This window comes from Coregonus lavaretus (genome assembly GCF_964263955.1).
Source record: "Coregonus lavaretus genome assembly, chromosome: 20".
NCBI classification, from domain to species: domain Eukaryota; kingdom Metazoa; phylum Chordata; class Actinopteri; order Salmoniformes; family Salmonidae; genus Coregonus; species Coregonus lavaretus.
In genome coordinates this window covers 38,389,387-38,461,475 of record NC_140007.1, presented here as the reverse complement: position 1 = coordinate 38,461,475, position 72,089 = coordinate 38,389,387, and the positions used below count along the sequence as shown (strand labels likewise).

General features: G+C 43.6%; 4 protein-coding genes and 1 pseudogene across 5 annotated transcripts in view; 2 read left to right on the top strand and 3 right to left on the bottom strand.

The window, feature by feature from the left end:
- kmt2d (lysine (K)-specific methyltransferase 2D) overlaps positions 1 to 3,079 on the bottom strand; it is a 44,907-nt gene extending 41,828 nt beyond the window's left edge. The window contains exons 1-2 of the mRNA XM_084184673.1: positions 2,555 to 3,079; positions 133 to 215 (exon numbers count right to left, since the gene is read on the bottom strand). Of these exons, the coding sequence (XP_084040799.1) occupies positions 133 to 181 (49 nt within the window). The 5' untranslated portion in view covers positions 182 to 215; positions 2,555 to 3,079. The remainder of the gene's footprint in view (positions 1 to 132; positions 216 to 2,554) is intronic.
- A 5,101-nt stretch (positions 3,080 to 8,180) lies between these two features.
- Positions 8,181 to 14,148, bottom strand: dhh (desert hedgehog signaling molecule; the record flags this gene model as incomplete). Its single annotated transcript, XM_084184689.1, has 3 exons — positions 8,181 to 9,037; positions 9,252 to 9,513; positions 13,837 to 14,148. The coding sequence occupies 3 exons, from the start codon at positions 14,146 to 14,148 to the stop codon at positions 8,181 to 8,183; spliced, it is 1,431 nt and encodes a 476-aa protein (XP_084040815.1).
- A 16,396-nt stretch (positions 14,149 to 30,544) lies between these two features.
- lmbr1l (limb development membrane protein 1-like) lies at positions 30,545 to 50,866 on the bottom strand. Its single transcript, XM_084184687.1, has 13 exons — positions 50,576 to 50,866; positions 44,443 to 44,530; positions 41,211 to 41,244; positions 40,716 to 40,855; positions 39,966 to 40,190; positions 39,740 to 39,808; positions 39,406 to 39,470; positions 39,192 to 39,264; positions 38,994 to 39,080; positions 38,541 to 38,695; positions 35,329 to 35,560; positions 34,845 to 35,006; positions 30,545 to 33,792 (listed from the first exon to the last, which is right to left on the bottom strand). The coding sequence occupies exons 1-13, from the start codon at positions 50,636 to 50,638 to the stop codon at positions 33,707 to 33,709; spliced, it is 1,479 nt and encodes a 492-aa protein (XP_084040813.1). The 5' UTR covers positions 50,639 to 50,866; the 3' UTR covers positions 30,545 to 33,706.
- A 1,743-nt stretch (positions 50,867 to 52,609) lies between these two features.
- LOC311148156 (dnaJ homolog subfamily C member 22-like) lies at positions 52,610 to 59,327 on the top strand (annotated as a pseudogene). The gene is made up of 4 exons: positions 52,610 to 53,114; positions 58,715 to 58,787; positions 58,981 to 59,079; positions 59,315 to 59,327. The product of its transcript is annotated as a dnaJ homolog subfamily C member 22-like (transcript).
- Positions 59,328 to 67,582: 8,255 nt separating this feature from the next.
- The window catches only part of LOC311147860 (zinc finger protein Eos-like), a gene marked incomplete at both ends in the record, with an annotated part of 9,080 nt that continues 4,573 nt past the window's right edge, over positions 67,583 to 72,089 (top strand). The window contains 4 exons of the mRNA XM_084184678.1: positions 67,583 to 67,622; positions 68,145 to 68,255; positions 70,125 to 70,424; positions 70,711 to 70,878. Coding sequence (XP_084040804.1) covers positions 67,583 to 67,622; positions 68,145 to 68,255; positions 70,125 to 70,424; positions 70,711 to 70,878 — 619 coding nt within the window. The remainder of the gene's footprint in view (positions 67,623 to 68,144; positions 68,256 to 70,124; positions 70,425 to 70,710; positions 70,879 to 72,089) is intronic.

Here is a 72,089-nt window from a genome sequence, read left to right as displayed (position 1 = left end):
AACAAAAATAAAGAAATTTGCAACATAATTTAATTATGTTATGTTATAGTGAAAAATGTGTGTAGTTGAAAATTATTATAACTTGCAACAACTACTTTTTTTCCTGACACCACAGCAGGTATGTTATTGTACCTTTCGGTTCAGAGTCATTTTCTTCGCAGTTTGATTTCTGCTCGTCCATCCCCTCTCCTGATGCTGATCTCCTTGACAGAGGCCTGAAACATAAACAAAGTCGCCGAATAATATAAGAGGTAAGGCACATGATTATTTATCAAAAGTAACAATAAACATTAAATATACACATTATTTATCACCTAGTCTAACGCGGGAAAAATCAACAACTACCGGTAGTCACATTTATGCTATCTGACGTTCAATCTCAAAATCCAGCGAGGCTCCATTTCCTTTTGTGCCCGGCAAAAGCCCGATTTTTCACATTGCTGCAGTATAACAGCTAGATTGAAATAGATAGCCGACGTCAGCTAGCTGATTTGGCAAACGTTAGCTTATAACCTCAGACGTGACAAATTCACAATAACTGTATAAATAATAAATATAGCTAGCTAGTAGGAAGCTTATTTAATACAAACCTTTAGCTATTTGCATGGGACACTAAATGCATCATTTTGATACACGTAATCCATTAACCGCGATCCAATCTAGCTGAATGAATATGGCTGTTTGTCCTCAATTTAGTTGAAACCACTAGCTAACGTTAGCTAGCTAGCTACGTCGTTAACTGATAGCATTCTTGCTAACAAAGTAGCTCGCTAACGTTACTCGGGATTTGCAAACTCTGCATGAAAATAGCGTGTCAGTGACTAGCTAACTAAATATATAATACATGTTTGAAGACATTTAAATCTTTGTTTTGCCAGCAATGCATAATCCAAACCCGCACAAGTCATGTATGAAAAATAACAAAATATAGGAACTGAAATGTTGTTTTCTTTAAATAAAACAACCCTAAACCGAGATACACAAAGAAAATACAACTTCCGTGTACATTACTTCCTGTTGCAACTGTCAATATCGTGCTGAAACCATACCACTGTGCAGCATAGTTCCGACTAAATTATACGGACTAAAGGTACATAAAAAATATATACAATTGTATGAGTAATCGATTTGTGATATGTTAACCATGAAAACTACATTTCCAAGTATGTAGCAATATGACAGATTTAGTGAGAGTTGAAACCAGTTCTAGCCACACAACCTTCAGTAAAAACTCATAAAAGCATTGAGCCTATGCCACCTACTCCAGTAATGGCTGCAGCCCGAATGAGCCCAACAACAGTTTTAGTCCAAAATGAAAGTTTGCCTGACGTTTTCAAAGTGGTCTTATGTTAGATGGTCCACACTATTTTTATTGTACAGCTATGCCTTAACACCAAAATGAATGAAAAACGGGATTGGATGAGAGTTGAGAATACAATATTTGTCCTAACCTTCTCTACTGTGAAGTGTGAAACACTAGCTAACAACAAATAAAATGTACCTCACCTCCACCTAATGATGTAATGTAGTGCACAATGGGTAGCCACATGAGGTGTTACTTTGGAGTATCCCATTCAACAAATGGTTCACCAAATTGGGCCTTGTAACAGAAACTCCCAAATCCCAGTGTTATAGGCTACCTGTGTTTACAGCAAGCCATGGTTATTTACTTGTGTAACAATATCGCTCTGTTCCAATGCAGCTGGTTGTGTTCAGATCACAATTTGCACATCTTCTTGCCATGAAAATGAGAAACATGCGATTTACAAATCAACATGCAAAGTAGGCACATAGCTAGTAGCTATATGATTCAAACTGTGCGATTGAAATAACTCAGAATATCATTTATGTGTTTGGGGGACTGGTCCATATTCCCTACACGGAAGAGAGACTATTACAATGTTCTACTCCTACCTAATACACAGCACAAGAAAACGTATCTTGTATTGTGACCTATGGAAAGGGTAGCCATGTAACTAGCTAGTAGTTAGCCATTATGTAACCAAACCCAATAATTAGCTAGAATCTATCAGCGATCACTATGATGATTACTGTAAAATCAGACCACATAACTGAAAGCCACTGACAACACACATATAATTTGAGAACTCCACTTGATAGCTAGCTAGCTCAAATCAATGCATGTGTCCAAAACGGCAACTTCAAAACCTAAAAAGCTTGTTGGAATTAACCGTTCAGTAAACTAGCTAGCGAAGTTACATGCTAGTTAGCTAGCTAACTAGGAAACAAGATAGTTAGCTAGTTAGGTCGCCTGCCAACTATGGCACTCACACAGTTGGCTAGCTACGCGGTTGAAATAATAAGGGTGGTCAGTTTTGCTAAACATGTAGCTTACATTTACGTTAGCTAACGTCAATTCTATGAATTCGTTAGCGAATGCCATAGCTAGTCGGAGTTGCTAGCTAACGTGTAGTTAGCCCTCCTTATCAACTAACTTAACGTTAGCTAGCTACAACCTAGCTAGCATTAAAGGTCAGGGAAATTGATTCGTCAAATAAGTTCGTTAGTGATGTTATTCAACCAAACGACTCACCTTACAATGTGATGGTTGTGTCCTCATACATCCAAACAATCCATAGTTGTATCAATCTACACAGTTAAATGGTTGATGCTTGCCTCATTTTACTTAGCGGGCTAGCTGGAGAAGGAGGTGAGTGGGGGAAGTGCACGGGGGTGGCAGGCTGGATAACTAGCGTAGCTAGCCAGCCAGCCACGGAGCTGGAGAGGCAGAGTTGATGGCCAGTTGCTAACACGCCGTGAAAATAGTTAAACAAAAAGCAATGGTCGACGAGTATAAAATTGTAGCCAATCCTCCAGAAAAATTCACGATGGATATCCCAATGTCCCGAAACACAGGGGGATGTTTAGGAGTTGATGCTAACTAAATTAGGTAGTTAGCTAGCTTCTCTGCAGTTTACTGGTTCGGAGATTGCAGTAAGTTGCCATCCGATATTCGACCCAAAATTGGGTAATATCTCAATTTATTAACGTTAAACTTTCAGGCAATATTTGAAACAATGTTTTCAACACCTCAAGTCTTGAACTTTAGCGAGCTATTCCTGTCCGGATCACCACCACGAGTGTGTCATTGTGTATGTTCCGTCAAGTGGCTAACTAGCAAGCTAATAACAACAACATTTCTCATGTCTGCAATGGAGGATTTTGTACGCGCTAGTTAACAAGTTCAGCTCAAAGCCAACAAGCTAGCTAACTTTTTCAGGGTTAGAATATTTTATTGGATGGCATATTCTGATTTTACAATGAACGTCGGTGTGTGGCAGGTAGCAAACAATGTGTTTTAACTTTAAGAGTGTAGGACGAGATTTTGGAAGTCATTTTTTACACCATACGTCAGATCATCACACTGAGCCCAATGCAAATTAATAAACAAGACAAAACTGACTGGTCAATGTCCATGCACGTTGTGGTAAGTGTATAGAAGAGCACATTAAACAATAATGGAATATGATTGGCTTTGGATGCCTCTGTTGTATGTTAGATTTTAGGAGGATACTTTGGCTATCTTATTACATTTGAGAGGTTATGGTATTTATTGCTATAATTGCCTCTGTCTCTCACACATACTCAGATTCAATTCTACTTCTCCTATTGAACAGGTAGGCTTCTTGCCTTGAATGACCCCTTCACTCTTCCCAGAGTCCAAGTATGCTACTTTCCCATTCTATAGCACTGGCTCATAATGGCCTGCAGCCAGACCAGTCGCCAGACCTCAGTCTTAAGGGGGGCATATGAAATGCATGGGAGGGCAGGGCACAATTATTATTAGCCTACAGTACGTATATTTAATAATAAATTCTCTCAAGTGGGGGGGCACAAGCATTTTGGGGGGCGGGCCCGGCCCCCTATGGTCCGCCCATAGCGACGGGTGTGCCTGCAGCTCCATGGTGACTCCTGTCTCCTGGCCATGCACTACCATGCCCTTATCAGAGAACATGGCAACATGTCCCGCTGATCTTGCATGTTTTTCAGAGGAATCAATCAACCTCTTTCTGCCCACATCCATCCTGTTCCTAGTACAGTTTAGTTCCTAGTAGGATCAGGTGCTCTCTCACTTTGGTCTACACCACTGCAACTCCCTCTTGACTATCATTTACCTGCTTGTACCAACAGTGTCGTCACCCCATCCAGAATTCTTCTTCTAGCAATTTAGTTATTGTTCAACTTAGGCCTAGTTCTAGGTAGGATATTAGGCATCCCTGATTCCTCTTTTTTGGATGTGTGCATTAATGCTTGGATCAAATTCAAGGCCCTGATGCTATATCATGATCTACACACACTCATACATAACATTTCATACTTCTGTATGCTGGATTTCTGTGGATAAGAGTATCCATTAGTTGAGCAAAAATTATGCATATCAACAATGCAATGTTGCACAATGTTTTGCAACATTGTACGCAATAAACGTGTCTCAGCATTCACTCCTGAGTCCTGACTTGTCACATGCAGGACCGAAACATGTACGTGTCTCACAACCGTTCACCATACTGAATTTGACCCAGATTTTTAATTGATGAAAACATGTCTGTCCACATTGAATCAACTAACCATAAATGGTTGGTTGTGCTGGTTTGGTTTTCATAACGAAATAGGTGCTTAAGACACTGGTTGCCCTGACAGGATTACCCAACTCCCATTCAGCTTTAGCAGGATTGGATTGGATTTTTGAGGGCCGGGACTTGTCGGGATTCTGTGACAATCTGTGACACTGTGCTGTGATTGGTCAAAGATGGTAAAAGGTTTGTGGTATTATGTTGTTGGGCTTCTCCCATTGGTCTGATTTGATTGAGTGTGTGCATTCCCATCTGCCCCTTCTATCTCAAGGATAATCCCCTGGATGGAATACCTCCACATCTGTGAGCTGTCTACTACACAACGCTAACTGGAACAATGACATTCAGTTTGTTTCCTTTTTTTATTTTTATGTATTTGATTTTGTACACATTTCAACTCCCCACTTTTACTCTGCTCCTCTCAAATGGGCCTGATGATCCTATTCTGCACACAACACTGGCCAGGTTCAATGTAGTCTTTGAATGATTTCCAAAACATGATGCTGAAAGAATATGGTATTGTCTTTCTCTCTCAACAATTAGGCTATTCCTTCTTCTAGACTAGGTCCATATTAATTAGAGTGCACCTATTGAGTATCCAGAATGAGGCTACCATGGGAAGATAGAGAATTTACCTGGACTGGATAACTCATTGCTATGCATTAAATTACTACATTTGTATGTACATTTCTATGTTAGTAATAGTATCAATAAAGTGTTGTTAGTTACTGTTGTAATTACTGCATTATTACACAGGCAGGTATAAGAGCAATAGCTGCAAAGACCCAAAAGTAGATATAATCCACAAGTATGATGTCAGGTCCTCCACAAGGGGGTGTATAACCTCGTATTACACATCACAGGATGTCCACACTGGGTAAATCTATGTGTGCGTACGTGTGTGTGCACGCTGTGAGGATAAAGGAGCTGAGAGGAGAACGTTTCAAGATAAATCAATGTGACAAAACAGAGACAACAAGGGATGGTTCCTTTAGGTTAATACCAGAAAGTTAGTGGCAATGACAGAAAAGGTCTCCTTAATACATAACCCACAACTCACCGATATAACAATCACCATTAACAATGGTCCTCTGTAGCTCAGCTGGTAGAGCACGGCGCTTGTAACGCCAAGGTAGTGGGTTCGATCCCCGGGACCACCCATACACAAAAATGTATGCACGCATGACTGTAAGTCGCTTTGGATAAAAGCGTCTGCTAAATGGCATATTATTATTATTATATTATAACAAGCTATGTTGCACATACACTTGTGAAATACTTGGAGAATCAGAGCGTAGAGATTCCATTGCTCAGGAGCCGGGATGGAGAATATGATTAAGATAAACACAGAGAGATATGGCAGCAAGGGAGAATATTAAGTCTGGGTTTCTTATTAACTACTGTAGACTGGGCCACCAGTTCTACTGGATGTCTGAGGTTTAACCCTCTCTGCTACAGTACACATGCACCAAGAAGGTCGTGCCAGGTTTCTCAAGTTTTTCATGTAGTCTTTTTGGTATTTTATTAGTATCCCCATTAGCTGTTGCGAAAGCAGCTGCTACTCTTCCTGGGGTCCACACAAAACATGAAACATGACATAATACAGAAGATGAATAGACAAGAACAGCACAAGCAGAGAACTACATCAATTAAACATCTTCTAACATCTTCTATTCTGTAAATGTAATTTGCAAACCCAAACCCTAGGAGAGACAGAAAGATTTAACGGAGAGAATCTACATGTAAAACAGGAACACAAGCAGGGTTGACCTTACACAATAATGCATGATTATTTGTTTAATTACACTTTTAAAAGACAACATAACAAATGAGGCCTTAGTTATAGTAATTACAATAAATTGCTACATTTATATATTATGATTCAGAAGGTACAAAAATAAAGCTTTTATTGTTTCTGGCACATACTCATATTTCCTCATTGTTTTAGAATAATAAAGCCTATAGGAAACCCACATTGTATGTTGGCTTATACTGTAGATGTTATCTAAATAAGATACATATACAATGGATTCTTGACAATGCACATGCTGATTCCGTTACTATGGCGAGTCCATTCATCTCTCAGGAATGAACTTGTATAAAAGCCTTCTAAAACACATTATCTTTGAAGACAGTCCGATTCTACATGCACCCGACCCAACCGTCAACACATTTACTGAATGGAAAAGAGGAGATACAATATTAATACATTACAATGCAATTACCGGTGAGTAAGATGCAAATATACCCTTTCGGGATGCATAAGGTTTAAAATTGTAGTAAAAGACAGGGCAGAAGAAAAAATAGGAGCATTAGTGGAAATGTAACAGTCCAGTAGCAATTACCAGTAGGACACTGGAAATGTAACAGTACAGTAGCAATTATCAGTAGGACACTGTGGAAATGTAACAGTACAGTATCAATTATCAGTAGGACACTGTGGAAATGTAACAGTACAGTAGCTATTATCAGTAGGACACTGGAAATGTAACAGTACAGTAGCAATTATCAGTAGGACACTGGAAATGTAACAGTACAGTAGCAATTATCAGTAGGACACTGTGGAAATGTAACAGTCCAGTAGCAATTATCAGTTGGACACTGGAAATGTAACAGTACAGTAGCAATTATCAGTTGGACACTGGAAATGTAACAGTACAGTAGCAATTATCAGTTGGACACTGGAAATGTAACAGTACAGTAGCAATTATCAGTTGGACACTGGAAATGTAACAGTACAGTAGCAATTATCAGTAGGACACTGTGGAAATATAACAGTACAGTATCAATTATCAGTAGGACACTGTGGAAATATAACAGTACAGTAGCTATTATCAGTAGGACACTGGAAATGTAACAGTACAGTAGCAATTATCAGTTGGACACTGTGGAAATGTAACAGTACAGTAGCAATTATCAGTAGGACACTGTGGAAATGTAACAGTACAGTAGCAATTATCAGTAGGACACTGTGGAAATGTAACAGTACAGTAGCAATTATCAGTAGGACACTGTGGAAATGTAACAGTACAGTAGCAATTATCAGTAGGACACTGTGGAAATGTAACAGTACAGTAGCAATTATCAGTTGGACACTGGAAATGTAACAGTACAGTAGCAATTATCAGTTGGACACTGGAAATGTAACAGTACAGTAGCAATTATCAGTTGGACACTGGAAATGTAACAGTACAGTAGCAATTATCAGTTGGACACTGTGGAAATGTAACAGTACAGTAGCAATTATCAGTAGGACACTGTGGAAATGTAACAGTCCAGTAGCAATTATCAGTTGGACACTGTGGAAATGTAACAGTACAGTAGCAATTATCAGTAGGACACTGTGGAAATGTAACAGTACAGTAGCAATTATCAGTAGGACACTGTGGAAATGTAACAGTACAGTAGCAATTATCAGTAGGACACTGTGGAAATGTAACAGTACAGTAGCAATTATCAGTTGGACACTGTGGAAATGTAACAGTCCAGTAGCAATTATCAGTTGGACACTGTGGAAATGTAAGAGTACAGTAGAAATTATCAGTAGTATACAGGCACCAGAGTTGAACCTATAGTGCCTTTAACCTAATGATGAAATGTCTTAGGGTCTAGAAAGAACTGTCCAAGCCTGTGTAACAGCCTAGCATACCAGTGTACACTCAAAACCTTTTCTTGCACAGAGTCACAGTGTCCTCCCTCAATGTCTCTGTTTATGGGTACAGCAGCCCAACTGCTTTGTCTGTCTGAAGTATTTGTATTCATGTACACGCCTGGGCTTCTGAGTGTCTGATTCACACAAACTCTCAGGCTCTTCTGTTGAGTGTTACAGTGAGTGGGCGTCTTCGTGTGCTCTCTCTCTGCCTCTGTGACCTGCGCTCCCAGTGTGCCCTCCCCCCGAACCAGCTGGGTGAATGACAGCAGCAGTCTCAGAGGCCCAAACGCCCAGTGTGCCAGTCTATGGTCCTCTATAAGTGCATAGCTGGATGCCAGCACCCCACCCACAAACAGAGTGCCGTGTTCTGTAAGGGGTGCGTATACACCCATCCCTTCCTCCTGCGATACAGATGAGATCCTGGATGGTTGTACTCGGCCGTCCGCTCCATGGATGAGTACATAGTCCCCCGGTTTGGCTCTACTGGCAAACTGAGCCTGGTACTCACTGTGGTGGAGTTTGTATTGGGGGGCAAGGAAGACCAGGTGGTGGGGAGTGAGGGCTAGGCGGCGGCCATCTTTTGTGGCCAGGACCAGGAAAGTGGACCTGCTCTCATGGTCTTGGTGTAGGAATAGAAGGACGCGGCTGAGGACGATGTGTCCTGACCCGGACAGGGCCAACACTCTGTCTCCAGGCTCCAGGGAGGCCAGGGTCTTCTGTTCCCCTCCGGCCAGGGTCACCCGGGCCCAGCCTGGGAAACAGCCCCCCTTCTCCACCGTCACTGAGTGATCTGAGGGGGGAATCAATAGAGAAGGACCTACTGTAAGATGACTGAAACACTATATTTTCTTAATAACATTGATATGATATAAGATGACATAAGTTATGCATGAATGTATGAAAATAATGACAGGAATAAATGTCAAATACATCCAAAGGCAAATCACTGGAAATAATGTATTTGTCATGTATTAAATATGCCAGTTAATATCCACTTGACTTACCAGCTTTGACGGAGCAGTGCACATGGTACTTGGACTCATAGTACACAAAGTCGAAGCCAGCCTCCACAGCCAGCTGGGCTAGCATGCCATACTTGTCTGGGATGCGGTCTGACGTGGTGATGTCCACGGCCCGTCCCTCATAATGAAGAGAGTCAGGGGGGTGATGGCCATCCTCATCCCAGGCCTCTGTCACCCTCAGCTTCGTCCCAGGCCAGTGGTTCATCACCGCTATGGCTAGTTTGTTGAGGCAGTCTTTACAGCGCTGAGGGACAGGGAGAGAGGGGTGGAGAGACATTTCATTAATACAATATGATATGATACCATTCAATTCAACTATGCTGTCATAATGTATCTACTGTATGCCAATAGAGTCATTCATTTGCTCTCAATTAAATTAGCCCTCTTATTTTCATGAGAATTAATAGGCTATTGGCGAGTATTTTCAGCATTATAGGCGGGTCTGTCAATAGCAACTCCAGGACTATTGACGTGTATGAACCCCCTTAGAGCGGAGGTACCAGAGACTGTTTTAATCATTAATTAACGAGGGAAAAGGAACTGCTTGAGACAGAGAGTAGATATGAGCCTGCTGTCTACCTCACCCACAATGACTCTATATTCACTCACTCACAGTCTCATTCAACCCCTTGTAAATCAATACCAAATACCACAACACTACTGTAACTAACTGTATTCCTCCTATTATCCCCTCTAGGTTATTTGTCTCTAGCCTGGTCTCCCAAAATGTTTTGCAACAGAAACTGTTCTGGAACCAGGCTAATTTGTCTCTCCATTGACATCATCAAATGTTTCTCTTCTGTATTCAGAGCTACTAAAGGCCACTGCCACCCTCTCCAACCTTTCTCAAACAATCAGAACATAAGAACACAAAGCTGCTGTAGCCATTCTAGAACATTCCTTGGCCTTTTCTGCAGGGTGAGGGAATAATTAAGGCCATTCAGTGAGTCAGTGTCACCTCTTTGAGACATTTGATCAGAAATGTGAACCAGATATACACCCACTACTGGGCCGCAATGATACATACTGCATTATGTTTGAATGTCACAGGTAGGTAGGTAGCGGCAGGTAGCCTAGCGGTTAAGAGCATTGGGCCAGTAACCGAAAGGTCGCCGAAAGGTCACTGAGCCGACTAGGTGAAAAATCTGTCTGAGCCCTTGAGCAAGGCACTTAACCATAATTTCTCCTGTAAGTCGCTCTGGATAAGAGTGTCTGCTAAATGACTAAAATGTATATGTAAAAAACGTAATATCACACAATAGCAGTTTCCAATATAATAATATAATGTGCCATTTAGCAGTTTCCAATATCTCATGTCAGAGGCTAAATCTCTGTACTCTGGTTAATACAACGTAACACTCTCACATTAGGTAATAGGTTCACTGTACAGACCATCAAACTGAGTCAAACTTTTAAGAGGCTCTGAAGCATTGGCTCCTGAAAGTCCCAATTCCCAAGGAATTGGAACCATAGAGATGTATAGAGATAATTGAAATAACCAATTTTTGCATGGACATTGCCATTGATGGCTTCCACCATTTTAAAATAGTAAACTGGGTGGGGATTCCTATGGGTTGGGCGCGATCAGCCAATGATCAGAGCATTTTCTTCTTCAAATTGGTTTGCCTAGTTCGTTGATGGCTTTAAGCTATATGACCGCCATCTAGTGGCCACAATAAATTCATGACACACAAGATTAGGTTCAAGACTCCAGCACTGCAGGGGACAGTAAGTCACCAATATTAGCTTGTACTACTTTCAAATGGATGCTGTCACCGATGCCATAATGGCACAGATACAACGTTGCAATCTCTATACATCTCTATGGTTGGAACAGAGTTCGTTAACCATATTTCAGAGAGAGAGAGAGACTTGGCAGAGAGAGACGTAGCTAAGAGGCCAGGGCCAGGCTAAGTGAGAGGGCAGAGATACAAAGGGGAAGAATGCATGGGCATGCACTTGAGAATGTGGCAGCCAGAGTAAGAAAAGAATGAGGGACACAAAATAAACTGCCTACATTTTTCTCGCCATGCCATTGAAGAGAGGCGTTTCATTGTCATTGAACTACAATAGTCGTTTTTTTCCGACGGTGCCATTACTTCAGCAGGCGGGAATTTTGTATAGGCGACCCCTCGGAGTGTCCAAACCCTACACAAAGAATGTCTTTCACATCTGGCCAGAGAGAGGGGCACATGCACACATACTGTACACACACACACACTAACGCAGACACACACACACATTGGTACATGCACGCATATACACACTGGTCCTCAGACTGGGCATCAGAAGGGCATACACACACTCAACCACAGATTTCCATCACATACTCTACACTCCTTCAAAAACAGGAAAGAACACATACTCAACTCCAAGCATCACCACATGAGTAACCTGCATTTACATAAGAAAAATTGTTGTTATGCTCAATTGTGAAGGATAGTCTTGATGTTACTAATGATGGTGAATTTTAAGAACCTTACAATTCGTTTGAAGATTACAGTAGGCCTATTGTATGTCTTAAATATCCCATGTCCAAGATCACACGCCTCTTGTATATCGATCGATTCTCACTTGACATCAGAAGTTGAGAATACCAGCCATTTGAGAGCAATAACAATACGTTTATTGTTCCACGGCCTCAACTCTAAATGCTAACATCACACTGTGACTTCCTTGATATTCTAAAGAGGTCAGATACGAGATATGAGAGAGGTCTGTGTTCCTGTGCTGCTGTGCCTGTGTCGCAACTCCTCAACTCCTGATCATATTTGAATGGTCATATGTAGGGTATAAAAATTATTGGAACTTTCAATAAATTCCCTGGTTTTCCCTAAATCCCTGTTGGAGGATTCCCGGAATCAGGAGAGAATAAGCAGGAAATCCAGAATCTCCAACCAGGATTTCTGAATGACCAGGTATTGTATTGAAAGTTCCTGGAATTTTGCAACCCTAGTCACATGGCATACCTGACTCTAATGTACACTATGCAAGGTTACCTGCCTGGCCTCACCTACGAATCCCTCCTTGTATGCACACACAGAGCAGTATAACCAGAGGAATCGTTTTATTACCAAGCAACAAAGACTTTGGTTAAAGATTAAGAGGAAATGATCACCGTGAGTTGGAACACATTCACCCAGAGAGTCATATTAAATTACATCCTGATCCCCCCATCTTATAAAGAAGGAGGGGGGAATATTAGACACCTGGGACAGAATTATTTGATTAAATAAGAAGTTCACACAAAAAGAGTTCAGCCAGAGACTGTAAACTGTCCATTACTGAAGTATCTATGGTTTAGAACCTTGTAACTATCCAGCCCACTATTTATTTGATTCCCTTTTATGAAATAACAAAATAGGAAATGCAGGGAAAGTGATCAATGAATCAACATCAGTTTATCAAGTTGGAGTTGTGGATTGGAGTTCCTGATAATGAATCCTGAAAATGTCACAAGGAAAGAACACATCCTCAGATCCTCAAAAAATTCTACAGCTGCACCATCGAGAGCATCCTGACTGGTTGCATCACCGCCTGGTATGGCAACTGCTTGGCCTCTGACCGCAAGGCACTACAGAGGGTAGTGCGTACGGCCCAGTACATCACTGGGGCCAAGCTTCCTGCCATCCAGGACCTCTATACCAGGTGGTGTCAGAGGAAGGCCCTCAAAATTGTCAAAGACTCCAGCCACCCTAGTCATAGACTGTTCTCTCTGCTACCGCACGGCAAGCGGTACCGGAGTGCCAAGTCTAGGTCCAAAAGACTTCTCAACAGCTTCTACCCCCAAGCCATAAGACTCCTGAACAGCTAATCATGGCTACCCGGACTATTTGCACTGCCCCCCCACCCCATCCTTTTTACGCTGCTGCTACTCTGTTAAGTATTTATGCATAGTCACTTTAACTCTACCCACATGTACATATTACCTCAACTACCTCAACTAGCCGGTGCCCCCGCACATTGACTCTGCAACGGTACCCCCCTGTATATATAGCCTCCCTACTGTCACTTTATTTTACTGTATATATAGCCTCCCTACTGTCACTTTATTTTACTTCTGCTCTTTTTTTCCTCAACACTTTTTTTGTTGTTGTTTTATTCTTACTTTTTTTGTTTAAAATAAATGCACTGTTGGTTAAGGGCTGTAAGTAAGCATTTCACTGTAATGTCTGCACCTGTTGTATTCGGCGCATGTGACCAATAACATTTGATTTGATTTGATTTGACAATAGTTATAAAAAAATCTGTATGCCACTACCTGCTGTAGTTCATCAATCATCCAGCAGAGGGATTCCCCTTATGAGCTGCAACAGAGAACCCGTTTCCCCGCACTGAAAGAGTATCCTCCTATCGGCCTGTCTAATACTAACTACATTACTGTACCACACAGTCATGAGTGACCAGTGACTTAAAAGGGTAAATGGAAAGGGCACCAAGTGAGTCGATGGGACCTTGACGTTGTCACACAGTAAATGTCATACAAAATCAAACTTAAACCTGGAGATAATTGAACTTGATTAACCATTACAAACACTGTCTGACCCAGTCTCTCAACTAGTCTTACCTTGGTCATGAAGCGGTCAGCAAGGGTTTTCTCCTCATCTTTGAAGATAATATCAGTGTTGTAGTTACACACCAGTTCATTAAAGCGTTCTGAGTTACGTGTGATCTTGCCCTCCACCCTCCCGCTGGCACCTAGGTTGTTCTCGGAAAGTTTGGGGAAGGAGGTCTTGTAAGGCATGGGGGTGAGTTTCCTGGGCCTAGGGCGGTTGCCATACCCAGGGCCTGGCCCGCACCCCTGGACCAGGGAGCTCCATGTGAAGATAGCGAGCAGGCCAAGCCGTGCCAGGCTTTCCCACCAGGAGGACACCTTCATTGGGAAGAGTTCTGGGTCCCTGGTATCAGTGACCCACCGTGCCCACTGAGCAAGCCCCGTCTCCAGCACTTGATGGCATTTGAATGATGGTGGTCAAATTTAGGTGGTGGTCCATTCCAGATCATGAGTTGTAAAGGAGTTATAATGTTTCTATAGAGCAAGGTTGGCCATTATGGATCAGAATCCACACTGGAAGTACAGGGACGCCATACTTCTGTAAAAATCCATCTTGACCCTTTAAAATGAACTTCAGAGTTACTCTCTACTGAACTGTTATATCCTCTTGCTGATTTAGTTTAATGTTTTGTTGATTACTCCCCTAATAATTTATGACACTTGAAAACGATTTTTCCATTCCAGAATGTTTCAGATTTGTCATCCGTTATGCTGTTCACAATTAATGAAAAATAAATAGATGTCATCCTTATCAGTCTTTGGAGGTACTGGTACCTGTTGCCAAGCAGGTGTTTCTCGAGCTTCCAGTCGCCTACCTACCTACCGCCTCTCTCTCTCCAGTCCCCGGGCAGTTCAGCAATAAGCAAACCTGACGCGCACCTACCTCACTGTTGCGTCTCTGTAAAATATCTCCTCTGCGAATTCTCCTGATCGCATTCTCAGAATCTCATCCCATTCCTGCCTCCAGCAATGCGCCTGATAAGTTTTGTTCGTCCACTTGTGTCTCGTGTCGTGTTGAAGCGCTCCTGCCCGCCGTGCTCCAGCCATTGGGTTCTTATAAGTGTCTGGACAAGATTGCCCTCCCTTCCTATGCACGCTCCCACCCAGACAGCACACGCCTCCACTTACGTTATTGCCGGACTTTATGTTGTTATACAGTAGGACTTGACCGGTCTTTTTCCCTCCCAAGAGGCAGAGGTGAAGATAACCGCATTAAACATTATGGTGATGTTGGTACATCTTATTACACACATACATTTGGAGAGGTCGACCAGGGGCGCTATTAACCTACTTGTTCGACAACAACACATTTAACACATACAACCATGGGATACAAAGGACTTATAAAAATAGGCATATGTTAGAGTTTATTGTTTAACCTAATAAAATATACTTTGTTACACATTTAACAGGTTGGTTAGAATTGAACTATCTGATATAGTTCCTACACAATAAACATCCTGATATCCCTCTGAACTTTGTATGCCCTTGTCCACAGATCATTCCTACTTGGAGGGATTCCCCACTACTGTTATTAGTTTATTAATAGATGAGAGGTGAAGAGGGTCCATGACAGAAAGGCTGTGTAAGAGCTTCCTGCTGAGTAAAGAGCCACTCCAGCCCTATCTGACACACACTGACACACACACACACACACACACACTACTGTCTCTCTCTGACTTCCAGCTTTGCTTTCCTTTGTTTTCTGGAGACCCAGGTTGACACCATGACCCCTGACCCCCCCTGATCCCCCTCAACCCAGCGCACCCAATACCTCTTAGCTGGAAACACCCCACCGGCCACTGCTGGCTCTATCAACATATTATTTGTATTCGTCTCAGGACAATAGCTGGGATTTGAGAGAGTCATAAAAAGGGGAAAGATTATGTCACAATGAAAGGGGTAATTAAGAATATGTATCTCCAGGAGTCTGATGTTTCTTATCATTTATGGAGGCTCAAATAAACAGAGCGGTCAGAGGTAAACGTTTGTCATTATCCGATTCTTCTAGCTTCCTGGAAATCTCCTGAACACTGTCTGTTTGCCAGTGGATACATTACATTTTACATTTTAGTCATTTAGCAGACGCTCTTATCCAGAGCGACTTACAGTTAGTGAGTGCATACATTATTAATTTTTCATACTGGCCCCCCGTGGGAATCGAACCCACAACCCTGGCGTTGCAAACGCCATGCTCTACCAACTGAGCTACATCCCTGCCGGCCATTCCCTCCCCTACCCTGGACGACGCTGGGCCAATTGTGCGCCGCCCCATGGGTCTCCCGGTCGCGGCCGGCTACGACAGAGCCTGGATTCGAACCAGGATCTCTAGTGGCACAGCCTTAGACCACTGCGCCACTCGGGAGGTTATACAATATACTGGCCATACAAAACTATTGTACTACAAAGTCTTGTGCTGCCTCTAAAAACAATTCACAGTCTTTTAGGAGAACCCTTTAGCCCTTCAGCCTATGATACATTGTGTATGACCCCATAGATGTTGATACATTACTCTCACGTGCCCCTCATTCTTTCCCGGTATTCAAATGTTGTTTCAACCATAGATATATATTACATAAAATGTGTCTGTATCAGTCTGAGAAGACACCAGGAATTACACTATTTATAGCCAGAGGTCAAACAGTCATAGCATAATAGTGAATATAGTCAAATTGTTATTTCTCTGAATAATCAAAATGGATATGAGAGAATACTGAGATGATACAGGCCAAAAAGGGAAAGCAGGGGAGTTTGTGGGAAGGTAGGAGAAGATGTTGAAGGGAGGGAAGGGGGGCTTCCTGTCCTTATGATGAACATGGAGGGAAGTCCAGGGCTGTCAGGATCGTCAGGGCCGAGACTCACAGATCAGAGATATCATAGTACATAATGACAAATGTAGGGAACGCCATGGTCCAGCTCAATCAAAAGAAGAAACTCCTTTCACATGAACTGAAACAATCAGTGATATTGATATTGTTATTTTGGAAAATGGATGCAGCCGGCAACAAAGAAGAAAATCGAGATTTAATCCCATCAGACATTAAAGAGAGAGGAAGGAAGCTAACGTCTGTGTGTTGGAGATGGAAATAAAGTCATTATTATTAGTTTTATTTGGGGGGTGGAGGTGGAGCCTATACCCCTCCCTCCCTCCTCCTGGCTCTTAACAGGATCGATCACTCCCCCACTCCCAGCCTAGTCCAGGATGGGAGTATATGGGTGAATGGCTGAGTTTCCTGCACAGCCACAGCACAGAAAACAAGATCTTTCCTGCCTGGGAGGGCTTGCTTACCAAATGGCACCCTATTCCCTATTTAGTGCCCTACTTTTGACCAGATCCCTATGGGCCCAGATCAAAAGTAGTGCACTATATAGGGAATAGAGTGCCAATTGGGACACAGCCTGGATTAGGGTTAGTCTACCCCCTCTTGTTTTAACCTCCAATGGGCGGGAGGCCTGTGTTTTGCACATGGGCCTCACGGTCAAAGTTTGTCTAAAGCTGTTAGAGACACTGTCAGGAAAATATTGCTCTCACATGTCCACAATTGGCAGATTTTGGCACTTAATGGAGTCGTAACTGTAGTGTTAGGTTAATTCAGGAAACAACTTTGGAGATCGTTCTTTAATATAACTTTCAGGATTTGTAGTGTAGTTACTGTAAAGCAGCAGTAGTTATGTTTTCCGAACAATGCTGGTTTTGACATCTTAAAGAAGTGTTTGTCTTTTAGAGCTGAATAGACAATCTGCAGGATCCACTTCCTTAGACGGAGGCCGTTGGGAAGGGGGTGTGTCTGTCTCTCACCCTGGCCTGTTATCAGTGTCAGGAAGAGGCATGGTGGTGCGTCAAGGAGAGAGAGAAGAGAGAGAGATTCATATCTAAGAGGATATAAGAACTCAACAGTTACCAAAATACATACAAAACAAAATTCATTTAAATCACAAAATAGGACAACACCTTGTCAAAATCACAGAATTAAAACATAGGAAGACATTAGCCTGGCAATAGAGACAGGACGCCATAGAAAAACATGTAAGGTCAGAGAGGAGAGACTTTGTAAGCACTGTGGGTCAGGTGAAGTACATCATGAGCAGCACTTCTCAAAAGGTATTTATCTCCTGAAATTTATTTAATTTATTTAAAGAAAGAATTGCAGGATTTCTTAAACTGCCTGTTGAGGGAAAATCTGCATTTTGTTAGGAGAAAACCTAGACAGTAGACCTAGCTCCAGATTATGTCCTGGCCTGTCATTATATGAAAGAGACAGTAGATCCCACATGTCATACACATGAGCCCTTGTAGATTTCATTTCTCAATTGTTGCTGTTTGTTCTCTTTTTTGTGTATTATTTTCCATGTATAATTGTTTTTGTTGATATATTTGTTGCTCAAACATGTTGTTAATTTATGTAATACTTCATATACATGCTTTGGCAACAGTTGCAACCACCCATTCACGCCAATAAAGCATGTATTGGAGAGAGCGAGAGCGAGAGAGAGAGATGCTACACTACAGGGAGGCTGAATGGTTTCTGGCTCCAGACCTCTGAGTCACCCTAATAAAGAGGCCTGTGAGGTGTAGGTATATGTGTGCTAGCTGCCCTTCACCTTAAAGAACACACTAATCACACTGTATATGTTAAGCAACATAGCCCTGTCACATGTCATAACGTCATGTGTACATAAACATGTTAAGTCCAGGTTTCAGTACAGTCCCTTCACTCACCCTATATACTATGTATGCACCAACAGGGGATCGCATGCACACACACATTCGCACGCATGCACACAAACACACACACATACTCTCGCGCACGCGCACACACACACAGTCTTTTTTCTTAAAATATAACCTGTTGGGAGTTGATGCGTTAGTCAAATGGACAATAGCGGACCAGGGTGGAACTTCCTGGTCTGAAACAAACAGGTCAGAGGTCAACCATAGTGCTACTGTACCTCTGATACTGTACCTGCTACAGTACCAGATTGAGATATCCTCCACAGCATGCATATCCCATTTACAGATAGATGTATGACAACACTCCACAACGCTTCATCATTTAGATATGGCTGATGTCAGAGGGTCTTCATATTAACGGGGACTGTGTGTGTTGCTTCCCACTTCAAGCTTCAAACTTCTTATCCTCGGTTTTACATTATTGACCGTACTGGGCTGGCTTTGATATTTTCTTATCACATTGTCTTTCCAGGACGATTCCAGCAACTATGGTTCCAGGCCATCACAGTACAGCTTGGCTCAGTAGTGTGAAAAGGGTATTGGAGTTCTTCATTTTCTGTGTGAGGGGCCTCGTCTGATGGGTCCATATCGAGTGGATTCTCATGTGTGTAATGGCTGTTTTATGGACAGTATAGCGGGTTCAGAGGACTGCCCTGCCAGTCTGCCTGCTGAGCCTAGTCCACCCAGTGTGTGAAGCAAGTGTGCCGTGAGTGTGCAGGCAGGGTGGGGGTCCGCCTGGCCTGCCGTCACCGTGGCAAACGGATAGTGTGACCGCCATTATAAGTTGATTAGCTAGAAAGTCTCTCCTTTTCCTGTGAGCAGCTCTGTATGTTGCCAGCCAACTAACAGCGGGAAGAATAGAACCCTAATGCATTTTGGCACACACTTCAAATGGCTGGCTGTCAGGAAAGCTAGTCTGTGTCTTTTTTCCCCTTGATTCTTGTGTTTTGACAATAAAGATAGCCTATCTCATCCCGTTACAATACACGCTGGCTGTCTCCCAACTCTTGCCTTGTCTCTGATATGGACGCTGAACTACCAGTCAGATAGTGGCCATGTGTTAGTAACCCTACTGGACCTCTGTCTGTGACACTACAAATAAGATAATAAAAAGGTGCTCTCTTCTCTCCTTGCAGTGAACTTTTAGGACCAGCGTTGTAACCACCAACCTTCTCAACTCGTAGCCTTCATCCAAATAAAAGAGGGTTCATCTTCCCCCAGTGTTTCAGTAAACAGAAGACAGTATTTAAAAAATAATTGATATAGACCTAAACCTCATGGCATAGTTCTAGCTGTGTTTATTTACATAAAAAGGTTTAAGTTCAGGGAAACATGTTCAGTGGAGTGCATAGTTCAGTGCGTTACAAACACAAAGTGCATTTGGAAAGAATTCAGACCCTTGACTTTTTCCACATTTTGTTAAGTTACAGCCTTCTAAAATTGATTAAATTGTTTTTTTTCTTCTCATCATCAAATCTACACACAATACGCTACAATGGCAAAGCAAAAACAGGTTTATAGAAATGTTTGCAAATTGATAAAAAAAAAAATGTAAATATGACATTTACATAAGTATTCAGACCCTTTACTTAGTTGAAGCACCTTTGGCAACGATTACAGCCTCGAGGCTTCTTGGGTATGACGCTACAAGCTTGGCACACCTGTATTTAGGGAGTTTCTCCCATTCTTCTCTGCAGTTCCTCTCAAGCTCTGTCAGGTTGGATGGGGAGTGTTGCTGCACAGCTATTTTCAGGTCTTTCCAGAGATGTTAGATCGGGTTCAAGTCCGGGCTCTGGCTGGGCCACCCAAGGACATTCAGAGACTTGTCCCGAAGCCACTCCTGCGTTGTCTTGGTTGTGTGCTTAGAGTCGTTGTCCTGTTGGAAGGTGAACCTTCACCTTCAGTCTGAGGTCCTGAGCGCTCTGGAGCAAGTTTTCATCAAGGATCTCTCTGTACTTTGCTCCGTTCATCTTTCCCTCGATCCTGACTAGTCTCACAGTCCCTGCCGCTGAAAAACATCCCCACAGCATGATGCTGCCACCACCATGTTTCACTGTAGGGATGGTGCCAGGTTTCCTCCAGACGTAACGCTTGGCATTCAGGCCAAAGAGTTCAATCTTGGTTTCATCAGACCAGAGAATCTTGTTTCTCATGGTCTGAGAGTCCTTTAGGTGCCTTTTGGCAAACTCCAAGGGGGCTGTCATGTGCCTTTTACTGAGGATTGACTTCCGTCTGGCCTCTACCATAAAGTCCTGATTGGTAGAGTGCTGCAGAGATGGTTGTCCTTCTGGAAGGTTCTCTCATCTCCACAGAGGAACTCTGTCAGAGTGACCATCGGGTTCTTGGTCACCTCCCTGACCAAGGCCCTTCTCCCCCGATTGCTCAGTTTGGCCGGGCAGGCCAGCTCTAGGAAGAGTCTTGGTGGTTCCAAACTTCTTCCATTTAAGAATGATGGAGGCCACTGTGTTCTTGGGGACCTTCAATGCTGCAGACATTTTTTGGTACCCTTCCCCAGATCTGTGCCTCAACACAATCCTGTCTCAGAGTTCTACGGACAATTCCTTCGACGTCATGGCTTGGTTTTTGTTCTGACATGCAGTGTCAACTGTGGCACCTTATATAGACAGGTGTGTGCCTTTCCAAATCATGTCCAATCAATTTAATTTACCACAGGTGGACTCCTATCAAGTTGTACAAACATCTCAAGGATGATCAATGGAAACAGGATGCATGTGAGCTCAATTTCGAGTCTCATAGCAAAGGGTCTGAATACTTATGTAAATAAGGTATTTGTTTTTTTATTTTTAATACATTAGCAACATTTTCTAAAACCCTTTTTTCACTTTGTCATCATAGGTTATTGTGTGTAGATTGATGCCGATTTTTATTAATTTGATCAGTTTTAGCACAAGGCTGTAACGTAACAAAAGGGAAAGGGTCTGAAATCTTTCCGAATGCCCCGTATTTATATGTATAGGTCATATATGGCGAGGAAATGGTTCTCTATGTCACAGAATAGAGAACTGGTGTCTATTCTGTTGGACTTTCCATTTCTAGACTAGCAATTATCAGAATGTTGTGGTATGTTGAATGTTTAAAGGCCCAGTGCAGTCCAAAATGTGATTTTCCTGTGTTTTATATACATTTCCATACTATGAGGTTGGAATAATACTGTGAAATTGTGAAAATGATAATGCCCTTTTAGTGTAAGAGCTTTTTGAGAAGACCGGCTGACACTTTTTGGCCTACCTGGTGACATCACCAGGCGGTAAATTACAGTGCCTTGCACCCCCCTTGGCATTTTTCCTATTTTGTTGCCTTACAACCTGGAATTAAAATTGATTTTTGGGCGGTTTGTATCATTTGATCTACACAACATGCCTACCACTTTGAAGATGCAACATATTTTTTATTGTGAAACAAACAAGAAATAAGACAAAAAAACTGAACTTGAGTGTGCATAACTATTCACCCCCCCAAAGGCAATACATTTACATTTACATTTTAGTCATTTAGCAGACGCTCTTATCCAAAGCGACTTACAGTTAGTGAGTACATACATTCTTTTTTTATTGTTTTTAATTATTATTTTTTCATACTAGCCCCCCGTGGGAACAATACTTTGTAAACCCACCTTTTGCAGCAATTACAGCTGCAAGTCTCTTTGGGTATGTCTCTATACGCTTGGCACATCTAGCCACTGGGATTTTTGCCCATTCTTCAAGGCAAAACTGCTCCAGCTCCTTCAAGTTGGATGGGTTCCGCTGGTGTACAGCAATCTTTAAGTCATACCACAAATTCTCAATTGGATTGAGGTCTGGGCTTTGACTAGGCCATTCTTAGACATTTAAATGTTTCCCCTTAAACCACTTGAGTGTTGCTTTAGCAGTATGCTTAGGGTCATTGTCCTGCTGGAAGGTGAACCTCCGTCCCAGTCTCAAATCTCTGGAAGACTGAAACAGGTTTCCCCTCAAGAATTTCTCTGTATTTAGCGCCATCCATCATTCCTTCAATTCTGACCAGTTTCCCAGTCCCTGCCGATGAAAAACATCACCACAGCATGACGCTGCCACCACCATGCTTCACTGTGGGGATGGTATTCTCGGGGTGATGAGAGGTGTTGGGTTTGCGGCAGACATAGCGTCTTCCTTGATTGCCAAAAAGCTCAATTTTAGTCTCATCTGAACAGAGTTCCTTCTTCCATATGTTTGGAGAGTCTCCCACATGCCTTTTGGCGAACACCAAACGTGTTTGCTTATTTTTTTCTTTAAGCAATGGCTTTTTTCTGGCCACTCTTCCGTAAAGCCCTGCTCTGTGGAGTGTATGGCTTAAAGTGGTCCTATGGACAGATACTCCAATCTCTGCTGTGTAGCTTTGCAGCTCCTTCAGGGTTATCTTTGGTCTCTTTGTTGCCTCTCTGATTAATGCCCTCCTTGCCTGGTTTGTGAGTTTTGGTGGGTGGCCCTCTCTTGGCAGGTTTGTTGTGGTGCCATATTCTTTCAATTATTTAATAATGGATTTAATGGTGCTCCGTGGGATGTTCAAAGTGTCTGATATTTTTTACAACCCAACCCTGATCTGTACTTATCCACAACTTTGTCCCTGACCTGTTTGGAGAGCTCCTTGATCTTCATGGTGCCGCTTGCTTGGTGGTGCCCCTTGCTTAGTGGTGTTGCAGACTCTGGGGCCTTTCAGAACAGGTGTATATATACAGAGATCATGTGACACTTAGATTGCACACAGGTAGACTTTAACTAATTATGTGACTTCTGAAGGTAATTGGTTGCACCAGATCTTATTTAGGGGCTTCATAGCAAAGGGGGTGAATACATATGCACGCACCACTTTTCCGTTATTTATTTTTTAGAATTTTTTGAAATAAGTTATTTTTTTAATATCACTTCACCAATTTTGACTATTTTGTGTATGTGCATTACATGAACTTCAAATAAAAATCAATTTAAATTACAGGTTGTAATGCAACAAAATAGGAAAAACGCCAAGGGGTATGAATACTTTTGCAAGGCACTGTAGTTAATAGACCAATAAGCGAGAGTTCCAAACCTCTCTCCCAGCTAGTTTTCTGTTTTCCCCTCCCCACTTAGACGACTCCCAGACAGTCCTAGCAAAATTCTTGCTTGAGAAATTGCTCTTTGCTAAAGAAGCTATTTTGTTTCTTTTTGACCATTTTAATTGATTTTTTTTTTTTTTTATGTAGATATGTTTTTTTAACAAAATTGGCTCATATATATATATATATATACAGTACCAGTCAAAAGTTTGGACACACCTACTCATTCAAGGGTTTTTCTTTATTTTTACTATTTTCTACATTGTAGAATAGTGAAGACATCAAAACTATGAAATAACACATATGGAATCATGTAGTAACTAAAGAAAGTGTTAAACAAATAAGTATATTTTATATTTGAGATTCGTCAAAGTAGCCACCCTTTGACATGATGACAGCTTTGCACACTCTTGGCATTCTCTCAAACAGCTTCATGAGGTAGTCACCTGGAATGCATTTCAATTAACAGGTGTGCCTTGTTAAAAGTTAATTTGTGGAATTTATTTTATTCTTAATGCGTTTGAGCCAATCAGTTGTGTTGTGACAAGGTAGGGGGGTATACAGAAGATAGTCCTATTTGGTAAAAGACCAAGTCCATATTATGGCAAGAACAGCTCAAATAAGCAAAGAGAAACGACAGTCCATCATTACTTTAAGACATGAAGGTCAGTCAATACAGAACATTTCAAGAACTTTTAAAGTTTCTTCAAGTGCAGTCGCAAAAACCATCAAGTGCTATGATGAAACTGGCTCTCATGAGGACCGCCACAGGAAAGGAAGACCCAGAGTTACCTCTGCTGCAGAGGATAAGTTCATTAGAGTTACCAGCCTCAGAAATTGCAGCCCAAATAAATGCTTCACAGAATTCAAGTAACAGACACATCTCAACATCAACTGTTCAGAGGAGACTGCGTGAATCAGGCCTTCATGGTCGAATTGCTGGAAATAAACCACTACTAGGACCATAATAATAAGAAGAGACTTGCTTGGGCCAAGAAACACGAGCAATGGATATTAGACCTTTGGTCTGGAGTCCAAATTGGAGATTTTTGGTTACAACCGCTGTGTCTTTGTGAGACACAGAGTAGGTGAACGGATGATCTCCGTATGTGTGGTTCCCACCGTGAAGCATGGAGGAGGTGTGACAGTCTGTGATTTGTTTAGAATTCAAGCCACACTTAACCAGCATGTCTATCACAGCATTCTGCAGCGATATGCCATCCTATCTGGTTTGCGCTTAGTGGGACTATCATTTGTTTTTCAACAGGACAATGACCCAACACACCTCCAGGCTGTGTAAGGGCTATTTTACCAAGAAGGAGAGTGCTGCATCAGATAACCTGGCCTCCCCAATCCCCCGACCTCAACCCAATTGAGATGGTTTAGGATGAGTCGGTCCGCAGAGTGAAGGAAAAGCAGCCAACAAGTGCTCAGCATATGTGGGAACTCCTTCAAGACTGTTGGAAAAGCATTCCAGGTGAAGCTGGTTGAGAGAATGCCAAGGGTGTGCAAAGCTGTCATCAAGGCAAAGGGTGGCTATTTGAAAAATATATTTTGATTTGTTTAACACTTTTTTGGTTACTACATGATTCCATGTGTTATTTCATAGTTTTGATGTCTTCACTATTATTCTATAATGTAGAAAATAGTAAAAATAAAGAAAAACCCTTGAATGAGTAGGTGTGTCCAAACTTTTGACTGGTACTTTATATATACATACAGACACAGTTATTTGATATACATTACATCTGAATAGATAGTACTAAAAGACAAGGTATACATTATATATCGTGTTTTCAGACTTAACTATTATATAACATGAGCTTTTAAACCCACCCCTTAGCTATTCAGTCCATCCCACCTCTCCGTAAACCACCCTCTGATGTCCATGTGCCATACATTTTTCAACTGTGTTGTTTCACATAAATTCTGAACCTTTCTAATCGCATAGTATCCAAAGATGAAAATTTTTACTAAAAGTATTTTTATATTGTTGATTGACTATGGCTTTCCAAATCTCCCAACAGTAGTATTTCAAATCAAATAAAATCAAATTTTATTGGTCACATGCGCCGAATACAACAGGTGCAGACATTACAGTGAAATGCTTACTTACAGCCCTTAACCAACAGTGCATTTATTTTAAACAAAAAAAGTAAGAATAAAACAACAACAAAAAAAGTGTTGAGAAAAAAAGAGCAGAAGTAAAATAAAGTGACAGTAGGGAGGCTATATATACAGTAAAATAAAGTGACAGTAGGGAGGCTATATATACAGGGGGGTACCGTTGCAGAGTCAATGTGCGGGGGCACCGGCTAGTTGAGGTAGTTGAGGTAATATGTACATGTGGGTAGAGTTAAAGTGACTATGCATAAATACTTAACAGAGTAGCAGCAGCGTAAAAAGGATGGGGTGGGGGGGCAGTGCAAATAGTCCGGGTAGCCATGATTAGCTGTTCAGGAGTCTTATGGCTTGCGGGTAGAAGCTGTTGAGAAGTCTTTTGGACCTAGACTTGGCACTCCGGTACCGCTTGCCGTGCGGTAGCAGAGAGAACAGTCTATGACTAGGGTGGCTGGAGTCTTTGACAATTTTGAGGGCCTTCCTCTGACACCGCCTGGTATAGAGGTCCTGAATGGCAGGGAGCTTTGCCCCAGTGATGTACTGGGCCGTACGCACTACCCTCTGTAGTGCCTTGCGGTCAGAGGCCAAGCAGTTGCCATACCAGGCGGTGATGCAACCAGTCAGGATGCTCTCGATGGTGCAGCTGTAGAATTTCTTTGAGGATCTGAGGACCCATGCCAAATCTTTTTAGTCTCCTGAGGGGGAATAGGCTTTGTCGTGCCCTCTTCACGACTGTCTTGGTGTGTTTGGACCATGATAGTTAGTTGGTGATGTGGACACCAAGGAACTTGAAGCTCTCAACCTGTTCCACTACAGCCCCGTCGATGAGAATGGGGGCGTGCTCAGTCCTCTTTTTTTTCCTGTAGTCCACAATCATCTCCTTTGTCTTGGTCACGTTGAGGGAGAGGTTGTTGTCCTGGCACCACACGGCCAGATCTCTGACCTCCTCCCTATAGGCTGTCTCATCGTTGTCGGTGATCAGGCCTACCACTGTTGTGTCGTCGGCAAACTTAATGATGGTGTTGGAGTCGTGCCTGGCCATGCAGTCATGGGTGAACAGAGAGTACAGGAGGGGACTGAGCACGCACCCCTGAGGGGCCCCCGTGTTGAGGATCAGTGTGGCAGATGTGTTGTTACCTACCCTTACCACCTGGGGGCGGCCCGTCAGGAAGTCCAGGATCCAGTTGCAGAGGGAGGTGTTTAGTCCCAGGATCCTTAGCTTAGTGATGAGCTTAGAGGGCACTATGGTGTTGAATGCTGAGCTGTAGTCAATGAATAGCATTCTCACGTAGGTGTTCCTCTTGTCCAGGTGGGAAAGGGCAGTGTGGAGTGCGATAGAGATTGCATCATCTGTGGATCTGTTGGTGCGGTATGCAAATTGGAGTGGGTCTAGGGTTTCTGGGATTATGCTGTTGATGTGAGCCATGACCAGTCTTTCAAAGCACTTCATGGCTACAGACGTCAGTGCTACGGGTCGGTAGTCATTTAGGCAGGTTATCTTAGAGTTCTTGGGCACGGGGACTATGGTGGTCTGCTTGAAACATGTTGGTATTACAGACTCAGTCAGGGACATGTTGAAAATGTCAGTGAAGACACTTGCCAGTTGGTCAGCACATGCTCGGAGTACACGTCCTGGTAATCCGTCTGGCCCTGCGGCCTTGTGAATGTTGACCTGCTTAAAAGTCTTACTCACATCGGCTACGGAGAGCGTGATCACATAGTCATCCGGAACAGCTGGTGCTCTCATGCATGCTTCAGTGTTGCTTGCCTCGAAGCGAGCATAGAAGTGGTTTAGCTCGTCTGGTAGGCTTGTGTCACTGGGCAGCTCGCGGCTGTGCTTCCCTTTGTAGTCTGTAATAGTTTTCAAGCCCTGCCACATCCGACGAGCGTCAGAGCCAGTGTAGTATGATTCAATCTTAGACCTGTATTGACTCTTTGCCTGTTTGATGGTTCGTCGGAGGTCATAGCGGGATTTCTTATAAGCGTCCGGGTTAGAGTCCCGTTCCTTGAAAGCGGCAGCTCTACCCTTTAGCTCAGTGCGGATGTTTCCTGTAATCCATGGCTTCTGGTTGGGGTATGTACGTACGGTCACTGTGGGGACGACATCATCGATGCACTTATTGATGAAGCCAGTGACTGATGTGGTGTACTCCTCAATGCTGTCTGAAGAATCCCGGAACATGTTCCAGTCTGTGCTAGCAAAACAGTCCTGTAGCTTAGCATCTGCGTCATCTGACCACTTTTTTATTAACCGAATCACTGGTGCTTCCTGCTTCAGTTTTTGCTTATAAGCAGGAATCAGGAGGATAGAGTTATGGTCAGATTTGCCAAATGGAGGGCGAGGGAGAGCTTTGTATGCGTCTCTGTGTGTGGAGTAAAGGTGGTCTAGAGTTTTTTTCCCTCTGGTTGCACATTTAACATGCTGGTAGAAATTAGGTAGAACGGATTTAAGTTTCCCTGCATTAAAGTCCCCGGCCACTAGGAGCGCTGCATCTGGATGAGCGTTTTCCTGTTGATTAATGGCCTTGTACAACTCATTCAGAGCAATCTTAATGCCAGCATTGGTTTGTGGTGGTAAATAGACAGCTATGAAAAATATAGATGAAAACTCTCTTGGTAAATAGTGTGGTCTACAGCTTATCATAAGATACTCTACCTCAGGCGAGCAAAACCTTGAGACTTCCTTAGTATTTGATTTTGTGCACCAGCTGTTGTTTACAAATATACACAGTATTTGTAGGGTTCATTTGAGGTAAATGTGATTTTTCAGCCATTCCTGAGCCTGTGACCAGAAACAAGCTACATGTGTGGTCCTCTGTAGCTCAGCTGGTAGAGCACGGCGCTTGTAACGCCAAGGTAGTGGGTTCGATCCCCGGGACCACCCATACACAAAAAAAAATGTATGCACGCATGACTGTAAGTCGCTTTGGATAAAAGCGTCTGCTAAATGGCATATTAATTAATATTAATATGGGCAATACCAAAATGTGATCTAATGATTTGGTCTCTTCGCAGCCAAATCTGCAGAGCTGAGATGGTTGTATGCCCCATATACATAACATTCTGTTGGTGGCAAGAATTTTGCATAATAATTTAAATACCCAATGTTTTGAATCAAGCGTTGTTTTGTGTATTAGTTCATAAACCATGTGCCATGGAATCGGCACATCAAATCTCTTCCCAACCTGTATTGCACCGCTGTCAACATTTTGGTCCTCAAATGAAACTAAGGTTTCTTAATTGTTACCCAGAACTGATTTGATATTGATATAAAAACAGCTGCATTGGACCTTTAATAATGAATAAAGACTTCATAGTATTAAATTGTCCAGTGGTTTCATGGATAAATGTAAAGGCATTACTATTGAATGTCATGGGTTATTTGCAGGAACACTTAGAGAGCATTGATCTATTGCTTTCCTTCACTGCCAGTTATGCCAAGTTATGACATTGTTGTAATACACTGCTCAAAAAAATTAAGGGAACACTAAAATAACACATCCTAGATCTGAATGAATGAAATAATCTTATTAAATACTTTTTTCTTTACATAGTTGAATGTGCTGACAACAAAATCACACAAAAATTATCAATGTAAATCAAATTTATCAACCCATGGAGGTCTGGATTTGGAGTCACCCTCAAAATTAAAGTGGAAAACCACACTACAGGCTGATCCAACTTTGATGTAATGTCCTTAAAACAAGTCAAAATGAGGCTCAGTAGTGTCTGTGGCCTCCACGTGCCTGTATGACCTCCCTACAACGCCTGGGCATGCTCCTGATGAGGTGGCGGATGGTCTCCTGAGGGATCTCCTCCCAGACCTGGACTAAAGCATCCGCCAACTCCTGGACAGTCTGTGGTGCAATGTGGCGTTGGTGGATGGAGCGAGACATGATGTCCCAGATGTGCTCAATTGGATTCAGGTCTGGGGAATGGGCGGACCAGTCCATAGCATCAATGCCTTCCTCTTGCAGGAACTGCTGACACACTCCAGCCACATGAGGTCTAGCATTGTCTTGCATTAGGAGGAACCCAGGGCCAACCGCACCAGCATATGGTCTCACAAGGGGTCTGAGGATCTCATCTCGGTACCTAATGGCAGTCAGGCTACCTCTGGCGAGCACATGGAGGGCTGTGCGGCCCCCCAAAGAAATGCCACCTCACACCATGACTGACCCACCGCCAAACCGGTCATGCTGGAGGATGTTCTCCACGGCGTCTCCAGACTCTGTCACGTCTGTCACGTGCTCAGTGTGAACCTGCTTTCATCTGTGAAGAGCACAGGGCGCCATGGCGAATTTTCCAATCTTGGTGTTCTCTGGCAAATGCCAAACGTCCTGCACGGTGTTGGGCTGTAAGCACAACCCCCACCTGTGGACGTTGGGCCCTCATACCACCCTCATGGAGTCTGTTTCTGACCGTTTGAGCAGACACATGCACATTTGTGGCCTGCTGGAGGTCATTTTGCAGTGCTCCTCCTGCTCCTCCTTGCACAAAGGCAGAGGTAGCAGTCCTGCTGCTGGGTTGTTGCCCTCATACGGCCTCCTCCACGTCTCCTGATGTACTGGCCTGTCTCCTGGTAGCGCCTCAATGCTCTGGACACTACGCTGACAGACACAGCAAACCTTCTTGCCACAGCTCGCATTGATGTGCCATCCTGGATGAGCTGCACTATCTGAGCCACTTGTGTGGGTTGTAGACTCCGTCTCATGCTACCACTAGAGTGAAAGCACCACCAGCATTCAAAAGTGACCAAAACATCAGCCAGGAAGCATAGGAACTGAGAAGTGGTCTGTGGTCACCAACTGCAAAACCAGTCCTTTATTGAGGGTGTCTTGCTAATTGCCTATAATTTCCACCTGTTGTCTATTCCATTTGCACAACAGCATGTGAAATGTATTGTCAATCAGTGTTGCTTCCTAAGTGGACAGTTTGAGTTCACAGAAGTGTGATTGACTTGGAGTTACATTGTGTTGTGTAAGTGTTCCCTTTATTTTTTTGAGCAGTGTACAAATGCCACCTCATTCTCAGGGCGCTTGTCAACTATGAAATCCTCTCATAATACCTTAGAATGAATCATCTTAACACAGCAACTCAAAAGCCGTATTGTGATAAACAGAGTTGCCATTATAGGTGGTATGCAACATTAATTTCACTAGGCCAGTTTTCACATTCACTAAAATAATTAGAAGTGGGGGGGGTCAATGGAATGTCAATCGCTCAGAACGTTCAACAAGTGGATGCACTTGTTTCTGACACACACACACACACACACACACAGCTGTATTCATTAAGTGTCTAGGTGATGTGTGCGTGCCTACAACCCACAGGCGAACCAAACCTCTGATATGTACAGTAAGTAGCATTCCGGGAACATTTCGACACACTCCCTTTTAGTGGAGGAAAAGGCAACAAAACAAAAGACAAATCAAATGGAACTCAATTAAAACTTCCTACAAAAGAAAACAAGAAAAAGAAACAAACAAAAATCAAGGAGAAATTAAATCAGACGGCGGAAAACCGGGATTTCTTTTTCTGCCTTCAAAAGAGGAAATGAATAATATACAAGGCAAACGGATGGAAGAAAAGGGGGTGGAGGAGAGAGAGAGTCGCCCCTCTTCTTGATGTTTGTGTGGGCTAGGGTTGTAGCGGCGTCAGGGACGGCCTCTGGTGACAGACAGGCCAAAATACAACAGCTTTCTTCTGGGTCTGATTAAAGCAAGGCAACTAAGGGTGGAGGGACAGAGGACAGACACGCACACTCAGAAGAAACACACAGGATGGACCGACATACTTGCACACATAGGACGGACACAAGCAATCACATAGCCCGGATCCGGGATGGGCTGGACAATGAGACCTGATGATTTATAGATATATAGTAGATCTAACTGCACTGTAAACAGTCTTATTACTCACACCAATCCAGACGACAGAGCGACTTTATGTATAGGAAAATGAAATACATTTATTGTCCTTTTTCTCCCCAGTTCATAAAACAAACATGATTGTACTGAATCGAAAACATTAAAAAACATGAAGTAAACCATAAAAACATGAAATTGCTGAGAGCAATTATATTTTTCTTTAGGGTTCAACACCTGCGGTCACATTCTCATTACGTTAGCGTTTTTAAGCAATGCTAAATCAAATAATGTCCATCAAAATCAGCCCCCAGGTAAAAGAATAGACAGTGGTTCTGCAGTCTCACAGTAAAAATGCCCTTGATTGACTAATAAGAGTACCACTTGAACTTTAACATTATCGCCCCTAAGTAACCAGCCCACTCAAACATTGTGCTCCCCAAACAATATATTCCCAAGGGAATTGATGGGTGCCAGTCTGTTTCTGCTCTCTTGCCAAATTCTTCTGGAATTTTCATGCGGTTTAGAATGACAAGGAGTGGCAAGGAGTTGGCAAGATGGCACAAACAGATCTGAGACCAGGCTAGTGAAATGAGTAAACTTTAATGACTGACCAGTGATAACAGAACTTATGGTAAACGTTCAGCAGGCTGCCAGGTGAGTTTGGTGAATTTGGGAGACCCTGCCCCCTGCTGGCGATGAATGGAACAGAACTGTCTGACTATCGGCTAATAATAAGAATAAGAATCCTACTACAACTTAACATGCTGATACAGCAAAGGAGAACCATGACACAAATAAAAACAAAGCAACAGAGATAATTTACATTATTCTAATATCAAAATGAACAGAAAAAAAAACTACTGGAATTGGCAGTGGACAGTAAACAGTATTGCACTTAGTTTATATTAACAAACGTTTAAACAATTCACAGTATGATTGGTCCAAGGCAGGACACCCAAAACTAGTAAGCGTCACTTTGCATTTAGGACGCTCCTCTTCAGGGGGGTAGAAACCCATGAAAAAGTGTTATTTTAAGTAAACAGAAATGCCATTATACGACCAATAACACAATATCAAAGATGACACAACCTCCCCTTTAAAAAAAAATATGTATGTTCAGGTATCTTATCATACATCGTTCATTAATTACAAGTGATGAGTTTAAAAACAAGTCATGGGTCATGTTCATTAGGCACCACATGGAAGAAAACTGACTGAAACGTTAACTTTGTTTTCTGTTGCAAAAAGCTTTCAAACGTAACCTAATGAACACAACCCTGTCCTGTCCCCTTCTCTTCCTCCCCTATATGAAGGTCAATGCATGTAGAATAGAGTGAGTAATCCCTCTACCCTAATTTTAAAACATCCTCCTCTCATTAACAAACACAACACCATTACAGACAGACAAGACATCTTAAATACATGGAAGTGGGATTCACAGGATGAGTGAGGCCCAAAAACAGTGGTCTAACATGACAGAGAGGGGAAGGCGGCAGCGAACGAGAGACAACTCAAATGCTCAACCCCAGAGCAGGAAAAGGAAATGTCAGTCAGTCACAACGTAATGTTCCAAAATAGCTTTACTGACTTTTACACGTGTGTCCAAAGAGTAAAGTAAATCAGTCCCACCTCAACCTCTCAAACCCACAGAGTTTCTCACAAGGCATTAGGACATCCAGGATGTGCTGTATGATGTCACAATGTCAACAAGAACCCTGATACAGATTAGATCCCTTTTTCAGTTCCAGAATCTTTCATTAGTTCCAGAACATATCGTTTTTGGCTCAGATTACTGTGCACAATGATTCCAATATAACCCCAGTATTGTAGTCTGAGACACAGTTTAAGTTGGTTCCCCAGGTCAACTTGTATCGATTGGTGATTAGTCAGTGAGCAGCACTTTACTGCACCATTGGCCAAACTGCACTTCTAATCCTCCACTTCTGTCTTTTCATTCTGGTGATCCAGACACCGATAGGCTGGAGGACTGAAGACAAGGTGACATTGTTCCAATGGGAATGCTCTTCAGGAGGCTTAGGTCCCGGTCGGGTGTTAGAGATGATGGTTGATTGGTCAAGGGAATGTCAGTCACTGGATCTTTGACAGGCCATTAGCCAGGAGGAGCTTGAGGGGGATGGTGGTGCGGGACACGGTCAGAGGCAGTTTGTGGAGACCTGCAGAGACATAAAACACATACGGTTAAAAAGTTATAACGACATGGCACATTTACCGCCGAAACACACGCACACACAGACAGAGTGAGACAAAGCAGGAGTGAAAGAGCAAGAGAGAAAGACAGTGAGTGAAGGAAAGATAGGGATAGCATGTGTGGGGGAGAAACATTAAAAAGGCAAGTTTGGGTGCAAATTAAGTCCATCAATCACAGAACAGAACAAAAGCAGTTGGGGTGGTAGCGGGAAAGGAGAGGAGAGATGCTGTCTACGTTGTGAGTAAGTGGGGTGCGTGTGTCCATGGCTCTACACTCCGAACTGTTGTTTTTGTTGGGCAGAGGGGCAAAGCGTGTGTGTGTGTGTGTGGCTCCGGAGTGTGTGTGTGTGAGGCAGGGGGCCCAGCGGCCAGGCCCCTAGGGGACTCCTACTCCCCTCTCACTTTCCTGAGAGAATTGTATAGGCCTTTCTATCTGAGGAAAGGAGACCAGCCCATTGGGAAACATGGCCAGGCCCAGAGCTGGGAAGAGAACACCTTGCTAGCTAGTTCACAGTAGAGTCACTCTGAAAACACCCTGACCATTGGCAGTTAGCACAGCCCTTCTGCTGCATAATGAAAGTAACACAATATGACTATTCAAATACCCAAGTAAGTAATATACATATTCAATAGCTGATTAGGGGATTCGCCTGCAGCCAAGGTAACTGGACAAATCATGTAAGGTTGTATTTGGAGTGGAACATCCCTTTAAATTGAAAGATGTTAAGTTACATAAAAGCCTTATTATTTTGAAAAAAACATAAACAAACCAACATATAGAAAGGCAGGTAACAGGTCCATAGACATATCTTACTGTCAAGCACTGTTTAATGTATAAAGGGGCTTTAGCAATACATTTGATGGATTGACTGATGCAAGTACCAAAGTTCCCATAGGGCGGCGCACAATTGGCCCAGCATCGTCCGGGTTTGGCCGGGGTAGGCCGTCATTGTAAATAAGAATTTGTTCTTAACTGACTTGCCTAGTTAAATAAAGGTAACATAAAATAAAATAGTACCAAAGGCGCGTATGAGTTCTCTCTGCACAGTCCAGGTGAGAGTGTTGATGAGGCAGGCAGAGGTGAGGCCAGCGAACAGAATGTTGTACAGGAACACTATGTGGAAGTTCCCCAGCCAGTTATACCTCCCAAAGTCTCCCAGAAGGTCAAACCGTGTGATTCCTGAAGAGCAGATAGAATATGTGATTAGGTTTGACGGTCTATAAACTGCTTTACTCCTCATATCTTCATTTCCCCCCAATGGATCGATAACGTTCAGATCCTCTGACTGGCAAGGGTGTATTTGTGAAGTGCAGTACTTGAACATGGTCAAGGTCACACAGTGTTCATAGTGATTGACTGTATTCACACGCCCTCTTCTGGTCAGAAATTATAATACAACCTGAAGCCCTGTCTAATAACAGTAAGCAATGCATCGCTTTTTGTTCAACCATATGAGACAAGAATATAGAAACTCAACCAGGGGAACAGGGAAAGCTCTTACCCAGAGTTCGGGAGAAGACGGGCAGTGCTGAGCTGAGGACCAGGAGAGATACACAGTTCCCAATGATCTGTGTGAGGTTGGTGTCCTGAGTGCGGGGCAGTAGGGAAGTGAAGAGAGGAGAGCTGTAGAAGCCCACCACAGACGACACCATCAGATAGAGGATGAGGACCACCTGCACTGCTGCTCCCAGAGAACCAAACATGGAGAAGGAAGCTGTCCCCAGACGAGGGTCCTACCACGCAGAGGAAACACACGGTCATTGCCAATCGGTTGTAAAATGTTCCCACCCTCCCTGCTCCGCATGTTTCTTGTGCCCTTGTATTTGTGTAGTCTTGAAAGTCAATAACATATATGGTCCTCAGTCACTTCATATAGGACAGAACAGGCTATTCAGAAGCAACATTACAGAGGCAATATACACTACTGTTCAAAAGTTTGGGGTCACTTAGAAATGTCCTTGTTTTCGAAAGAAAAGCAATTTTTTTGTCCATTAAAATAAGATCAAATTGATCAGAAATACAGTGTAGACATTGTTAATGTTGTAAATGGCAATTGTAGCTGGAAACGGCTGATTTTTAATGGAATATCTACATAGGCGTACAGAGGCCCATTATCAGCAACCATCAGTCCTGTGTTCTAATGGCACGTTGTGTTTGCAAATCCAAGTTTATCATTTTAAAAGGCTAATTGATCATTAGAAAACCCTTTTGCAATTATGTTAGCACAGCTGAAAACTGTTGTGCTGATTAAAGAAGCAATAAAACTGGCCTTCTTGAGACTGGTTGAGTATCTGTAGCATCAGCAATTGTGGGTTCGATTACAGGCTCAAAATGGCCATAAACAAATAACTTTCTTCTGAAACCCGTCAGTCTATTCTTGTTCTGAGAAATGAAGGCCATTCCATGCGAGAAATTGCCAAGAAACTGAAGATCTCGTACAACGCTGTGTACTACTCCCTTCACAGAACAGCGCAAACTGGCTCTAACCAGAATAGAAAGAGGAGTGGGAGGCCCTGGTGCACAACTGAGCAAGAGGACAAATACATTAGTGTCTAGTTTGATAAACAGACGCCTCACAGGTCCTCAACTGGCAGCTTAATTAAATAGTACCCGCAAAACACCAGTCTCAACGTCAACAGTGAAGAGGCGACTACGGGATGCTGACCTTCTAGGCAGAGTTGCAAAGAAAAAGCCATAGCTCAGACTGGCCAATAAAAATAAAAGATTAAAATGGGCAAAAGAACACAGACACTGGACTTCTTTGCAACTCTGCCTAGAAGGTCAGCATCCCGGAGTCGCCTCTTCACTGTTGACGTTGAGACTGGTGTTTTGCGGGTACTATTTAATGAAGATGCCAGTTGAGGACCTATGAGGCGTCTGTTTATCAAACTAGACACTAATGCATGTGTCCTCTTGCTCAGTTGTGCACCAGGGCCTCCCACTCCTCTTTCTATTCTGGTTAGAGCCAGTTTAAGCTGTTCTGTGAAGGGAGTAGTACACAGCGTTGTACGAGATCTTCATTTTCTTGGCAATTTCTCGCATGGAATAGCCTTCCGTTCTCAGAACAAGAATAGACTGACGAGTTTCAGAAGAAAGTTCTTTGTTTCTGGCCATTTTGATTCTGTAATCGAACCCACAATTTCTGATGCTCCAGATACTCAACTAGTCTCAAGAAGGCCAGTTTTATTGCTTCTTTAAATCAGCACAGCAGTTTTCAGCTGTACTAACATAATTGCAAAAGGGTTTTCTAATGATCAATTAGCCTTTTAAAATGATCAACTTGGATTAGCAAACACAATGTGCCATTGGAACACAGGACTGATGTTTGCTATAAATGTACGCCTATGTAGATATTCAAAAAAAATATCTGCCGTTTCCAGCTACAATAGCCATTTACAACATTAACAATGTCTACACTGTTTTCTGATCAATTTGATGTTATTTTAAATGGACAAAAAAAATTGCTTTTCTTTTGAAAACAAGGAAATTTCTAAGTGACCCCAAACTTTTGAACGGTAGTGTACATCGTTAGAATTCAACATACACTACATAACCAAAAGTATTAGGACACCTGCTCATCGAACATCTCATTCCAAAATCATGGGCATTAATATGGAGTTGGTCCCCCCTTTGTTGCTATAACAGCCTCCACTCTTCTAGGAAGGCTTTCCACTAGATGTTGGAACATTGCTGCTGGGACTTGCTTCCATTCAGCCACAAGAGCATTAGTGAGGTCGGGCACTGATGTTGGCCGATCAGGCCTGGCACGCAGTCGGCATTCCATTTCATCCCAAAGGTGTTCGATGGGGTTGTCAGGGCTCTGCGCAGGCCAGTCAAGTTCTTCCACACTGATCTCGACAAACCATTTCTGTTGCCACAAAGTTGGAAGCACATAATCGTCTAGAATGGCAACGCATGCTGTAGTGTTAAGATTTCCCTTCACTGGAAATAAGGGGCCTAGCCCGAACCATGAAAAACAGCCACAGACCATTATTCCTCCTCCACCAAACTTTACAGTTGGCACTATGCAGTCGGGCAGGTAGCGTTCTCCTGGCATCCGCCATACCCAGATTCGTCCGTCGGACTGCCAGATGGTGAAGAATGATTCATCACTCCAGAGAACGCGTTTCCACTGCTCCAAAGTCCAATGGTGGCGAGTTTTACACCAGTGCAGCCGACGCTTGGCATTGCGCATGGTGATCTTAGGCTTGTGTGCAGCTGCTCGGCCATGGAACCCATTTCATGAAGCTCCCGACTAACAGTTCTTGTGCTGACGTTGCTTCCAGAGGCAGTTTGGAACTCGGTAGTGAGTGTTGCAACCGAGGACAGAACATTATTACGCGCTGCACGCTTCAGCACTTACAGTTGACTGGGCAGCTCTAGCAGGGCAGAAATTTGACGAACTGACTTGTTGGAAAGGTGGCATCCTATGACAGTGCCACGTTGAAAGCCACTGAGCTCTTCAGTAAGGACATTCTACTGACAATGTTTGTCTACGAAGATTACATGGCTGTACAACGGTCAGCAACGGGTCTGGCTGAAATAGCCAAATCCACTCATTTGAAGGAATCACCCATACGTATGAAGAAAATCATTAATCGAGATATGATTTCTAGGTCATATCGCCCAGCCCTCCTAGAAGACTTACAGCACGAGATCTAGAATTGATGCTATAAAAGCTAATAATCCCTGCTAGCCCTTAGTAGTCCTCACCTCCATTCCTCTGGGCATGGCCGTCTCGTCCAAGAGGAGCTCCAGAACGTGGAAACACACCATCAACACACACACCACCGTTAGAACTAGGAGCAGGAGCATGGCCAGAGGGTAGAACAGGTTCCGCTGCCATGGTGACGCTCTCCTACGCATCTCTGGGAGGGAGGGAGGGAGAGAGAGAGATGAGGCGAGCTGAGGACCATTGTAGACAATGCGGCCTGTCTCCCGGTGAGCAGTTAAGCTATTCCTGGATTTTTTTTCTCCTAATGCCTGAATGAGATCAAACAATGTTGGACTTTTACAATAATCTTCCAATGAATATTATCCAACCCTAGTATCCCCAGAGTGACCCCTGTATGCTGCAGCCCTAAGTCAGTCCATACCTACAGAATGTAATAAAACACAGTAGTATTATATATATATATACACACACACACATCTTGATGGTCTTACCGAGGGCGATGCGTTTGGCCTGGACTCGGAGGAACTGCATCCTCAAAGGCTCCACGTTTACAGTGATCCTGCATGACGTGCTACCCCCTACAAGGAACAGAGCAAGGTCAACACAAACAACAACACCTCTAGGATGTAATAGCATGGTATAGTGTGAGCATCCTGTGTGTGTACTCTAGACCACGGTGGCCAACTCACTGTTGAGTTTCCTGGACAGCGAAGCCTCCTCGAACGCAGCACAGTTCATCTCCACCTCCACATTCTCCAATAGCTGAAGAAACACAGGGGATGGATGTCATTAAGTTATTATAGTGTTATGTTATTGTCAATGTTATAGCGTTAGGTTATAACAATGTTATAGTGTTTTGTTATTGTCTGTATATGGAGGTACAGTATGTGGATTGTCACTCACCCGTGGTTTGACCAGTAGGCTCCCAGTGACACTGAACATGCGGGACAGCCCGAAGGGAGTGCACACTGCAGGGAGACAGGAAGTGGTGGGGCGGCAGGTAGTCTAGCGGTTAAGAGCGTTAGGCTAGTAACCGAATGGTCGCTGGTTCGTATCCCCGAGCCAACTAGGTACAAAAATCTGTCGATGTGCCCTTGAGCAAGGCCCTTAACCCTAATCGCTCCTGTAAGTCGCTATGGATAAGAGCGTCTGCTAAAATTACTCAAATATAATATACAAAATATACACATGAATATCTGGCCATGACCAACTGATCACAAGTTAGACAGCTACTTACGTAGGAGCAGGAGCACTCCAAACAGAGAAATGGCAGAGTAGAGGTACGGAAGGTAACACTCCCACATGTCTGAGATGGGAGACAAAAGGTCACCAGAGAAAGGATTTGATATATGGTTCTCAAAAATAAAGGACAGCAATTCTTCAAAATACCCATCTTCAAAGAGGGCCTTTGCGAACAGTTGCAAAATGGCTAATATGAATAGCAAACTCAAAGATCAACTCACCGTAGAGGCTCTCCCTGGCCGTGTTGTTAAGCAGGGCCGCAAACACCCACACCATGCCAAGCACCAGCAGAGTGAGCAGCAGCAGCACCACCGCCGTCTCATACACCCGCGCCATCACCCCCTTCTTACAGCCCACAAAGCCCTCCGACTCGGTGAAGAAGTAGGCGAAGGGCATGAGGAAGATCAGGGACAGGTTGGACAACAGGAACACTAGGTTCCATAAGCCTGATGAAAAGAAAGACAAGAGACCTGGTCAAAACATGACATCTGATTAGAATGTTATGAAACACTATCAAATAGATATAACAATCTATTACCACATATTAGTAACATGTCCAAAGGTGCACTACGTTTGACTGTTAACACTACCACATTCAGCCACAGTGAGGCGCAGCCTAGCTGTCTAGAATCAAACTTTTGGGAGGCATACAGTCCAGTCCACTCTAACATCTGTAGAGATCTATGGCAATAAGCTACAGGGTTCAGTGAGGTAGAGAAACTAGAGTTAACAGTGCTCCTTGTTATTGACACCGAGAGCTAACGTGTTGGGCCCACTTCCGTTTGACTTCAGGTTGGTGGAGCTCACGTTTTATTACTGTGAAAGGATAACATGACTCACCTTTTCCTTAGCCATAAAACCAAAAGCAACTATGCAAGGGTCTCTGAGGCTATGGAAGTACTGAGTGAATGTGTTGTTATGGTGTAGACATGAAGTGCTGTGTTGGCTGTGGTATAGACAAGGTACAGTACCGTGGATGAGTGATCCATTGAGCCACTGCATGTAGTAGCTGTGAGGGAAGGTGAGCAGCACCTCATTGGACAGGATGGAGATGGGGAGAAGCAGCACGGCACACACTGCCACGGAGAGGGTGAACGTACACAGCCACAGCCTGGAGGGGGAGAGAGAGTTTGAGTGACTGTGTATAAAGGAATTTTCATGGAAATGGACAATTAAAGTATTTTGGTATGTGCGTGTGTGTTTGGATCCTGTAGTTGATCCGTGGTAGGGGAAGTGGACAGCATAATGCCAACTGGTATGACAAAGGGTAGGAAGGATATTACAGACTGATAAAACTACACTACAGCCAAGTGGTCGTGTCATCTCATTTGGTCACATTGACTCAGATACTAGCTCAAACGCTCTGCTCACACTGACACTTTGATCCCAGTGAGTGAGAGTGACTGAGTCAACGTGTGGCAGACTGCTACTAGGTCAGTTTGTTCATTTGCGCGCTCTTTACTTACGCAATTTTGTTGATGGTCGCATCTTCAATGTCATCTGAAAAATGGCAAAAACATATACAAGTGAGTGATTCACAGTTATACCAAAATGCCAGTAAGGCAACCTAGTATTGACTAAAGGAATGTGAGCATCTTGGCAACTGAAGGAAACCTTGAAAACAGAAGCCTCCAAACCAAATACCAGACAGATAAGAGAAGTGAAATGGTAGGAATGTTGATGGAGCCTGGAGGTAGAGGAGAGGAAGAGGAGAAGAAGAGGTAAAGAGAGGTAGAGTTTTTGGACGAGGGATATTCTAAAAAACAGAGCGATATCGGTAAGACACTACGATAGCACCGATCGAAATGGACGAAGTGGAAATAAGGAGTTGGCCTCAGCAACGGAGATATGCAGAATACACCATGTTCAAGAGGTCCAAAGAACAAGCATCTCTGGTATGCCTGTATGGGTCAAGAAGAGGAAGAGAAGAGTTTGGAAGAACACGGTCTGAGAGTAAGAGAAACCAGTTAGTAGCATCCCAATCGATTCACAGACCCCATCTTCAACACCCCGCTATTCAATTAAGCTGCGAGGCACAAATGTTCTGCTGGTGGTGTTGACTGCAGGCCGAGGACATTCATTGTATTCAAAAACACTGTATTGCTAATGCAGAGCAGGTTTAGCCGACTGCCTTTCCAAAACCCCAATAACACACTGGCTGGGTTGAGTGGGCTGGTCCGCCTCCAAACAACCAACCCTCTGCCAGAAGGATCCAGATCCAGGCCAGGCTTGTTACGTTGGAGCTGAGCTGCTACAGCTGTTTTCTATAACCACACCTTATTAGAGTGATTACATAAAACACTTTTTTTTTATTTTTCCTTTATTTTACTAGGCAAGTTAGTTAAGAACAAATTCTTATTTACAATGACGGACGACGCTGGGCCAATTGTGCGCCGCCCTATGGGACTCCCAATCACGGCCGGTTGTGATACAGCCTGGAATCAAACCAGCGGGTCTGTAGTGACGCCTCAAGCACTGAGATGCAGTGCCTTAGACCGCTGCGCCACTCGGGGGCCCACATAACCAATTGCATTTGCACATCCACACTTTTTGTGTTCACTTGAGAGCACATACTGTACATTCAATTATAAAATGGTCATACTTGGAAAGGACAGGGTACGTGTTTATCTTAAAAGGAACATTGCTCCCACCCCTCACCCAGCTGACGACACACAAGCCTGAGGTGTTTCCATAACAACCTCCTGCAGCAGTATAGGGCCCTGTGTGTTCTGTTCCACAGCTGTAGGCCTGGATAGATAGCTGCTACACCTCCACATGTACAGCTTGGTAGGTAAATGTGCAAAACAAACATTAACGTATTGGTGGGGGGGGGGGGGGGGGGGGGGGGGGGGAATCTATACAGTCACATGTTGAGAATTGTTTTATTTTATTTCTTTACCCCCTTTTATCACCAATTTCGTGATATCCAATTGGTAGTTACAGTCTTGTCCCATCACTGCAACTCCCGTACGGACTCGGGAGAGGTGAAGGTCGAGAGCCATTCGTCCTCCGAAACACGACCCTGCCAAGCCGCACTGCTTCTTGACACACTGCTCACTTAACCCGGAAGTCAGCCGCACCAAGGTGTCAGAGGAAACACCGTACAACTGGCGACCGTGTCAGCGTGCATGCACCCGGCCCACCACAGGAGTCGCTAGAGCGCGATGGGACAAGGACATCCCGGCCGGCCAAACCCTCCTCTAACCCGGACGACGCTGGGCCAATTGTACGTCGCATCCCAGTCGTGGCCGGCTGCAACAAAGCCCGGGATCGAACCCAGATCTGTAGTGACGCCTCAAGCACTGCAGTGCCTTAGACCGCTGTGTCACTTTTGACAATATATCATATCGTTTTCACAATATCACAATATTATTTTTGTGGTAGTTGCATGTACCTGCACCAAAACTCCAGTATTTTTCGTTCATTGCTTGTTCTCCATCTTCTTTTTAATATCTCCTGAGTGGCGCAGTGGTCTAAGGCACTGCATCGCAGTGCTAACTGTGCCACTAGAGATCCTGGTTCGAATCCAGGCTCTGTCGCAGCCGGCCGCGACCGGGAGACTCATGGGCGGCGCACAATTGGCCCAGCGTCGTCCAGGGTAGGGGAGGGAATGGCCGGCAGGGATGTAGCTCAGTTGATAGAGCATGGCGTTTGCAACGCCAGGGTTGTGGGTTCGATTCCCATGGGGGGCCAGTATAAAAAATAAAATAAAAAAATAAAATATTCACTAACTGTAAGTCGCTCTGGATAAGAGCGTCTGCTAAATGACTAAAAATGTAATATAGGGAGGCAATTCGTTTTGCCAAATAATTATTTTATGAAACATTGATTTGGCCTTACTGCCATTAGCCCATAGAAACGCATTGAATAACAGATAGTCCCCCAAAATTATAAAGGAAGTTTGTTTTGAAGTGTCTGTCCTATATCTGAGAGATAAGAAAGATCAGGAAACTATTTATAAAATACATTTTACACATATTTAACCCTTTTTCTGGGGGGAATAAACTACTTCCATATATAATTCCATTCATATTTTAACTGGTACCGGGCTGCCTTCAGATGACTCCCCAGTAGCTCAGTTGATAGAGCGTGGCATTTGCAACGCCAGGGTTGTGGGTTCGATTCCCACGGGGGGCCAGTATGAAAATGTATGCACTCACTAAAAAACTGTAAGTCGCTCTGGATAAGAGCGTCTGCTAAATGACGTAAAATGTCTTGAGGCTTGTGGACATCCTAGAGCAAAACAATGTATAGTATACTAGCAGCCCAACACTTACAAAAGCCTAACTCAAAGAATCCAATGAACTGCTTTTACAATATCTACTTCTAAGGCAGTGTTTACACAGGCGGCCCAATTCTGATATTTTTTAGACTAATTTGTCGTTTGACCAATTACATCAGATATTTTTCAGAGCTGGTCTGAAGACCAATTCTATAAATCAGAATTGGGCTGCTTGTGTAAACACAGTCTAAGAGGTCTGAACAATAGGTCAAATTTCTGCTGTGCACACAAGGGAAGGTGTGGGGTTTCAAAAAAATAACACTACATGAACATTCCAAAAAGCAAAAGTAATCTAGAGGTTTTTCAATAGCTTCCATTTTCCTCTAATGGACTGTTCCATTTTAGTTTGATGGATGGATGTGTTTAACATAATCCCTCAAGTCATTTGAGCCAGCCAATCAGACATCCATACTCACCGGTGGTGATATAGTCTGCACTCTTCTTGAAGTGAGTGAGGATGAGGTAGGACAGTATGTAGAGGCAGGTGAAGAGGAGGACACAGATCTTGACAGAGGAAATAAACAAAGACCAAAAGATTAGGCTAATACAGATCTTTGCATATTACCAGGATTGTTTTCTTTGGGAAATATGCAGCTCAGTTCAAATATTGCAGCAGAAGGTACACAGAACAATCATAATCCCAATCTCAGTCTAAAAAGTAATATATCAGGTAAATGTTTAGATAAGATCTTCAGATGAGCACATACAGTAGATCAAGTCACCTAGGAACTTTAATTTAAAATCAGACCATCTCTCGGACAGTTGATTAGCATCGTTATTTACATTTTAGTCATTTAGCAGGTCTACGCTCTTATCCAGAGCGACTTACAGTAAATAGTGAGGGTATACTTTTTCATACTGGTCCCCCGTGGGAATCGAACCCACAACCCTGGCGTTGCAAGCACCAGGCTCTACCAACTGAGCCACACAGGACCATGTTATGTTGGTCATCATCACTAGGAGCTGTACTCATTATGGCTGACATGAATTGCTGTGTAAGCGCTTATCGGAGAAGCTTGACAAGGTTGGGGGATCCTTGGGGTGTGTACAGACATACTTTAGAAATGTACCAAGGTTATTATAGCAAACTAAAACGACAACTAAATGAAAAAACTATTTGGTAAACTTAAATAAAATAACAAACCTGTTTGAAAAACACTCCAAAACAAACTAAAATCCATCATGAATTATGTTACATTTTAAGTTTATTTATTCTAAATTTAGGGCAAAAATCAAATGGGGTTTTCAAGCTCTCTTTCTAATGGGATTTTCAAGCTTCTGAATCTGGCGGGTCACATGGAGATGACCTTTAAATGATAAAGTCAGACTCAGCGAAATGACGTTTCCACAAGCACCACAGCAGATATTGACATGAGCGCAATGCAATACTTCTCTCACACAGTCACTGTGCATGTGCTACAAGTGGTAGCTACGGGACCAAAACAGCAGAGAAGTTTAGCCTCGTGCTTCAACGCTCCTGGTTGTTGTGGAAATGGACCCACTACTACTGTTTACTTGGTGCATCTATGTCATCCTGCTGAGTCTGCCTTTAAACCTAATCTATGACCTGACCCATCACTTTATGCAATACTGCCCCAACAATGGCAATAAGTGACATCTCCCCCCCAAAAAACGTATACAACACATAAATGGCTCCTAGCCTCCCACGCATAGGCTACTTTCTGTCCCCTAAAACTAAGTAATATAAAAACTAAATAGATGTTTTTTTAATCAAACTTAAACTAAATAAAAACTAGTAAATCTGATAAAAAAATCTTAACTAATAGAAGAAAAACTAAAGAAAATCACAACTATAATAACCTCGGTATGTAGAGACTAAGATGAGGAGTGGCGAAAGGAGGAAGACGAAGGGATACAGCTGGCAGGTCAGGATAACGGGGGCTAGAGAACAGAGGAGGGTAGATAGAAAGCACAACAACCTGACTCTGACTGGCACAGTTGTGTAACTAGCTATCTAGTCAAGATGTGTGGGTTGGACCCAGGAAGCCTCACTCAGTCTCAATGTTTTGAAGCAAACCTTTTCAGGTCACAACAATCTACGATTTTTTCCCCTATCACAATGCATTACTATCCACTATAAATGGTGCCGGGTTTTGGAACCAAAATGAATTAATGAAATTCCATAAGTGACATGACCCAGCCTGTATAGTGAGATGGTAACATGCAAGACTAGGCCAAGAGAAACAGACGGATTCTGCAGATTAGATATACCAGTTTAGCCAGATGAAGAGAGCGGGAGAAACGGGGTGAGAGTGAGGGACTGGGATCAGTTTAGGACGGGAAGGAAAAATGTGCAACTAGACAGACCTAAAACCCCTATTTGGGTCAACATACAGCCAGCCTCAATGAATCTAGGGATAGTGTCTTCTGTAAGAGAGCTGACTCCTTGACCAACTGAACATTGATTAATCCCATTTAATCGGATACAGTCTAATAGCTATCTGCTGGCCTGGTCGTCTGGGGTAAAAATCGGAGAATTTGCCTCTTGAAACTAAATCAGTGGTCAACTGTTCACAACTACATTCACAGTGCTTCAACTCTAAAATCACAGTATGTGGTGAGAGATGAATAAATGTTTCACCATCAGGGTTGGAGGAAATCCTGAGTTAACTGGAACTATAAAGAGACAACCAAGGACACCCATAAAACACATCAACGTGTAGGCTAGGCCTAGACAAACATCCTCTCCCCAGACCAGAGGAAGAGAGGCGAGTTGATGGTGGCAGGATTCAGGATTTCACCCTGAGGTGAGAACAACAGCAGAGAACAATAGTTGTGAAAGAAAGTCACCTCCTCCTGAGAGAGTGGCAGAAACGTGACAAAATGGCTACCACTGCCTGGCAAAAGACTGTTTCCTGTAGATTGAATAATGCTTACCCAAGCACATCTTGTCCTTGTGAACTGAATAAATGGTACCTTTGACAATCAATTGAAATATGATAGCATTCCAGGCCTCTTATTTAATTGTAGGCCTATCTGTTCAATGCATATGATCAAGTTTCTAGGGCATTATTTCACTGCAGTAGAAGGTTAACTTCTTCTTGTTCTGTTCTTCACTGTAGAATAACATTTAAGGAGAGGAAAATGCTTCTGCACACGCACCCCCCTTATATCAATGCCTAGACACTACATTATTCTGACATACAAAGTACATTTAACAATTGAAGATGAGGACATATGGTACAGTGACAAAAGGGGGTTCCCCCTCCTCCAATCCATGGGTGGGACCGGCTGTGTCCCTGACCCACTTTATAGGATGGTAACAATAAGATTTGGGGAAAACAAGTGGTTATATCACCCATATAGACCCTTGTTAACAACTAGGCCCTAACCACAGTGAAGTTCCTAAAATTGCTGCCATTCCAGGATTGTTTGTCATTGAGGCAGTGAGAATAGATCCCACACTATAGCCTAGATGGGCTGACAGTGAGAATAGATCCCACACTATAGCCTAGATGGGCTGACAGTAAGGCTAGGTTATGTCCCCAGCAGTGACAATTTAGCGCTTGGACAATAGATTTCAGCCAACAGGACAGACATCCGAGACTGCCTACAATGTTTTGTTTTCCCAACATGAACTGAATGTAACAAAACTAGGCCTTCTCTACAGGCATGGCTGGTGACACAATCATTCCTATTCACTGTTCCTTCAATAGCGCGTAGGCCAAGTAGCCTATGGTTTTGTAGATTTGTTGAGAAATTCTTACCAATTGTGACGTATAGAGCTAGCCTGGTACTGCTAAATGTCAAATGCATGTCGCAACAAACAATGACACTACAAATGCGCAGCATCAAAATTAGCCAACAAACTGTGAAGGAAATCCTTCAATGTGCGGTGTTGGCAATAAGCCTGCTATATCCCCCAAAGAGAAAGTACCGGTAGGTAGGAGGGGGATCACAAGGGGGAGAAAGACATAGCCAACAGACAGAGAACGGGACAGACCAAGAGACCAGTCAGCCGTTGAAGGTGAAAAACATGTTTTGAGTTCTGCTTCTGTCTGGCAGTGCCAAAACTGGAGAAACAAGGAGCTGGAAGCTGAGCTTCTGTGGAAGGTGGTGGTGGAAAGTTGAGGAAACTTAAAATGCCCTGAATAACTCTAAATTCACTTTCTGAAGCATGGTTCTGAATGCAAGGTGTTCTACTGCTCACTTCCTGCCCTAACATGAACCTGGTTGTTGAGAATAGACAGAGGAGCTGGAGTTGAGTGTATCTAACAGTCAGTGGCTGGCTGCCTGAGCTTGTGTTGGAGGCACTGCCCAGTTGACCAGGCATTTGAGAACAAGGAGCTGGAGTTTCAAGAGGGTTTCAAATAGGTTTAACGGCCAAAGGATGGGCTTTTGTATTGAAGGCGGTGCAGAAAGTTGGCGCAACGTTTTTTTAAATGCTCCCGGAAAAAACCTCTCTGTACAGATGCAGGCAATTGCAGACAAAAAGAAAAGCTGTCGCTACCTCGCTTTCAAACCAGCTTTCACACCAACACATTGAGGAGTTTGTGCAATGCTAGGTTTACAAGTGGAACAAGAGGATAGATCTAATTGATGTGCAACAGCCAAAAACAACCAACAAATGGTATGGAACAGGAAAGGCCTGCATGTCCTTAATATTTCAAATTACCGAGAGGAAGTTGAATAACACATCAATACTGATGCCTGACAGAACACCTTCTGGTCTCTGGTCACTGATACACTTTGGAAGGATGACGCCACAAGATTACTGAAACTTTAACTACCAAGTCATCTTCAATGTAGCAAGATGAGAGGGGCTTGTATCAGGATCAATGATGATAAGCTAAGGCTAAAGCCCCTTTAATGACCAGAGGTCAAATGATTACACTGTGTGTGAGTGAGAGAACAAACAGCGGAGAAATAAGATTAGGACTGTATGTTAGCTAAAGGGTTAAGCAGAGGCTGGGGTACTTGAGAAGCATTAGGCCTAGGTGAAAGAGACAATGTCAGGATACGCTTTGGGCACTGAAGCATCTTTTTAGTATTAAGCCTATTGGGCGATTCCACACCAGCATACCCCAAAAGTATTTTTGGCATCTCAGAATGTTCTGGCAATTCTCACATATTAAACTTCTTTGGTGGGGGGATGTTTGACATGCTTTTTACATTTGTATCAAACATATATATTTTTTATCATGGTTAAAGTGGCAATTTTAAGGACCCGTAAGAGCATATGATCCGTGAACCATACATGATACACACAACATCTTGGTATAATTATACTCCTTATAGTGTGCTGTAACATATGGAGTATGTCTAGATTCTGAAATACAATTTCACATCATGAGGGTCTTGGTGTTTGGCAATGTTGTCATTTCTGACTCACAGAATAGGCCTACAGCATGCAATGTAGACTAAAACCGTAAAACATAAGATTAGATGTGGTCTGAAAAGTACAGTGCTGTTATCTATTTGGCTCATGGAACAAGGCGTGCTCTGCTGTAGCTATGTCTACATGAGACCTGCTGTGTTTTGCGGGGTTAAGGGTCATCTCCATGTGCCCTGTTGTAGCAATACTAATCAGGTCTGAAGTTCAGCAGGAGCTGTTCAGTACAATCAGTACAGTGTTGTATTCAGTAAGGACAAAATGTTTTAAAACTGAGTGAAACAGAGGACCACCTAAACTTGTCCAAATAGAATGCCCATATACATTTAATGTTGCGAAACTTTTTGCTACAGTGTGCTACAGTGTGCCCTACTGAACACAACCCATGGTAACATCCCACACAGAAGTCAATGTGGTGGAATCAGGTGGCAACATTTTCATTTACGTCATTTAGCAGACGCTCTTATCCAGAGCGACTTACAAATTGGTGCATTCACCTTATGATAGCCAGTAAAATCATTACATATAGCCATGAATTAAAGTACATGTTTTATATACTGAATGGAATCTATACAACTATAAGTCATGTATGGCTCTCATTAAACACATCCATGATAGCCTACATCCAAAGGCTTTATGAGAAGAAACATAGGGCCATACATTAAAGCACATGGCCCCTTTGTGGGGGCCCTTGGGACAGACCATGAATGCATGCATGGGGGCCCTAGGTGCAAGAAAAGGCTCCTTTGGTCACCCTTCTGTGTCTCTGCCACATTAATGACCAGCTACACACATACATACATACATACATACATCCATACACACACACACACACACACACACACACACACACACACTACCAGCTGTAAAGACAGAGTCCCTTGTAATAAGATATAGGCTACAGTTCTTTGAATGGGGGTTGTCATTTACAGTTAACTGCATCACAGAACTTCCGTAGAGGAAGAAACGTTAGCATCACCATTAGCATGCCAGTTACTACTGCATGCAAACTTTTCTACATTTTACATTTTAGTCATTTAGCAGACGCGCTTATTCAGAGCGACTAACATACATTTTTCATAAATGATTCTAAACACAATACAGCCACTTCAGCAAGGCACCACGGATGAATATCTCGCTGAAATGATTTGCTATGTACATTGAGGTTTATAAACAAAGAGCATTAGCGTACTTACAAAAGTCTCTCGCACTTTGTTGTGGAAAAGTTGCTCTCTAACCGACACGTCGTCTACTTCCATCCTACGAAACCATAACGCAGGGGTTAAAATTTGATGAAACGTGGCTAAAAGCGCTGGGACGGGATGGTAGTATAGTAAAACAACAAAGCATCTCTCTCCGGTTAGAACATTGAGGCAAGCGAACTACATTTGTCCAAAACTTCTCAAACTAACGACAATGGTACGGTCGCGCACCAGGTTTCGTTTAAACTCCACTAGCAAGCGATTGTCCTCAGTGCGCTTTAAACAAGGGGGTGGAGACTGTGCGGGCGATCCAGGAGGAGTGGTGGTGGTTAGATGTATTGCCACCTGGGCTGCGTTCAGTGCGTTTTTACGTTCTGACACGTTCTTTTGAACGGAAACCGTGCTGTACTGAACGACCCAGGGGAGAACGACTGCCCCAGTTTATTGTGGATTTCAAATTGAAGGTATTGTTTCCAGAAAACAGGATCTTTGTGGTCAATATTCGTGAATATATACTTTTTTATTTCTAACACAATCATGGTACCTATAATTGCTTCTATTTCACCAGATGTATGTCCTTGAACCGATTACTTTAAAATCACACACAGACGAAGTTATAAGGATAACTGTGTTGCTAATGGCAGCCTGCAGTACCCCGGTCGGCCTTCAATTTGAGATACTCCATGAGAGGGGGCAGCACTGAGCTAGCCTGCAATGTCACTTCCTAGAGTGGCTCAAACTGCGCATGGAATGTTTCCAAAAACTCCTCCATGTGGGAAGATGGCAACACGCTGAAATAACACTTCCCCTTCCTTTGACAATAAACAAAAAGAACAGACAACTTAACATTTACATACATACACCAAAAACACCAATGACGTCACCCTGGCTCAGACCCACAAAATAAAAAAATAAAAATAAATAATTGACACTTCCAGATCATCAAATGTGGCACTGATTATTCTCATAGGAAACAATGGGGTGAATTCATCAATGGCTTCATCCTTATTTTTACAGTCTATGGAATGACCAGTTGAAAAGCGGGGTGGGGTTGGGTTGAGTTGGGTTGGTTTGTAGCCAGGTTAGGGAACGCTGTCAGCATGACCACTGCCCTGTAGCCATTTCCTGCAGTCAAATGACCCAGTGCGCTCATGGGTGGAATGTTATTAATATTTTTCATAATTTCGTAATTAATCAACATGATTTTTTTTTACCCATTCAGTCTTCTGTGATGTATATAAAGTGTAATATTGGGATGCAAACTCAAAATGGAATACATTTCAACTCTATGTCTGACATGGTACAGGGGTCTTCTTTTTTTAAGACTACCAAGAAACACTGTATGATTTATCCCACTGCAGTAAAAGGTTATTAAATATGTCAATCATTGCTTCAAGACACACCCACCAAATGGGAGCAAATGAACCTCAAAGTATCAAGAACCTACAAGAACGTTTTGGAGAAATGTGTTGTTCATTACAAACCGTTCCGCAACGTAGCAATCGTTCAAGAGAACTGAATGCATCTCTGTTTCAAGATTCGAATTTACAGTTACATTTGTGACAAGTACAGTCGTGGACTAGCGACTCCTTGTGGGGGTAAAGTATATAGATATGGTATTGATTGGTTAAATATTTCCCGAGGGTATATTGTGATTGGCAAATAAAATTTCGCTGTGAGCTGATTGGTCCAAGCAATGCTTCATGCTAATTGGACAGTGTGGTCAAAAGACCAATTAGTGGAAACAAATATCAGAATTGGCCTGCCTGTGTAATTGCAGCCATAGTTACATAGTGTTTTATATTTATTTCCTTCAATGAAAACGTGTATGTATTTCCCTGAATGCTGTGTATGTTGTTGAATGTCATCGTCTTTGCGTAATACTTTCAGCCTGTGACTGAGTTAACCTTCTTTCATATAAATAATCCTAATTTTGCTTATGAATTGCAGGCTCTCATCTTCAATGAAAACTGTTTTTCTTCTATAGTCCAAACATTGATCCACTGAGGTCATATCAGTTCTATCATCATGGCCAAAAGAGTGACTGTCTTATGGGCCATGGGTGGACCGTTGGGCCTTCATCATACCCTGCTCTGGATGCTCACCCTCGGTGGCTTTGGAGTGGGTGTGGACCAGAGAGTACTTCCGTATCCCTGCATACATGGGAGAAGCCAACCGGGAGACAGAAGGAGGGATAACAGGCAGGAAAAGACACCCATGACCAGATCTCTACCTGTGAACGTTGCCAGATTTGCTGGTCAGATTTCCATAGGGATCTATTTCGGAATGGTGGCACTGATCGGCCTGGCCACATTCAGTTTCTTCTACTTGATTGTGTTGCCGCTGGGTGTGGGTGCCTGGGTCCATCTGGTCTCCAGTGTGGGAGAGCAGACAACTGACCGACACAAGACCCTAATAGCTTGTGTCATCACCTCCCCTATTTTCTATGGCAGCACCATCTCTCCTCTACCCATCAGTATCGCTGCCAGCGTCACAGCATCGCAGGTTCTGTCAGGAGTGCTGTATGTGGAAGGTGCAGGAATCAGGCGCAGGACACAGAAGCTTCGTTCAACAGTCTTTAGTGAATCAATACGAGCAAAAGTGCCCGGAGACGAGCGATACGCACACAGGCGTAAACGAACAGGAAAAATACTAACGCGCACAACAAGTGCGAAAACCTCTCCTAAAACACAAGGAGGGAAAACCAATACAGACACGGAGACAGGAAGCTCAATAACACACAACACATGACTAACAAAACGAGAACTTATAGGACACATAATCAACGCTAACTAACCACAGGTGTACAACAATCAGACAAAAGCAAACGAACATAGAAACATACAACGGTGGTAGCTAGTACTCCGGGGACGACGACCGCCGAAACCTGCCCGAGCAAGGAGGAGGAGCAGCCTCGGCAGATTCTGTGACAGTACCCCCCCCTTGACGCGCGGCTCCAGCCGTGCGCCGACCCCGGCCTCGGGGACGACCAGGAGGACGCGGTGCAGGGCGCGTAGGGTGACTACGGTGGAACTCAGTCAGGAGAGACGGGTCTAGGATGTCCCTCCTCGGCACACAGCACCGCTCCTCCGGGCCGTACCCCTCCCACTCCACAAGATATTGGAGACCCCCCATCCGACGTCTCGAATCCAAGATGGACCGAACTGTGTACGCCGGAGCCCCCTCGATGTCCAATGGGGGCGGAGGAGTCTCTGCTATCTCACCTTCCTGGAGTGGACCAGCTACCACCGGCCTGAGAAGAGACACATGGAACGAGGGGTTAATATTCTTATACTCAATAGGTAGTAGTAACCTGTAACACACCTCGTTCAATCTCCTCAGGACTTTAAAGGGCCCTACAAACCGCCGACCCAGCTTCCGGCAGGGCAGGCGGAGGGGTAGGTTTCTGGTCGAGAGCCAGACTCGATCTCCAGGTGCGTACACCGGCCCCTCACTGCGGTGGAGATCGGCGCTCGCTTTTTGTCGACGGATGGCCCGCTGCAGATGGACGTGTGCAGCGTTCATCGTCTCCTCCGAGCGCCCTACCCACTCATCCACCGCAGGGGCCTCGATCTGGCTCTGATGCCACGGTGCCAGAACCGGCTGGTAACCTAACACACATTGGAAAGGGGTTAGGTTGGTGGAGGAGTGGCGAAGAGAATTCTGGGCCATCTCTGCCCAGGGAATATACCTCGCCCACTCCTCCGGCCGGCCCTGGCAATACGACCTCAGAAACCTACCCACATCCTGGTTCACACGTTCTACCTGCCCATTACTCTCCGGGTGGTACCCCGAGGTAAGGCTCACCGAGACCCCCAGGCGCTCCATGAACGCTCTCCAGACTCGGGAGGTGAACTGGGGACCTCGATCAGACACTATATCCTCGGGTACCCCGTAATGCCGGAAGACGTGGGTGAATAGTGCCTCAGCGGTCTGCAAGGCAGTGGGAAGACCTGGCATTGGGAGAAGACGACAGGCTTTAGAGAACCGATTTCACAACGACCAGTACGGTGGTATTCCCCTGAGAGGGGGGAAGGTCTGTAACAAAGTCCACCGAGAGGTGAGACCAGGGTCGTTGTGGAACGGGCAGGGGTTGTAACTTACCCCTGGGCAGATGTCTGGGCGCCTTACACTGGGCGCACACCGAACAGGAGGAGACATAAACCCTCACATCCCTGGCTAACGTTGGCCACCAGTACTTAGCGCTAAGGCAATGTACAGTCCGGCCAATACCTGGATGTCCAGAGGAGGGTGACGTGTGAGCCCAATAAATAAGTCGATCCCGAACCTCGAGCGGAACGTACGTCCGACCCACCGGACACTGTGGAGGGCTAGGGTCGGTACGCAACGCCCGCTCGATTTCAGCATCGACCTCCCACACTACCGGTGCCACTAGACAAGACTCCGGCAGTATGGAAGTGGGCTCAACGGACCTATCCTCTGTGTCATACCGCCGGGACAGGGCGTCTGCCTTACCGTTCTGGGACCCAGGGATGTACGTGATTTTAAATACAAACCGGGTTAGAAACATGTTCCACCGAGCCTGGCGAGGGTTCAGTCTCCTAGCTGCCCGAATGTACTCCAGGTTACAGTGGTCAGTCAAAATGAGAAAAGGGTGTTGAGCCCCCTCAAGCCAATGTCTCCACACCTTTAGGGCTTGAACCACGGCTAACAGCTCCCTGTCTCCTACGTCATAATTACGCTCCGCCGGGCTGAGCTTTTTAGAGTAGAAAGCACAGGGGCGGAGTTTAGGTGGCGTGCCGGACCGTTGTGATAGCACGGCCCCTATACCGGCCTCAGACGCGTCCACCTCTACCTGAAATGGTAAGGCGGGATCCGGATGCGCAAGCACTGGAGCCGAGGTAAACAGGGCCTTCAGTCTCCCAAATGCCTTGTCCGCCTCCGCTGACCACTGCAATCGCACCGGACCCCCCTTCAGAAGAGACGTTATGGGAGCTGCCACCTGTCCAAAACCCCGGATAAACCTCCGGTAGTAATTCGCAAAACCCAAGAACTGCTGCACCTCTTTCACGGTGGTTGGGGTTTGCCAATTACGCACGGCTGACACCCGGTCAACCTCCATCTTCACCCCTGACGCGGATAACTGATAACCCAGAAAGGAGACCGACTCCTGGAAAAACAGACATTTCTCTGCCTTGACATACAGGTCGTGCTCCAACAGCCTACCCAACACACGACGCACCAGGGCTACATGCTTGTCTCGGGTAGGCGAGTAAACCAGGATGTCATCTATGTACACGACCACACCCTGCCCCTGCATGTCCCTGAAAATCTCATCCACGAAGGATTGGAAGACTGAAGGAGCATTCATCAACCCATATGGCATGACAAGATACTCGTAATGACCCGAGGTGGTACTAAATGCCGTTTTCCATTCATCGCCCTCCCTAATGCGCACCAAGTTATATGCGCTCCTGAGATCCAGTTTCGTGAAGAAACGGGCTCTGTGCAAAGACTCAGTCATAGTCGCAATCAGAGGGAGTGGATAACTGTACTTCACAGTGATCTGATTGAGACTACGGTAATCTATGCACGGGCGCAACCCTCCATCCTTTTTCTTCACAAAAAAGAAGCTCGAGGACGCAGGAGAAGTGGAGGGCCGTATGTATCCTTGTCTTAGAGATTCAGCTATGTAAGTTTCCATAGCCCTCTTCTCCTCTTGGGACAGAGGATACACATGGCTCCGCGGAAGCGCTGCTCCTGCCTGGAGGTCTATCGCACAATCCCCCTGTCTATGAGGAGGCAAACGCGTCGCCCTCGATTTACTAAACACAAGTGCCAAATCCTCATACTCAGTGGGAATGCGCAGTGAGGACACCTGGTTTGGACTCTCCACCGAGGTCGCCCCCACGGAAACACCCAAACATCTCCTCTCACACTGGGCAGACCACTCCTTAAGAGCCCTCTCTTGCCACGAAATAGAAGGATCATGGGTACTCAACCAGGGAATTCCCAGCACCACCGGATACGCAGGAGAGTCTATAAGATTTAGCTGGATAGTCTCCTCATGACCCCCCTGCGTACACATCCTAAGTGGCGCTGTGACTTCCCTGATCAACCCCGATCCCAACGGACGGCTATCTAGGGCATGAACAGGAAATGGGATGTCTACAGGAAGTAGGGGAATCCCTAATTCTAAACAAAATTTACGATCAACAAAATTCCCAGCTGCGCCTGAATCTACTAGCGCCTTATGCTGGGAACGAGGTGCAACCTGTGGAAATCGCACAGGTATACAGAAGTGCACAACAGAGAGCTCTGGGTAAGTGGGACACCTACTCACCTGGAAGGACTCCCCAGTGCAGGGCCTGCCGTCCTCTCCCCTAGGAGACCCTCCCCAACACCTGGCCACGGTGTGTCCTCCACGGCCACAGTTGGTGCAGGGGATGGCCCCCCTCGTGCTCCTTCCCCTCTTCTCTCTAGCGCCAGCACCCCCGAGCTCCATAGGGCTCGGCTCGGAGGTGCTGGAGGGTGGAATGGACGAACCCCACTCGGAACGTCCGCGGGTGGCCAGCAGGGTGTCCAGCCGGATGGACATGTCCACCAACTGGTCGAACGTGAGACTGGTATCCCTGCAGGCCAGCTCTCGACGGACGTCCTCCCGAAGACTACAACGATAATGATCAATGAGGGCCCGCTCATTCCACCCTGCGTCAGCCGCTAGAGTCCGGAACTCCAGTGCAAATTCCTGGGCGCTCCTCCTCCCCTGCCGGAGGTAGAATAGACGCTCCCCCGCCGCTTTCCCCTCAGGTGGATGGTCGAACACAGCCCTGAAGCGGCGGGAGAACTCTGCGTATGTGATCGTGGCGGCGTCTATCCTCCTCCATTCGGCGTTGGCCCACTCCAACGCCTTGCCGGTGAGACAGGAGATGAGGGCGGAAACGCTCTCGTGTCCCGAGGGCACCGGGTGTACGGTGGCCAGGTATAGTTCCACCTGCAGGAGGAACCCCTGACACCCGGCAGCGGTACCATCATACGCCCTCGGGAGCGAGAGCCGAATCCCACTGGGTTCCGGAGCTTGGATGGGCGGACTGGCCGATGGTGATGGCAAGGTAGGGGGAGATGTGGGTGCCCCTCTGTTCTCCCATCGGTGCAGAGTGTTTATTACGTACTGAAGGGCGGTCCCGATGCGGTTGATCTGGTCGTTCTGCTCGCGGACGCGCTCCTCCAGGGACTCGGATGCTAGTGCTGCTCCTGCTGATTCCATCGTGGTGTGTTATTCTGTCAGGAGTGCTGTATGTGGAAGGTGCGGGAATCAGGCGCAGGACACAGAAGCTTCGTTCAACAGTCTTTAGCGAATCAATACGAGCAAAAGTGCCCGGAGACGAGCGATACGCACACAGGCATAAACGAACAGGAAAAATACTAACGCGCACAACAAGTGCGAAAACCTCTCCTAAAACACAAGGAGGGAAAACCAATACAGACACGAAGACAGGAAGCTCAATAACACACAACACATGACTAACAAAACGAGAACTTATAGGACACATAATCAACGCTAACTAACCACAGGTGTACAACAATCAGACAAAAGCAAACGAACATAGAAACATACAACGGTGGTAGCTAGTACTCCGGGGACGACGACCGCCGAAACCTGCCCGAGCAAGGAGGAGGAGCAGCCTCGGCAGATTCCGTGACAGGTTCAAACCCCATCCACATCCTGGAAGTCAGAACTGGGTAGGTAGGCCATGACTCATGATTTTACATCTCCAACCTACTATGTTCCATATTACAATATAGGCTACAGTCCATCCAAACCTGCCTATGATGGCCTTTTACAGCAAGGACTATTGATGTTTCTGCCCCCGGGGAAGTTACTAATAGAAGATGTGCAGATACTATTGATGTTACTATCTATAGAGTAGTACAGTATATTGTCCTTCCTATGTTTTCAGTAATAAAAAAACACACTTTTCTTCTAGTTGTCTGATGCTGAATCAACAATTTTCACCCTTGTTACTAATGATTGTATTAATACGTGTCTTTCTCTGTTGTCTAGGTACTCGCCTGTACCGTCTGACTGGCCTTCTCGGCTCCACTGTCATACTGTATCTTTCACAACACCACAGCCACTCTCTACTAGCTACCTGTCTGACTGTGTGGCAGCCCTGCTGGACATGTTCTGGTTCTTCCCCTGGCTCCGCTCGGTGGTGGAGTATTTCCTGCTGCTACCCTACAGGTACAACCATGACCACAACTGACTAAAAACAAACAAACATACATACAAACAAACTATGTTTAAGAAGTTGCTGATTTAATCGTGTTAGGAGTTTGTTCTTGTGTATGTGTTTGAGTTTGAATCCAGGAAGGTTAGTCCTGATGTACTAATGGGTATATTTTAAACCTAAACTGAATTAAACTAAAACTAACAGGATCCTGGGTGCCTTCACAGGCTGGGGTCCCTCAGAGGAGAGCTGGAGGAAAGTGTTGGAGATACTGCTCACAGAGAACATCCCGGAGAGGCACTGCAAGTGAGTAACAGTACATCGAAACATTGAGCTATAACAAAGGGGTAGATACCATTGATGTTGCTATAGCATAAGATACTATTGATGTGGCTGCCTTTGGGGCAGTTACAATAGCGTTACAATAGCATACATACATTGTCATATACTGTTGATGCTGCTGGTTGGCTCTATTTACTGTATATCAATGAGCATGCCCTTCTGTGCCCACCCCATACTATGTAAATGTGTTGTGTTTCAGCTGTTATCAGTGAATGAGGCAGCTTTATGGAGGAGATAAGACGTAACTACACGTAACCCTGGCAGCAAGATGGAAGAGTCACAAAATATGTTTATACAGATCCAGGAAGCCTATCAGATTCTGCTCAGATGACAAAAGCCTCTATCGAATTAAGTGATTTCCCTCCTAGACCCTTGTCACCCCTGAACTGACAATGACGTGGCACATAGCTGGTTTCGGTCAGACGATCTACAGTCAGCCCATTATTCAAGTCATGAAATGTACCAAATACATTCAACAGTCCCCTGTAGCTCAGTTGGTAGAGCATAGCGCTTGCAACGCCAGGGTTGTGGGTTCATTTCTCACGGGGGGCCAGTATGAGAATGTATGCACTCACTAACTGTAAGTCGCTCTGGATAAGGGTGTCTGCTAAAATGACTAAAATGTAAAAAGTTAACATACTTTACAGGGACATGTAACATAACTAGTATACTTAATTTGGACATCAGAACAGCTCACAGAACATACAGTGGGGAAAAAAGTATTTAGTCAGCCACCAATTGTGCAAGTTCTCCCACTTAAAAAGATGAGAGAGGCCTGTAATGTTCATCATAGGTACATGTCAACTATGACAGACAAATTGAGAAAAAATATTCCAGAAAATCACATTGTAGGATTTTTTATGAATTTATTTGCAAATTATGGTGGAAAATAAGTATTTGGTCAATAACAAACAAGCAAGATTTCTGGCTCTCATAGACCTGTAACTTCTTCTTTAATAGGCTCCTCTGTCCTCCACTCGTTACCTGTATTAATGGCACCTGTTTGAACTTGTTATCAGTATAAAAGACACCTGTCCACAACCTCAAACAGTCACACTCCAAACTCCACTATGGCCAAGACCAAAGAGCTGTCAAAGGACACCAGAAACAAAATTGTAGACCTGCACCAGGCTGGGAAGACTGAATCTGCAATAGGTAAGCAGCTTGGTTTGAAGAAATCAACTGTGGGAGCAATTATTAGGAAATGGAAGACATACAAGACCACTGATAATCTCCCTCGATCTGGGGCTCCACACAAGATCTCACCCCGTGGGGTCAAAATGATCACAAGAACGGTGAGCAAAAATTCCAGAACCACAAGGGGGGACCTAGTGAATGACCTGCAGAGAGCTGGGACCAAAGTAACAAAGCCTACCATCAGTAACACACTACGCCGCCAGGGACTCAAATCCTGCAGTGCCAGACGTGTCCCCCTGCTTAAGCCAGTACATGTCCAGGCCCGTCTGAAGTTTGCTAGAGTGCATTTGGATGATCCAGAAGAGGATTGGGAGAATGTCATATGGTCAGATGAAACCAAAATATAACTTTTTGGTAAAAACTCAACTCGTCGTGTTTGGAGGACAAAGAATGCTGAGTTGCATCCAAAGAACACCATATCTACTGTGAAGCATGGGGGTGGAAACATCATGCTTTGGGGCTGTTTTTCTGCAAAGGGACCAGGACGACTGATCCGTGTAAAGGAAAGAATGAATGGGGCCATGTATCGTGAGATTTTGAGTGAAAACTTCCTTCCATCAGCAAGGGCATTGAAGATGAAACGTGGCTGGGTCTTTCAGCATGACAATGATCCCAAACACACCGCCCGGGCAACGAAGGAGTGGCTTCGTAAGAAGCATTTCAAGGTCCTGGATTGGCCTAGCCAGTCTCCAGATCTCAACCCCATAGAAAATCTTTGGAGGGAGTTGAAAGTCCGTGTTGCCCAGTGACAGCCCCAAAACATCACTGCTCTAAAGGAGATCTGCATGGAGGAATGGGCCAAAATACCAGCAACAGTGTGTGAAAACCTTGTGAAGACTTACAGAAAACGTTTGACCTGTGTCATTGCCAACAAAGGGTATATAACAAAGTATTGAGAAACTTTTGTTATTGACCAAATACTTATTTTCCACCATAATTTGCAAATAAATTCATTAAAAATCCTACAATGTGATTTTCTGGATTTTTCTTTCTTAATTTGTCTGTCATAGTTGACGTGTACCTATGATGAAAATTACAGGCCTCTCTCATCTTTTTAAGTGGGAGAACTTGCACAATTGGTGGCTGACTAAATACTTTTTTTCCCCACTGTACATTTTGTAGGGGGTAGTCTCAAATCAAATCAAATGTTATTTTATTTGTCACGTGCCGAATACAACAGGTGTAGACCTTACAGTGAAATGCTTACTTACAAGCCCTTAACAAACAATGCAGTTTTTAAGAAACATAAGTGTTAAGTAAAAAATAGAAAAAATAATTAAAGAGCAGCAGTAAAATAACATTAGAGTGGGTACCGGTACAGAGTCAATGTGCATGGCACAGGTTAGTCGAGGTAATTGAGGTAAAATGTACATGTAAGTAGAGTTAAAGTGACTATGCATAGATAATAAACAGAGAGTAGCAGCAGCGTAAAAGAGGGAGTGGGAATGCAAATAGTCCGGGTAGCCATTTGATTAGCTGTTCAGGAGTCTTATGGCTTGGGGGTAGAAGCTGTTAAGAAGCCGTTTGGACCTAGACTTGGCGCGCCAGTACCGCTTACCGTGCGGTAGCAGAGAGAACAGTCTTTGACAATTTTTGCAGTGTTTGCTGCCATCTTCTGGTAGAACACCTATGGATTCGGAATGCTTTACTCTTCACAGTAGAAACTATTATGTACATTCACACAATTAATTACTCCTCATTAAATTATGTTGTCAATTACCTGTCTCCTTTTTATCATCAATCATCCTAATGATTGCAGTAGTAGTAACCTAGAGTGCTGCATTAACAACCACATCATACATGGTTGATACACAAATATTTAGGCTACTTTTTGGTGCCTGAATAAATCAGCTGTTTTTTTTCACATTATTATGCATCTATGTTTTCGGCAATCACTGGCTGATGATCAGGTTATCTGTTGTATATTCGGCATGTATCCCGGTCGTCATTAGTTACCACAGTCACAAAGTTAAACCACGCCCATTTCTACTTCACTTTATTTTTACAGGGACAGTGCACATTAATCAACGTTTCAGTAAAAGTGCCGGCTGATTTTCAACCCCATGTCCCTGGGCAGGTTATTCAAAACAATTACAATAACAATATAAACAAACAATGAGCAGTGAGCACATGCAGAGCAACATATGACAAGCAACACGTAGTATGCAGACAGATAGCAATGGCACAAAAAGCAACAAAACAAAATACATTTAATGCAACAAACAGTATTTACACACCTCACAAGCTACAGACAAAATCTTATTTTAAACCTAATCCAAACCCTAACCACACTACTACCCTTATGCCTAACCCTAACCTTTGATCAAGAACAAAAAGCACATTTTTGTTTTTATGAATTTTTACGATAGTCAATGTTGACTTTGCGGCTGTGGTAACTAGTGGAAAGATTCCCAGCATGCGCCCGGAAGTTGTCTGGATTCCCGGTTTCCACTAGATAACACAGCCACAAAGGCTGCATCGTAAAAATTCATGAAAATAAAAATTTGCTTTTTATTCTTAATTTAAGGCTAGGGTTAGGCATAAGGTTAGCATGTGGTTAAGGTTAGGTTTCAAAACAGATTGTAATAAGATAAATTTGAGAAATAGGCGGGATATATGACTTTATGGCTGTGTTAACTAGTGACGACCGGGATTGCCAGGTAAAATAAGATCCCGGATATGCTGCCGTCGTCAAAGACAACAACAAACAGATATTCTGACATTTAAAAACGACAACAATAGTCTTTCGCCAGGTAAGGAAGATAGTGATGCATTTGCTAACAACGACGGTATGGCATGAAAAGTAACATTTAGGCAAGGATGTGTTTCGTACTAGTTTAGATGTATGGCATTTGTCGGGTGGTGGGTGCCATAGCAACGGCTCAGAAGAAACATTATTCTGCTAGTTTGACGTGTCATTTTCGGATGACAGCTGCATCAATCGGGGAAGTCCACATCTAACGAGACGAATGTCTTCCATGAAGATGATTGGCGCACCGCAGCGGCAGTACAGGCGCCTGTTGCTAATGTACCGCCAACAAACGTTCCCTCTGTCTCGCTCGTAGCTGCGGGAAGTAATAATAATAATAATAATAATAATATGCCATTTAGCAGACGCTTTTATCCAAAGCGACTTACAGTCATAGCGGTGCTGCGGTTAAATTGAAATAATTTTGGCCAAAATTAGCTTATAAAAAATAATTCCCCCCAAAATGATATTACTCTTGTCTGAACAGACATAAATAAAATAATTCAAAATACTACACCAGAGAGCATAACTTATCTACAGAGGATCAATAGCTTTAAAAAAAAAAAAAAAAACCTGTGGATTGAGTTTTATCACAAGCATTTACAGTCAGCAAGGCCGATTCTGAGCAAACAGCACTGTTTTTCAAAGTAGCTTATCTTGGGATATTGGCACAAGCTCATCAGCCATCACAGGTGAGTAGCCTATGCTTCATCTTCATAATTGGGTGAGTCATTGTCACTGAAATGTATTTGAAAGACTACTGTAGCCTATATTATATATATATATATACAGTGGGGAGAACAAGTATTTGATACACTGCCGATTTTGCAGGCTTTCCTACTTACAAAGCATGTAGAGGTCTGTAATTTTTATCATAGGTACACTTCAACTGTGAGAGACGGAATCTAAAACAAAAATCCAGAAAGTCACATTGTATGATTTTTAAGTAATTAATTTGCATTTTATTGCATGACATAAGTATTTGATCACCTACCAACCAGTAAGAATTCCGGCTCTCACAGACCTGTTAGTTTTTCTTTAAGAAACCCTCCTGTTCTCCACTCATTACCTGTATTAACTGCACCTGTTTGAACTTGTTACCTGTATAAAAGACACCTGTCCACACACTCAATCAAACAGACTCCAACCTCTCCACAATGGCCAAGACCAGAGAGCTGTGTAAGGACATCAGGGATAAAATTGTAGACCTGCACAAGGCTGGGATGGGCTACAGGTCAATAGGCAAGCAGCTTGGTGAGAAGGCAACAACTGTTGGCGCAATTATTAGAAAATGGAAGAAGTTCAAGATGACGGTCAATCACCCTCGGTCTGGGGCTCCATGCAAGATCTCACCTCGTGGGGCATCAATGATCATGAGGAAGGTGAGGGATCAGCCCAGAACTACACGGCAGGACCTGGTCAATGACCTGAAGAGAGCTGGGACCACAGTCTCAAAGAAAACCATTAGTAACACACTATGCCGTCATGGATTAAAATCCTGCAGCGCACGCAAGGTCCCCGTGCTCAAGCCAGCGCATGTCCAGGCCCGTCTGAAGTTTGCCAATTACCATCTGGATGATCCAGAGGAGGAATGGGAGAAGGTCATGTGGTCTGATGAGACAAAAATAGAGCTTTTTGGTCTAAACTCCACTCGCCGTGTTTGGAGGAAGAAGAAGGATGAGTACAACCCCAACAACACCATCCCAACCGTGAAGCATGGAGGTGGAAACATCATTCTTTGGGGATGCTTTTCTGCAAAGGGGACAGGACGACTGCACCGTATTGAGGGGAGGATGGATGGGGCCATGTATCGTGAGATCTTGGCCAACAACCTCCTTCCCTCAGTAAGACATTGAAGATGGGTCGTGACTGGGTCTTCCAGCATGACAACGACCCGAAACACACAGCCAGGGCAACTAAGGAGTGGCTCCGTAAGAAGCATCTCAAGGTCCTGGAGTGGCCTAGCCAGTCCCCAGACCTGAACCCAATAGAAAATCTTTGGAGGGAGCTGAAAGTCCGTATTGCCCAGCGACAGCCCCGAAACCTGAAGGATCTGGAGAAGGTCTGTATGGAGGAGTGGGCCAAAATCCCTGCTGCAGTGTGTGCAAACCTGGTCAAGACCTACAGGAAACGTATGATCTCTGTAATTGCAAACAAAGGTTTCTGTACCAAATATTAAGTTCTGCTTTTCTGATGTATCAAATACTTATGTCATGCAACAAAATGCAAATTAATTACTTAAAAATCATACAATGTGATGTTCTGGATTTTTGTTTTAGATTCCGTCTCTCACAGTTGAAGTGTACCTATGATAAAAATTACAGACCTCTACATGCTTTGTAAGTAGGAAAACCTGCAAAATCGGCAGTGTATCAAATACTTGTTCTCCCCACTGTGTGTGTATATATATATATATATATATATATATATATATATATATATATATATATATATATATATATATATATATATATATATATATATATATATATATATATATATATATATATTTCCAAAAGGAAACCCTGATATATACATTTATATATATCAGGGTTTCCTTTTGGAAAATCTGGCGCCTGACACGCAGCCAGTGTATCAATAAAATAGTGATATTGGCCAAATGAGCCATATTTACATGTCCTTAAAAACAGCCTAACAAATTACAAAAACACTATTCCTTGTGTTTCGATGGTTTTTACTTTCCTAAAACAATAATTGTCCACCTCACTGTTCAGCTGTCAGAGATTTGAGCACTAAATGCATCAGGGCATTGCATGCATAGGCCTATAGGCTGTATAATATTAATATATACAAAAATATAAAGAGAAGCTTAGGCCTACCCCCAGAGAGAGAGAGAGAGAGATGCCGGCAGCATGCTACGACACCAACATGCATTTCTTTATCCTTGTCAGATAGGCTACTGCGTCTGCTATACAGATATAGGCGTACAGAAGGAGGCTATTTCGTACTTTTTTTATCCAAATATTTTTTAGAAAGATAAGCATTTGATTATAGGAGTAACTGGTAGGCCTAAAACATTCTTCCTCACCTTAAGTTCAACTGTCAGAGTCAGTTGGAGTGCCGGTGCACACTTTCTTCATATCATAGGTCTGCATTCTAGGCTAATAGCCACACCACACCAACCCGTCACAAAAGTTTCTAAACTTTATTAGGGTAATATCAAAAGTAAGTTAAGACATTATTTATAGGGAAAATACAAGCAGGATATTACTGTATAACGGCAAACACAACATTACAGTTGGAACCTAATTTGGCCAAAGAAAATGGCTCAACAGAATGAAACAAAACACTTGCGAACTGGTTTAAACCTTCACAAAAGTTTTGAACAGGCTAGATTGCAGCAATTACCAAGAAAGGCTAGTGCCTACTGTAACCCAACAAATGACATCAAATGGCTAATTATATTTATTTTACAAAAGGCCTACTAATGGCCTATCTTAAACTAAATACGGAGCACACAATTAAAAATACATATTTAACTTAATTTAGCCAATTAAAATGTCTCAACCGTTTTGCATATTTAAATAACTGGTTTAGATGAATAAATAGGCCTAGAATAATAACAATGATATACAATAATAATAATGATTAAACAAATTATTATAAATAATAAAGAAAAAAATAAAGTTCAGAAATTGCATCCTACTTGTGTTTGGCCATTTATGTGGTATGAAAACATATTCTGCTAATGTCTTCTATCATGTAAATGACATAGAATAGCATGAAATGCATTTATAAAAGGCCTGTGGAAATCCTAAAAACGTGTCTGCTCAACTATATCTCACTACGCAAATGTGATTATAGAATCTGTCCCCAACTCCCCCCGAAACAAGAAACATCTTCCTGCGGCTATGCCCCTGCTGTCTACTGCTCCAATGTCTTCTTTTGCTAATGGATGATTGGTTTTATGATGGCCCCATCAGGCTGACTCAGTAACCAAAATGTTACATTTGTTTCTGATTAGAATATCCATGCAATATTTAAAATATGTGAAACTGATGAAATGTTATAATTGATATACCTATCATGATGATAAACCAGAGAAATGTGATCAAACATATACCCCACATTTCCTGGGTATGGGTATGTGGAGGAGGGAGGACAGTTCAAGCAGTGACTGACTATAAATGTTGATTTTCTCATATGTGTATTTCCTGGCAACTGAGGATAGGTGAATCTAGATAGACTAGAGCAAAGTACCAGTTAGACGCACAATACAAACACTTGTGTGAAACAATTTAATACTGCATTTACTGCAGCTTTACCTTGGGCTTCAGACATATTTGAACCAAAAGAAAGCTACTGCAAAGGAAACATTTAACATGGTGAGCATCATACAATTGTATCCAAAATGGCATACGTTTTTTTTTTTTTATGAGAAGTGGGCATACTTAAGATAAGGTGAAGATTATTGTATGCTAGGATATCTCATGAGTTGGACCATATCTTTGCTCTGACTTGTCTGTTTTTGTCTCTGTGCCACAGGCAGCTGGTGAGAGAATGAATGCTGATGACTGCAATGGACATTCATATATGTCAGGTAAGCAGGAAACAAAAAGTATTTTAAAGGCTGGATAGATTAGATTAGGTTAGAGAGTTTAATAGTCACATGTAGATGTAATTACAGGGTACAGTTAAATTATTGAGCTCTGAGCTACAACAATGCAGGACAAAGTGAAATAAAACAATACAAATATAATAAAAATAGATAATAATAAAAATAAAAATATATACATATTAACAACTGTGGCAATGATGGGGTCAGGGGGAGCAGGTAGCTGACTAGTGGTGGCTATTCAGCAGCCTGATGGTCTGGGGGTAGAAGCTATTGGCCAGTCTTAAAGTTTTTTCCATGATGCTTCTGTACTGCCCGCGTCTGAGTGATGGAAGCGGGGAGAACAGGCCATGGCTCGGGTGGCTGGGGTCGCTGATGGTCTTCTTGGCCTTCCTGCGACACCTGGTGTTGTTGATGTCCTGTAGGGCAGGCAGTGTGCATCCAATGGTATCCAGTATAATGACATAAAATAGCATAAAAAGTCCCAACATTACATTGTGTACACAGCCAGTGGAGGAGAGACAGCGACGGAGCGTGGTGATTTCTGTGGAGGTCTGAGGGTTCCGACAGTGAGAACACCAAACAGTCAACAGCCCTCTCTCAACCGATCTCTCAGTGGTCAGTCATCTTTTTATGTCTCTTATCTGTGATCTACAGTATATAACCTATTGAATGTACTGTATAATATATCACATGTGACTGAAAGTTATAAAGAACACCAGCAGTTACAGTGGGGGAAAAAAGTATTTAGTCAGCCACCAATTGTGCAAGTTCTCCCACTTAAAAAGATGAGAGAGGCCTGTAATTTTCATCATAGGTACACGTCAACTATGACAGACAAATTGAGGAAAAAAAATCCAGAAAATCACATTGTAGGATTTCTAATGAATTTATTTGCAAATTATGGTGGAAAATAAGTATTTGGTCACCTACAAACAAGCAAGATTTCTGGCTCTCACAGACCTGTAACTTCTTCTTTAAGAGGCTCCTCTGTCCTCCACTCGTTACCTGTATTAATGGCACCTGTTTGAACTTGTTATCAGTATAAAAGACACCTGTCCACAACCTCAAACAGTCACACTCCAAACTCCACTATGGCCAAGACCAAAGAGCTGTCAAAGGACACCAGAAACAAAATTGTAGACCTGCACCAGGCTGGGAAGACTGAATCTGCAATAGGTAAGCAGCTTGGTTTGAAGAAATCAACTGTGGGAGCAATTATTAGGAAATGGAAGACATAAAAGACCACTGATAATCTCCCTCGATCTGGGGCTCCACGCAAGATCTCACCCCGTGGGGTCAAAATGATCACAAGAACGGTGAGCAAAAATCCCAGAACCACACGGGGGGACCTAGTGAATGACCTGCAGAGAGCTGGGACCAAAGTAACAAAGCCTACCATCAGTAACACACTACGCCGCCAGGGACTCAAATCCTGCAGTGCCAGACGTGTCCCCCTGCTTAAGCCAGTACATGTCCAGGCCCGTCTGAAGTTTGCTAGAGTGCATTTGGATGATCCAGAAGAGGATTGGGAGAATGTCATATGGTCAGATGAAACCAAAATATAACTTTTTGGTAAAAACTCAACTCGTCATGTTTGGAGGACAAAGAATGCTGAGTTGCATCCAAAGAACACCATATCTACTGTGAAGTATGGGGGTGGAAACATCATGCTTCGGGGCTGTTTTTCTGCAAAGGGACCAGGACGACTGATCCGTGTAAAGGAAAGAATGAATGGGGCCATGTATCGTGAGATTTTGAGTGAAAGCCTCCTTCCATCAGCAAGGGCATTGAAGATGAAACGTGGCTGGGTCTTTCAGCATGACAATGATCCCAAACACACCGCCCGGGCAACGAAGGAGTGGCTTCGTAAGAAGCATTTCAAGGTCCTGGAGTGGCCTAGCCAGTCTCCAGATCTCAACCCCATAGAAAATCTTTGGAAGGAGTTGAAAGTCTGTGTTGCCCAGCGACAGCCCCAAAACATCACTGCTCTAGAGGAGATCTGCATGGAGGAATGGGCCAAAATACCAGCAACAGTGTGTGAAAACCTTGTGAAGACTTACAGAAAACGTTTGACCTGTGTCATTGCCAACAAAGGGTATATAACAAAGTATTGAGAAACTTTTGTTATTGACCAAATACTTATTTTCCACCATAATTTGCAAATAAAATCTTTTTTTTCTTTTTTCTCATTTTGTCTGTCATAGTTGACGTGTACCTATGATGAAAATTACAGGCCTCTCTCATCTTTTTAAGTGGGAGAACTTGCACAATTGGTGGCTGACTAAATACTTTTTTCCCCCACTGTATCTCACTTGAGGAATTCTTTCCATATGATACATTTTGGTATTTCAATTTATATAGATGTACTTAAGTGCAATAAAAAAAAAACATTTCCCATCCCTTTCCCTATACCTTCCCATACGCTAAGTTATGACGATGAAGGTTTTGAACAAAGTGTCTCTCCCCTGTCTCCAATCTGCCCAGTGAACTCTATTAAGGTAGAACTTGACAGTGATGATGAGCCTGTTGGTGCTCAACAGCCAGAGAGGAGAAAAGGAGAGAGAGATGAAGGATGGAGGGATGAGCGAGGGAACACAATAGAAGACGGGAGTGGAGAGCTGGGAGGAAGGGTGGTTCGAGGAAGTGGTTACAGGGAGCTGGCCAGTCCTCAGCCTGCGTCCCCCGGTCCCATCCGACTGCCCAATGGGAAGCTCCAATGTGACGTGTGTGGAATGAACTGTATCGGGCCCAATGTACTGATGGTGCACAAGCGCAGCCACACAGGTGAGGCCAGATAAACAGACAGCAGAGTAGGTTGAAAAATCTCCCTAGAACACAACGGGCAAGTTTCTATTCAGAGTTTCCTGAACTGAAAACTGTATTGACCCCAACCCTGATAGGAGGTCTTTGTGTTCCTCATAAACATGAAGCCTTTTACTTTTCTTTACGCGGTGTCTATATGGTCCATTCATTTTGACTGAATATAGCTCCACTGCTTTGTTCCAAGGTGATAGTAGGATTTTTGGGGGGGGGGTTTGAAAAAAAAAAAGACTGTCCATGTTGTTGTCAGGTGAGCGTCCGTTCCAGTGTACCCAGTGTGGAGCCTCCTTCACCCAGAAGGGGAACATGCTGCGCCACATAAAGCTGCACTCTGGAGAGAAACCCTTTAAATGTCCCTTCTGTAACTACGCCTGCCGCCGCCGGGACGCACTCTCTGGACACATCCGCACACACACTGGTAAGACACAGTAGCCTGCTTTCTAATGTCAAGCCAGGAAACTGGTAAGACCATTTGGGCTCAGTGGGAACAGATGGGGAATAGAGCCGCTACCAGCCTCAGTCCCATTGTGTTGTGTAATTACAATGTACTGTAATAGCGACTCATCTGTTTTCACAGTGTCTTCAATTCAATATTTTTTGGGGGTCCAATTGGATTTAGAACAAGAAAATCATCTATTTCTTGCAAAAAAGTACATTCAGCTCTCTAGAGTGGGGCTCAGAGGAAATAGATAAATACCTATTGTCTTTACAGGAATGTACTTTACCACACGTGCAAAATATGACATTTAAGTATTCAAAACAGGATGTCCTGTTGGTGTTTTTCAATTTAATGAAGACATGCATTCAACAGGTGTTGATAGAGAGAGGCAGAGCCTGGTGGGTCTGCTTTTCTGAATAAATAAGTTCAGTTTCGAAGAAAAGCAAACTTTCAAACCTCAGATTTCGGCGAAATGACGTGTCTCTGACTGCTCGGTAAAGGTGGAACATTGCGGTGGCGATTTGGGTGTTTTAAAACGTCAAAGGTGTGGAACAGAGAACAATTTCTGGAATTCACGGAGAAGGGGGAGTCCATACCCATATGGAAAATATATATATACATTTAACAAGATTCCTATATGTTCTACCTGGAACATGTCACTAATACATACGGCAGCAAATACACTGAGAATATTCTTGTAATATCTTACTTATATGGGTGGGTAACATTTAGACATAACAAAAATGTTCCATGTATTATATTTAAAAAACATACGAGAGACCATTTTGTCCCATATGGAAAAGATATAGAAGAATCTAACAAGATGATTATGTTCTACTTGGAACTTGGCAACAAATACACATACAACATTAATAGAAGATTGTTGTAATATCTGACTTATATGGGTGGGTAACCTTTAGACAGAAATATAAAACACATACGCCAGACATGTAAGCTAAGGTTTCTAAGGAGGGGGTAAAGGAGGAGGTGGAGGAGGGGGTAAAGGAGGAGGTGGAGGTAGAGAAGGAGCAGGAAGGGGTGGAGGGAGGAGCAGGAAAAGGAGGAGGTGGTGAAGGGGGAGGGAAATATAGGTATAAATAGCAAAATGGATGATATGACTTAAAAAGTAAAGTTATATTTCATTTGCTCTGTTAAACCTACCCTTTGGAATGGCTCTCTCAATAATCATT

What these genes read in the sequence shown, in the direction of transcription:
- lmbr1l (XM_084184687.1), bottom strand. Translation starts at nt 50,638, where the DNA reads ATGGAAGTAGACGACGTGTCGGTTAGAGAGCAACTTTTCCACAACAAA. An exon ending in TGGAGTGCTCCTGCTCCTAC is followed by an intron (nt 39,471 to 39,739) that starts GTAAGTAGCTGT and finishes GTCTCCCTGCAG; the next exon opens with TGTGCACTCCCTTCGGGCTG. An exon ending in CGTCTTCTCCCGAACTCTGG is followed by an intron (nt 35,007 to 35,328) that starts GTAAGAGCTTTC and finishes TCTGCTCTTCAG; the next exon opens with GAATCACACGGTTTGACCTT.